We start from the raw sequence: 68,880 nt of genomic DNA on the forward strand, positions 1-68,880 counted from the left end.
TGTGGCAAGACGCTCCTCGGGGCGCGTCTTGCTTGGGCCTCTCTCCTGGAGGCGCTCAGTCAGACCGAGTGCTGACATGTGGCAAGACGCTCCTCGAGCCGCGTGTTGCTTGGGCTTCTCTCCTGGAGGCCCTCAGTCAGACCCCTTGTTGACATGTGGCAAGATGCTCCTCGGGGCGAGTCTTGCTTGGGCTTCTCTTATGGAGGCCCTCAGTCAGACCCAGTGTTGACATGTGTCAAGACGCTCCTCGGGGCGCGTCTTGCTTGGGCCTCTCTCCTGGAGGCGCTCAGTCAGACCCAGTGTTGACATGTGACAAGACGCTCCTCGGAGCGCGTCTTGCTTGGGCCTCTCTCCTGGAGGCGCTCAGTGAGACCCAGTGTTGACATGTGTCAAGACGCTCCTCGGGGCGCGTCTTGCTTGGGCCTCTCTCCTGGAGGCGCTCAGTCAGACCCAGTGTTGACATGTGACAAGACGCTCCTCGGAGCGCGTCTTGCTTGGGCCTCTCTCCTGGAGGCGCTTCGTCAGACACAGTGGTGACATGTGGCAAGACGCTCCTCGGGGCGCGTTTTGCTTGGGCCTCTCTCCTGGAGGCCCTCTGTCAGACCCAGTGTTGACATGTGGCAGGACGCTCCTCGGGGCGCGTCTTGGTTGGGCCTCTCTCCTGGAGGCCCTCAGTCAGACCCAGTGTTGACACGTTGCAAGACGATCCTCGGGGCGCGTCTTCCTTGGGCCTCTCTCCTGCAGGCTCTCAGTCAGACCGAGTGTTGACATGTGACAAGACGCTCCTCGGAGCGCGTCTTGCTTGGGCCTCTCTCCTGGAGGCGCTCAGTCAGACCCAGTGGTGACATGTGGCAAGACGCTCCTCGGGGCGCGTTTTGCTTGGGCCTCTCTCCTGGAGGCCCTCAATCAGACCCAGTGTTGACACGTTGCAAGACGATCCTCGGGGCGCGTCTTGCTTGGGCCTCTCTCCTGGAGGCGCTCAGTCAGACCCAGTGTTGACATGTGACAAGACGCTCCTCGGAGCGCGTCTTGCTTGGGCCTCTCTCCTGGAGGCGCTCAGTCAGACCCAGTGGTGACATGTGGCAAGACGCTCCTCGGGGCGCGTTTTGCTTGGGCCTCTCTCCTGGAGGCCCTCTGTCAGACCCAGTGTTGACATGTGGCATGACGCTCCTCGGGGCGCGTCTTGCTTGGGCCTCTCTCCTGGAGTCGCTCACTCAGACCCAGTGTTGACATGTGGCAAGACACTCCTCGGGACGCGTCTTGCTTGGGCCTCTCTCCCGGAGGCCCTCTGTCAGACCCAGTGTTGACATGTGTCAAGACGCTCCTCGGGGCGCATCTTGCTTTGGCCTCTCTCCTGGAGGCGCTCAGTCAGACCCAGTGTTGACATGTGGCAAGACGCTCCTCGGGGCGCGTCTTGCTTGGGCCTCTCTCCTGGAGGCGCTCAGTCAGACCCAGTGGTGACATGTGGCAAGACGCTCCTCGGGGCTCGTATTGCTTGGGCCTCTCTCCTGGAGGCCCTCTGTCAGACCCAGTGTTGACATGTAGCAAGACGCTCCTCGGGGCGCGTCTTGGTTGGGCCTCTCTCCTGGAGGCTCTCAATCAGACCCAGTGTTGACACTTTGCCAAACGCTCCTCGGGGCGCGTCTTCCTTGGGCCTCTCTCCTGGAGGCTCTCAGTCAGACCGAGTGCTGACATGTGGCAAGACGCTCCTCGGGGCACGTCTTGCTTGGGCTTTTCTCCTGGAGGCCCTCAGTAAGACCCATTGTTGACATGTGGCAAGACGCTCCTCGGGGCGCGTCTTGGTTGGGCCTCTCTCCCGGAGGCCCTCTGTCAGACCCAGTGTTGACATGTGTCAAGACGCTCCTCGGGGCGCGTCTTGCTTGGGCCTCTCTCCTGGAGGCGCTCAGTCAGACCCAGTGTTGACATGTGGCAAGACGCTCCTCGGGGCGCGTCTTGCTGGGGCTTCTCTCATGGAGGCGCTCAGTCAGACCCAGTGCTGACATGTGGCAAGACGCTCCTCGGGGCGCGTCTTGCTTGGGCCTCTCTCCTGGAGGCCCTCTGTCAGACCCAGTGTTGACATGTGGCAAGACGCTCCTCGGGGCGCGTCTTGCTTGGGCCTCTCTCCTGGAGGCGCTAAGTCAGACCCAGTGTTGACATGTGGCAAGACGCTCCTCGGGGCGCGTCTTGCTTGGGCCTCTCTCCTGGAGGCGCTCAGTCAGACCCAGTGGTGACATGTGGCAAAACGCTCCTCGGGGCTCGTATTGCTTGGGCCTCTCTCCTGGAGGCCCTCTGTCAGACCCAGTGTTGACATGTGGCAAGACGCTCCTCGGGGCGCGTCTTGGTTGGGCCTCTCTCCTGGAGGCTCTCAATCAGACCCAGTGTTGACACGTTGCAAGACGCTCCTCGGGGCGCGTCTTCCTTGGGCCTCTCTCCTGGAGGCTCTCAGTCAGACCGAGTGCTGACATGTGGCAAGATGCTCCTCGGGGCGCGTCTTGCTTGGGCTTCTCTCCTGGAGGCCCTCAGTCAGACCCATTGTTGACATGTGGCAATACACTCCTCGGGGCGCGTCTTGCTTGGGCCTCTCTCCCGGAGGCCCTCTGTCAGACCCAGTGTTGACATGTGGCAAGACGCTCCTCGGGGCGCGTCTTGCTGGGGCTTCTCTCATGGAGGCGCTCAGTCAGACCCAGTGTTGACATGTGGCAAGACGCTCCTCGGGGCGCGTCTTGCTTGGGCCTCTCTCCTGGAGGCGCTCAGTCAGACCCAGTGTTGACATGTGGCAAGACGCTCCTCGGGGCGCGTCTTGCTTGGGCCTCTCTCCTGCAGGCTCTCAGTCAGACCGAGTAGTGACATGTGGCATGACGCTCCTCGGGGCGCGTCTTGCTTGGGCCTCTCTCCTGGAGTCGCTCAGTCTGACCCAGTGGTGACATGTGGCAAGACACTCCTCGGGGGTCGTATTGCTTGGGCCTCTCCCCTGGAGGCCCTGTGTCAGACCCAGTGTTGACATGTGGCAAGACGCTCCTCGGGGCGCGTCTTGATTGGGCCTCTCTCCTGGAGGCTCTCAATCAGACCCAGTGTTGACACGTTGCAAGACGCTCCTCGGGGCGCGTCTTCCTTGGACCTCTCTCCTGGAGGCTCTCAGTCAGACCGAGTGCTGACATGTGGCAAGACGCTCCTCGGGGCGCGTCTTGCTTGGGCTTTTCTCCTGGAGGCCCTCAGTCAGACCCATTGTTGACATGTGGCAAGACGCTCCTCGGGGCGCGTCTTGGTTGGGCCTCTCTCCTGGAGGCCCTCAATCAGACCCAGTGTTGACACGTTGCAAGACGATCCTCGGGGCGCGTCTTCCTTGGGCCTCTCTCCTGCAGGCTCTCAGTCAGACCGAGTAGTGACATGTGGCATGACGCTCCTCGGGGCGCGTCTTGCTTGGGCCTCTCTCCTGGAGTCGCTCAGTCAGACCCAGTGGTGACATGTGGCAAGACACTCCTCGGGGCGCGTCTTGCTTGGGCCTCTCTCCCGGAGGCCCTCTGTCAGACCCAGTGTTGACATGTGTCAAGACGCTCCTCGGGGCGCGTCTTGCTTGGGCCTCTCTCCCGGAGGCGCTCAGTCAGACCCAGTGTTGACATGTGGCAAGACGCTCCTCGGGGCGCGTCTTGCTGGGGCTTCTCTCATGGAGGCGCTCAGTCAGACCCAGTGTTGATATGTGGCAAGACGCTCCTCGGGGCGCGTCTTGCTTGGGCCTCTCTCCTGGAGGCGCTCAGTCAGACCCAGTGTTGACATGTGGCAAGACGCTCCTCGGGGCGCGTCTTGCTTGGGCCTCTCTCCTGGAGGCGCTCAGTCAGACCCAGTGTTGACATGTGGCAAGACGCTCCTCGGGGCGCGTCTTGCTTGGGCCTCTCTCCTGGAGGCGCTCAGTCAGACCCAGTGGTGACATGTGGCAAGACGCTCCATGGGGCTCGTATTGCTTGGGCCTCTCTCCTGGAGTCGCTCAGTCAGACCCAGTGGTGACATGTGGCAAGACATTCCTCGGGGCGCTTCTTGCTTGGGCCTCTCTCCTGGAGGCCCTCTGTCAGACCCAGTGTTGACATGTGTCAAGACGCTCCTCGGGGCGCGTCTTGCTTGGGCCTCTCTCCTGGAGGCCCTCTGTCAGACCCAGTGTTGACATGTGGCAAGACGCTCCTCGGAGCGCGTCTTGGTTGGGCCTCTCTCCCGGAGGCCCTCAGTCAGACCCAGTGTTGACATGTGGCAAGACGCTCCTCGGGGCGCGTCTTGCTTTGGCCTCTCTCCCGGAGGCCCTCAGTCAGACCCAGTGTTGACATGTGGCAAGACGCTCCTCGGGCCGCGTCTTGCTTGGGCCTCTCTCCTGGAGGCGCTCAGTCAGACCCAGTGTTGACATGTGGCAAGACGCTCCTCGGGGCGCCTCTTGCTTGGGCCTCTCTCCTGGAGGCCCTCAGTCAGACCCAGTGTTGACATGTGGCAAGACACTCCTCGGGGCTCGTATTGCTTGGGCCTCTCTCCTGGAGGCCCTGTGTCAGACCCAGTGTTGACATGTGGCAAGACGCTCCTCGGGGCGCGTCTTGATTGGGCCTCTCTCCTGGAGGCTCTCAATCAGACCCAGTGTTGACACGTTGCAAGACGCTCCTCGGGGCGCGTCTTCCTTGGGCCTCTCTCCTGGAGGCTCTCAGTCAGACCGAGTGCTGACATGTGGCAAGACGCTCCTCCGGGCGCGTCTTGCTTGGGCTTTTCTCCTGGAGGCCCTCAGTCAGACCCATTGTTGACATGTGGCAAGACGCTCCTCGGGGCGCGTCTTGGTTGGGCCTCTCTCCTGGAGGCCCTCAATCAGACCCAGTGTTGACACGTTGCAAGACGATCCTCGGGGCGCGTCTTCCTTGGGCCTCTCTCCTGCAGGCTCTCAGTCAGACCGAGTAGTGACATGTGGCATGACGCTCCTCGGGGTGCGTCTTGCTTGGGCCTCTCTCCTGGAGTCGCTCAGTCAGACCCAGTGGTGACATGTGGCAAGACATTCCTCGGGGGGCGTCTTGCTTGGGCCTCTCTCCTGGAGGCCCTCTGTCAGACCCATTGTTGACATGTGTCAAGACGCTCCTCGGGGCACGTCTTGCTTGGGCCTCTCTCCTGGAGGCCCTCTGTCAGACCCAGTGTTGACATGTGGCAAGACGCTCCACGGGGCGCGTCTTGGTTGGGCCTCTCTCCCGGAAGCCCTCAGTCAGACCCAGTGTTGACATGTGGCAAGACGCTCCTCGGGGCGCGTCTTGCTTGGGCCTCTCTCCCGGAGGCCCTCAGTCAGACCCAGTGTTGACATGTGGCAAGACGCTCCTCGGGGCGCCTCTTCCTTGGGCCTCTCTCCTGGAGGCTCTCAGTCAGACCCAGTGTTGACATGTGGCAAGACGCTCCTCGGGGCGCGTCTTGCTTGGGCCTCTCTCCTGGAGGCGCTCAGTCAGACCCAGTGGTGACATGTGGCAAGACGCTCCTCCGGGCGCGTATTGCTTGGGCCTCTCTCCTGGAGGCCCTCTGTCAGACCCAGTGTTGACATGTGGCAAGACGCTCCTCGGGGCGCGTCTTGGTTGGGCCTCTCTCCTGGAGGCCCTCAATCATACCCAGTGTTGACACGTTGCAAGACGCTCATCGGGGTGCGTCTTGGTTGGGCCTCTCTCCTGGAGGCTCTCAATATGACCCAGTGTTGACACGTTGCAAGACGCTCCTCGGGGCGCGTCTTCCTTTGGCCTCTCTCCTGGAGGCTCTCAGTCAGACCGAGTGCTGACATGTGGCAAGATGCTCCTCGGGGCGCGTCTTGCTTTGGCTTCTCTCCTGGAGGCCCTCAGTCAGACCCATTGTTGACATGTGGCATTACGCTCCTCGGGGCGCGTCTTGCTTGGGCCTCTCTCCCGGAGGCCCTCTGTCAGACCCAGTGTTGATATGTGGCAAGACGCTCCTCGGGGCGCGTTTGCTGGGGCTTCTCTCATGGAGGCGCTCAGTCAGACCCAGTGTTGACATGTGGCAAGACGCTCCTCGGGGCGCGTCTTGCTTGGGCCTCTCTCCTGCAGGCTCTCAGTCAGACCCAGTAGTGACATGTGGCATGACGCTCCTCGGGGCGCGTCTTGCTTGGGCCTCTCTCCTGGAGTCGCTCAGTCTGACCCAGTGGTGACATGTGGCAAGACACTCCTCGGGGCTCGTATTGCTTGGGCCTCTCACCTGGAGGCCCTGTGTCAGACCCAGTGTTGACATGTGGCAAGACGCTCCTCGGGGCGCGTCTTGATTGGGCCTCTCTCCTGGAGGCTCTCAATCAGACCCAGTGTTGACACGTTGCAAGACGCTCCTCGGGGCGCGTCTTCCTTGGGCCTCTCTCCTGGAGGCTCTCAGTCAGACCGAGTGCTGACATGTGGCAAGACGCTCCTCGGGGCGCGTCTTGCTTGGGCTTTTCTCCTGGAGGCCCTCAGTCAGACCCATTGTTGACATGTGGCAAGACGCTCCTCGGGGCGCGTCTTGGTTGGGCCTCTCTCCTGGAGGCCCTCAATCAGACCCAGTGTTGACACGTTGCAAGACGATCCTCGGGGCGCGTCTTCCTTGGGCCTCTCTCCTGCAGGCTCTCAGTCAGACCGAGTAGTGACATGTGGCATGACGCTCCTCGGGGCGCGTCTTGCTTGGGCCTCTCTCCTGGAGTCGCTCAGTCAGAGCCAGTGGTGACATGTGGCAAGACACTCCTCGGGGCGCGTCTTGCTTGGGCCTCTCTCCCGGAGGCCCTCTGTCAGACCCAGTGTTGACATGTGTCAAGACGCTCCTCGGGGCGCGTCTTGCTTGGGCCTCTCTCCTGGAGGCGCTCAGTCAGACCCAGTGTTGACATGTGGCAAGACGCTCCTCGGGGCGCGTCTTGCTGGGGCTTCTCTCATGGAGGCGCTCAGTCAGACCCAGTGTTGACATGTGGCAAGACGCTCCTCGGGGCGCGTCTTGCTTGGGCCTCTCTCCTGGAGGCGCTCAGTCAGACACAGTGTTGACATGTGGCAAGACGCTCCTCGGGGCGCGTCTTGCTTGGGCCTCTCTCCTGGAGGCGCTCAGTCAGACCCAGTGTTGACATGTGGCAAGACGCTCCTCGGGGCGCGTCTTGCTTGGGCCTCTCTCCTGGAGGCGCTCAGTCAGACCCAGTGGTGACATGTGACAAGACGCTCCTCGGGGCTCGTATTGCTTGGGCCTCTCTCCTGGAGGCCCTCTGTCAGACCCAGTGTTGACATGTGGCAAGACGCTCCTCGGGGCGCGTCTTGGTTGGGCCTCTCTCCTGGAGGCTCTCAATCAGACCCAGTGTTGTCACGTTGCAAGACGCTCCTCGGGGCGGGTCTTCCTTGGGCCTCTCTCCTGGAGGCTCTCAGTCAGACCGAGTGCTGACATGTGGCAAGACGCTCCTCGGGGCGCGTCTTGCTTGGGCTTCTCTCCTGGAGGCCCTCAGTCAGACCCATTGTTGACATGTGGCAATACGCTCCTCGGGGCGCGTCTTGCTTGGGCCTCTCTCCCGTTGGCCCTCTGTCAGACCCAGTGTTGACATGTGGCAAGACGCTCCTCGGGGCGCGTCTTGCTGGGGCTTCTCTCATGGAGGCGCTCAGTCAGACCCAGTGTTGACATGTGGCAAGACTCTCCTCGGGGCGCGTCTTGCTTGGGCCTCTCTCCTGGAGGCGCTCAGTCAGACCCAGTGTTGACATGTGGCAAGACGCTCCTCGGGGCGCGTCTTGCTTGGGCCTCTCTCCTGCAGAATCTCAGTCAGACCGAGTAGTGACATGTGGCATGACGCTCCTCGGGGCGCGTCTTGCTTGGGCCTCTCTCCTGGAGTCGCTCAGTCAGACCCAGTGGTGACATGTGGCAAGACACTCCTCGGGGCGCGTCTTGCTTGGGCCTCTCTCCCGGAGGCCCTCTGTCAGACCCAGTGTTGACATGTGTCAAGACGCTCCTCGGGGCGCGTCTTGCTTGGGCCTCTCTCCTGGAGGCGCTCAGTCAGACCCAGTGTTGACATGTGGCAAGACGCTCCTCGGGGCGCGTCTTACTGGGGCTTCTCTCATGGAGGCGCTCAGTCAGACCCAGTGTTGACATGTGGCAAGACGCTCCTCGGGGCGCGTCTTGCTTGGGCCTCTCTCCTGGAGGCGCTCAGTCAGACCCAGTGTTGACATGTGGCAAGACGCTCCTCGGGGCGCGTCTTGCTTGGGCCTCTCTCCTGGAGGCGCTCAGTCAGACCCAGTGGTGACATGTGGCAAGACGCTCCACGGGGCTCGTATTGCTTGGGCCTCTCTCCTGGAGTCGCTCAGTCAGACCCAGTGGTGACATGTGGCAAGACATTCCTCGGGGCGCGTCTTGCTTGGGCCTCTCTCCTGGAGGCCCTCTGTCAGACCCAGTGTTGACATGTGTCAAGACGCTCCTCGGGGCGCGTCTTGCTTGGGCCTCTCTCCTGGAGGCCCTCTGTCAGACCCAGTGTTGACATGTGGCAAGACGCTCCTCGGGGCGCGTCTTGGTTGGGCCTCTCTCCCGGAGGCCCTCAGTCAGACCCAGTGTTGACATGTGGCAAGACGCTCCTCGGGGCGCGTCTTGCTTTGGCCTCACTCCCGGAGGCCCTCAGTCAGACCCAGTGTTGACATGTGGCAAGACGCTCCTCGGGGCGCGTCTTGCTTGGGCCTCTCTCCTGGAGGCGCTCAGTCAGACCCAGTGTTGACATGTGGCAAGACGCTCCTCGGGGCGCCTCTTGCTTGGGCCTCTCTCCTGGAGGCCCTCAGTCAGACCCAGTGTTGACATGTGGCAAGACACTCCTCGGGGCTCGTATTGCTTGGGCCTCTCTCCTGGAGGCCCTGTGTCAGACCCAGTGTTGACATGTGGCAAGACGCTCCTCGGGGCGCGTCTTGATTGGGCCTCTCTCCTGGAGGCTCTCAATCAGACCCAGTGTTGACACGTTGCAAGACGCTCCTCGGGGCGCGTCTTCCTTGAGCCTCTCTCCTGGAGGCTCTCAGTCAGACCGAGTGCTGACATGTGGCAAGACGCTCCTCCGGGCGCGTCTTGCTTGGGCTTTTCTCCTGGAGGCCCTCAGTCAGACCCATTGTTGACATGTGGCAAGACGCTCCTCGGGGCGCGTCTTGGTTGGGCCTCTCTCCTGGAGGCCCTCAATCAGACCCAGTGTTGACACGTTGCAAGACGATCCTCGGGGCGCGTCTTCCTCTGGCCTCTCTCCTGCAGGCTCTCAGTCAGACCGAGTAGTGACATGTGGCATGACGCTCCTCGGGGTGCGTCTTGCTTGGGCCTCTCTCCTGGAGTCGCTCAGTCAGACCCAGTGGTGACATGTGGCAAGACACTCCTCGGGGCGCGTCTTGCTTGGGCCTCTCTCCCGGAGGCCCTCTGTCAGACCCAGTGTTGACATGTGTCAAGACGCTCCTCGGGGCGCGTCTTGCTTGGGCCTCTCTCCTGGAGGCGCTCAGTCAGACCCAGTGTTGACATGTGGCAAGACGCTCCTCGGGGCGCGTCTTGCTGGGCCTTCTCTCATGGAGGCGCTCAGTCAGACCCAGTGTCGATATGTTGCAAGACGCTCCTCGGGGCGCGTCTTGCTTGGGCCTCTCTCCTGGAGGCGCTCAGTCAGACCCAGTGTTGACATGTGGCAAGACGCTCCTCGGGGCGCGTCTTGCTTGGGCCTCTCTCCTGGAGGCGCTCAGTCAGACCCAGTGTTGACATGTGGCAAGACGCTCCTCGGGGCGCGTCTTGCTTGGGCCTCTCTCCTGGAGGCGCTCAGTCAGACCCAGTGGTGACATGTGGCAAGACGCTCCACGGGGCTCGTATTGCTTGGGCCTCTCTCCTGGAGTCGCTCAGTCAGACCCAGTGGTGACATGTGGCAAGACATTCCTCGGGGCTCGTCTTGCTTGGGCCTCTCTCCTGGAGGCCCTCTGTCAGACCCATTGTTGACATGTGTCAAGACGCTCCTCGGGGCGCGTCTTGCTTGGGCCTCTCTCCTGGAGGCCCTCTGTCAGACCCAGTGTTGACATGTGGCAAGACGCTCCTCGGGGCGCGTCTTGGTTGGGCCTCTCTCCCAGAGGCCCTCAGTCAGACCCAGTGTTGACATGTGGGAAGTCGCTCCTCGGGGCGCGTCTTGCTTGGGCCTCTCTCCCGGAGGCCCTCAGTCAGACCCAGTGTTGACATGTGGCAAGACGCTCCTCGGGGCGCCTCTTGCTTGGGCCTCTCTCCTGGAGGCTCTCAGTCAGACCCAGTGTTGACATGTGGCAAGACGCTCCTCGGGGCGCGTCTTGCTTGGGCCTCTCTCCTGGAGGCGCTCAGTCAGACCCAGTGGTGACATGTGGCAAGACGCTCCTCGGGGCGCGTATTGCTTGGGCCTCTCTCCTGGAGACCCTCTGTCAGACCCAGTGTTGACATGTGGCAAGACGCTCCTCGGGGCACGTCTTGCTTGGGCCTCTCTCCTGGAGGCCCTCAATCATACCCAGTGTTGACACGTTGCAAGACGCTCATCGGGGCGCGTCTTGGTTGGGCCTCTCTCCTGGAGGCTCTCAATATGACCCAGTGTAGACACGTTGCAAGACGCTCCTCGGGGCGCGTCTTCCTTTGGCCTCTCTCCTGGAGGCTCTCAGTCAGACCGAGTGCTGACATGTGGCAAGATGCTCCTCGGGGCGCGTCTTGCTTTGGCTTCTCTCATGGAGGCCCTCAGTCAGACCCATTGTTGACATGTGGCATTACGCTCCTCGGGGCGCGTCTTGCTTTGCCTCTCTCCCGGAGGCCCTCTGTCAGACCCAGTGTTGACATGTGGCAAGACGCTCCTCGGGGCGCGTTTGCTGGGGCTTCTCTCATGGAGGCGCTCAGTCAGACCCAGTGTTGACATGTGGCAAGACGCTCCTCGGGGCGCGTCTTGCTTGGGCCTCTCTCCTGCAGGCTCTCAGTCAGACCCAGTAGTGACATGTGGCATGACGCTCCTCGGGGCGCGTCTTGCTTGGGCCTCTCTCCTGGAGTCGTTCAGTCTGACCCAGTGGTGACATGTGGCAAGACACTCCTCGGGGCTCGTATTGCTTGGGCCTCTCACCTGGAGGCCCTGTGTCAGACCCAGTGTTGACATGTGGCAAGACGCTCCTCGGGGCGCGTCTTGATTGGGCCTCTCTCCTGGAGGCTCTCAATCAGACCCAGTGTTGACACGTTGCAAGACGCTCCTCGGGGCGCGTCTTCCTTGGGCCTCTCTCCTGGAGGCTCTCAGTCAGACCGAGTGCTGACATGTGGCAAGACACTCCTCGGGGCGCGTCTTGCTTGGGCTTTTCTCCTGGAGGCCCTCAGTCAGACCCATTGTTGACATGTGGCAAGACGCTCCTCGGGGCGCGTCTTGGTTGGGCCTCTCTCCTGGAGGCCCTCAATCAGACCCAGTGTTGACACGTTGCAAGACGATCCTCGGGGCGCGTCTTCCTTGGGCCTCTCTCCTGCAGGCTCTCAGTCAGACCGAGTAGTGACATGTGGCATGACGCTCCTCGGGGCGCGTCTTGCTTGGGCCTCTCTCCTGGAGTCGCTCAGTCAGACCCAGTGTTGACATGTGTCAAGACGCTCCTCGGGGCGCGTCTTGCTTGGGCCTCTCTCCTGGAGGCGCTCAGTCAGACCCAGTGTTGACATGTGGCAAGACGCTCCTCGGGGCGCGTCTTGCTGGGGCTTCTCTCATGCAGGCGCTCAGTCAGACCCAGTGTTGACATGTGGCAAGACGCTCCTCGGGGCGCGTCTTGCTTGGGCCTCTCTCCTGGAGGCGCTCTGTCAGACACAGTGTTGACATGTGGCAAGACGCTCCTCGGGGCGCGTCTTGCTTGGGCCTCTCTCCTGGAGGCGCTCAGTCAGACCCAGTGTTGACATGTGGCAAGACGCTCCTCGGGGCGCGTCTTGCTTGGGCCTCTCTCCTGGAGGCGCTCAGTCAGACCCAGTGGTGACATGTGACAAGACGCTCCTCGGGGCTCGTATTGCTTGGGCCTCTCTCCTGGAGGCCCTCTGTCAGACCCAGTGTTGACATGTGGCAAGACGCTCCTCGGGGCGCGTCTTGGTTGGGCCTCTCTCCTGGAGGCTCTCAATCAGACCCAGTGTTGTCACGTTGCAAGACGCTCCTCGGGGCGCGTCTTCCTTGGGCCTCTCTCCTGGAGGCTCTCAGTCAGACCGAGTGCTGACATGTGGCAAGACGCTCCTCGGGGCGCGTCTTGCTTGGGCTTCTCTCCTGGAGGCCCTCAGTCAGACCCATTGTTGACATGTGGCAATACGCTCCTCGGGGCGAGTCTTGCTTGGGCCTCTCTCCCGTTGGCCCTCTGTCAGACCCAGTGTTGACATGTGGCAAGACGCTCCTCGGGGCGCGTCTTGCTGGGGCTTCTCTCATGGAGGCGCTCAGTCAGACCCAGTGTTGACATGTGGCAAGACTCTCCTCGGGGCGCGTCTTGCTTGGGCCTCTCTCCTGGAGGTGCTCAGTCAGACCCAGTGTTGACATGTGGCAAGACGCTCCTCGGGGCGCGTCTTGCTTGGGCCTCTCTCCTGCAGAATCTCAGTCAGACCGAGTAGTGACATGTGGCATGACGCTCCTCGGGGCGCGTCTTGCTTGGGCCTCTCTCCTGGAGTCGCTCAGTCAGACCCAGTGGTGACATGTGGCAAGACACTCCTCGGGGCGCGTTTTGCTTGGGCCTCTCTCCCGGAGGCCCTCTGTCAGACCCAGTGTTGACATGTGTCAAGACGTTCCTCGGGGCGCGTCTTGCTTGGGCCTCTCTCCTGGAGGCGCTCAGTCAGACCCAGTGTTTACATGTGGCAAGACGCTCCTCGGGGCGCGTCTTACTGGGGCTTCTCTCATGGAGGCGCTCAGTCAGACCCAGTGTTGACATGTGGCAAGACGCTCCTCGGGGCGCGTCTTGCTTGGGCCTCTCTCCTGGAGGCGCTCAGTCAGACCCAGTGTTGACATGTGGCAAGACGCTCCTCGGGGCGCGTCTTGCTTGGGCCTCTCTCCTGGAGGCACTCAGTCAGACCCAGTGTTGACATGTGGCAAGACGCTCCTCGGGGCGCGTCTTGCTTGGGCCTCTCTCCTGGAGGCGCTCAGTCAGACCCAGTGGTGACATGTGATAAGACGCTCCTCGGGGCTCGTATTGCTTGGGCCTCTCTCCTGGAGGCCCTCTGTCTGACCCAGTGTTGACATGTGGCAAGACGCTCCTCGGGGCGCGTCTTGGTTGGGCCTCTCTCCTGGAGGCTCTCAATCAGACCCAGTGTTGACACGTTGCAAGACGCTCCTCGGGGCGCGTCTTCCTTGGGCCTCTCTCCTGGAGGCTCTCAGTCAGACCGAGTGCTGACATGTGGCAAGACGCTCCTCGGGGCGCGTGTTGCTTGGGCTTCTCTCCTGGAGGCCCTCAGTCAGACCCATTGTTGACATGTGGCAATACGCTCCTCGGGGCGCGTCTTGCTTGGGCCTCTCTCCCGGAGGCCCTCTGTCAGACCCAGTGTTGACATGTGGCAAGACGCTCCTCGGGGCGCGTCTTGCTGGGGCTTCTCTCATGGAGGCGCTCAGTCAGACCCAGTGTTGACATGTGGCAAGACGCTCCTCGGGGCGCGTCTTGCTTGGGCCTCTCTCCTGGAGGCCCTCTGTCAGACCCAGTGTTGACATGTGGCAAGACGCTCCTCGGGGCGCGTCTTGGTTGGGCCTCTCTCCTGGAGGCCCTCAATCAGACCCAGTGTTGACACGTTACAAGACGCTCATCGGGGCGCGTCTTCCTTGGGCCTCTCTCCTGGAGGCCCTCAATCAGACCCAGAGTTGACACGTTGCAAGACGCTCCTCGGGGCGCGTCTTCCTTGGGCCTCTCTTCTGGAGGCTCTCAGTTAGACCGAGTAGTGACATGTGGCATGACGCTCCCCGGGGCGCGTCTTGCTTGGGCCTCTCTCCTGGAGTCGCTCAGTCAGACCCAGTGGTGACATGTGGCAAGACACTCCTCGGGGCGCGTCTTGCTTGGGCCTCTCTCCTGGAGGCGCTCAGTCAGACTCAGTGGTGACATGTGGCAAGACGCTCCTCGGGGCGCGTAATGCTTGGGCCTCTCTCCTGGAGTCGCTCAGTCAGACCCATTGTTGACATGTGGCAATACGCTCCTCGGGGCGCGTCTTGCTTGGGCCTCTCTCCCGTTGGCCCTCTGTCAGACCCAGTGTTGACATGTGGCAAGACGCTCCTCGGGGCGCGTCTTGCTGGGGCTTCTCTCATGGAGGCGCTCAGTCAGACCCAGTGTTGACATGTGGCAAGACTCTCCTCGGGGCGCGTCTTGCTTGGGCCTCTCTCCTGGAGGTGCTCAGTCAGACCCAGTGTTGACATGTGGCAAGACGCTCCTCGGGGCGCGTCTTGCTTGGGCCTCTCTCCTGGAGGCACTCAGTCAGACCCAGTGTTGACATGTGGCAAGACGCTCCTCGGGGCGCGTCTTGCTTGGGCCTCTCTCCTGGAGGCGCTCAGTCAGACCCAGTGGTGACATGTGATAAGACGCTCCTCGGGGCTCGTATTGCTTGGGCCTCTCTCCTGGAGGCCCTCTGTCTGACCCAGTGTTGACATGTGGCAAGACGCTCCTCGGGGCGCGTCTTGGTTGGGCCTCTCTCCTGGAGGCTCTCAATCAGACCCAGTGTTGACACGTTGCAAGACGCTCCTCGGGGCGCGTCTTCCTTGGGCCTCTCTCCTGGAGGCTCTCAGTCAGACCGAGTGCTGACATGTGGCAAGACGCTCCTCGGGGCGCGTGTTGCTTGGGCTTCTCTCCTGGAGGCCCTCAGTCAGACCCATTGTTGACATGTGGCAATACGCTCCTCGGGGCGCGTCTTGCTTGGGCCTCTCTCCCGGAGGCCCTCTGTCAGACCCAGTGTTGACATGTGGCAAGACGCTCCTCGGGGCGCGTCTTGCTGGGGCTTCTCTCATGGAGGCGCTCAGTCAGACCCAGTGTTGACATGTGGCAAGACGCTCCTCGGGGCGCGTCTTGCTTGGGCCTCTCTCCTGGAGGCCCTCTGTCAGACCCAGTGTTGACATGTGGCAAGACGCTCCTCGGGGCGCGTCTTGGTTGGGCCTCTCTCCTGGAGGCCCTCAATCAGACCCAGTGTTGACACGTTACAAGACGCTCATCGGGGCGCGTCTTCCTTGGGCCTCTCTCCTGGAGGCCCTCAATCAGACCCAGAGTTGACACGTTGCAAGACGCTCCTCGGGGCGCGTCTTCCTTGGGCCTCTCTTCTGGAGGCTCTCAGTTAGACCGAGTAGTGACATGTGGCATGACGCTCCCCGGGGCGCGTCTTGCTTGGGCCTCTCTCCTGGAGTCGCTCAGTCAGACCCAGTGGTGACATGTGGCAAGACACTCCTCGGGGCGCGTCTTGCTTGGGCCTCTCTCCTGGAGGCGCTCAGTCAGACTCAGTGGTGACATGTGGCAAGACGCTCCTCGGGGCGCGTAATGCTTGGGCCTCTCTCCTGGAGTCGCTCAGTCAGACCCATTGTTGACATGTGGCAATACGCTCCTCGGGGCGCGTCTTGCTTGGGCCTCTCTCCCGTTGGCCCTCTGTCAGACCCAGTGTTGACATGTGGCAAGACGCTCCTCGGGGCGCGTCTTGCTGGGGCTTCTCTCATGGAGGCGCTCAGTCAGACCCAGTGTTGACATGTGGCAAGACTCTCCTCGGGGCGCGTCTTGCTTGGGCCTCTCTCCTGGAGGTGCTCAGTCAGACCCAGTGTTGACATGTGGCAAGACGCTCCTCGGGGCGCGTCTTGCTTGGGCCTCTCTCCTGCAGAATCTCAGTCAGACCGAGTAGTGACATGTGGCATGACGCTCCTCGGGGCGCGTCTTGCTTGGGCCTCTCTCCTGGAGTTGCTCAGTCAGACCCAGTGGTGACATGTGGCAAGACACTCCTCGGGGCGCGTCTTGCTTGGGCCTCTCTCCCGGAGGCCCTCTGTCAGACCCAGTGTTGACATGTGTCAAGACGCTCCTCGGGGCGCGTCTTGCTTGGGCCTCTCTCCTGGAGGCGCTCAGTCAGACCCAGTGTTTACATGTGGCAAGACGCTCCTCGGGGCGCGTCTTACTGGGGCTTCTCTCATGGAGGCGCTCAGTCAGACCCAGTGTTGACATGTGGCAAGACGCTCCTCGGGGCGCGTCTTGCTTGGGCCTCTCTCCTGGAGGCGCTCAGTCAGACCCAGTGTTGACATGTGGCAAGACGCTCCTCGGGGCGCGTCTTGCTTGGGCCTCTCTCCTGGAGGCACTCAGTCAGACCCAGTGTTGACATGTGGCAAGACGCTCCTCGGGGCGCGTCTTGCTTGGGCCTCTCTCCTGGAGGCGCTCAGTCAGACCCAGTGGTGACATGTGATAAGACGCTCCTCGGGGCTCGTATTGCTTGGGCCTCTCTCCTGGAGGCCCTCTGTCTGACCCAGTGTTGACATGTGGCAAGACGCTCCTCGGGGCGCGTCTTGGTTGGGCCTCTCTCCTGGAGGCTCTCAATCAGACCCAGTGTTGACACGTTGCAAGACGCTCCTCGGGGCGCGTCTTCCTTGGGCCTCTCTCCTGGAGGCTCTCAGTCAGACCGAGTGCTGACATGTGGCAAGACGCTCCTCGGGGCGCGTGTTGCTTGGGCTTCTCTCCTGGAGGCCCTCAGTCAGACCCATTGTTGACATGTGGCAATACGCTCCTCGGGGCGCGTCTTGCTTGGGCCTCTCTCCCGGAGGCCCTCTGTCAGACCCAGTGTTGACATGTGGCAAGACGCTCCTCGGGGCGCGTCTTGCTGGGGCTTCTCTCATGGAGGCGCTCAGTCAGACCCAGTGTTGACATGTGGCAAGACGCTCCTCGGGGCGCGTCTTGCTTGGGCCTCTCTCCTGGAGGCCCTCTGTCGGACCCAGTGTTGACATGTGGCAAGACGCTCCTCGGGGCGCGTCTTGGTTGGGCCTCTCTCCTGGAGGCCCTCAATCAGACCCAGTGTTGACACGTTACAAGACGCTCATCGGGGCGCGTCTTCCTTGGGCCTCTCTCCTGGAGGCCCTCAATCAGACCCAGAGTTGACACGTTGCAAGACGCTCCTCGGGGCGCGTCTTCCTTGGGCCTCTCTCCTGGAGGCTCTCAGTTAGACCGAGTAGTGACATGTGGCATGACGCTCCCCGGGGCGCGTCTTGCTTGGGCCTCTCTCCTGGAGTCGCTCAGTCAGACCCAGTGGTGATATGTGGCAAGACACTCCTCGGGGCGCGTCTTGCTTGGGCCTCTCTCCTGGAGGCGCTCAGTCAGACTCAGTGGTGACATGTGGCAAGACACTCCTCGGGGCGCGTAATGCTTGGGCCTCTCTCCTGGAGTCGCTCAGTCAGACCCATTGTTGACATGTGGCAAGACGCTCCTCGGGGCGCGTCTTGCTTGGGCTTCTCTCATGGAGGCCCTCAGTCAGACCCAGTGTTGACATGTGGCAAGACGCTCCTCGGGGCGCGTCTTGCTTGGGCCTCTCTCCTGGAGGCGCTCAGTCAGACCCAGTGTTGACATGTGGCAAGACGCTCCTCGGGGCGCGTCTTGCTTGGGCCTCTCTCCTGGAGGCGCTCAGTCAGACCCAGTGTTGACATGTGGCAAGACGCTCCTCGGGGCGCGTCTTGCTTGGGCCTCTCTCCTGGAGGCGCTCAGTCAGACCCAGTGGTGACATGTGGCAAGACGCTCCTCGGGGCGCATATTGCTTGGGCCTCTCTCCTGGAGGCCCTCTGTCAGACCCAGTGTTGACATGTGGCAAGACGCTCCTCTGGGCGCGTCTTGGTTGGGCCTCTCTCCTGGAGGCCCTCAATCAGACCCAGTGTTGACACGTTGCAAGACGCTCATCGGGGCGCGTCTTCCTTGGGCCTCTCTCCTGGAGGCGCTCAGTCAGACCCAGTGCTGACATGTGGCAAGACACTCCTCGGGGCGCGTCTTGCTTGGGCCTCTCTCCCGGAGGCCCTCTGTCAGACCCAGTGTTAACATGTGTCAAGACGCTCCTCGGGGTGCGTCTTGCTTGGGCCTCTCTCCTGGAGGCGCTCAGTCAGACCGAGTGCTGACATGTGGCAAGATGCTCCTCGGGGCGCGTCTTGCTTGGGCTTCTCTCATGGAGGCCCTCAGTCAGACCCATTGTTGACATGTGGCAATACACTCCTCGGGGCGCGTCTTGCTTGGGCCTCTCTCCCGGAGGCCCTCTGTCAGACCCAGTGTTGACATGTGGCAAGACGCTCCTCGGGGCGCGTCTTGCTGGGGCCTCTCTCATGGAGGCGCTCAGTCAGACCCAGTGTTGACATGTGGCAAGACGCTCCTCGGGGCGCGTCTTGCTTGGGCCTCTCTCCTGCAGGCTCTCAGTCAGACCGAGTAGTGACATGTGGCATGACGCTCCTCGGGGCGCGTCTTGCTTGGGCCTCTCTCCTGGAGTTGCTCAGTCTGACCCAGTGGTGACATGTGGCAAGACACTCCTCGGGGCTCGTATTGCTTGGGCCTCTCTCCTGGAGGCCCTGTGTCAGACCCAGTGTTGACATGTGGCAAGACGCTCCTCGGGGCGCGTCTTGATTGGGCCTCTCTCCTGGAGGCTCTCAATCAGACCCAGTGTTGACACGTTGCAAGTTGCTCCTCGGGGCGCGTCTTGCTTGGGCCTCTCTCCCGGAGGCCCTCTGTCAGACCCAGTGTTGACATGTGTCAAGACGCTCCTCGGGGCGCGTCTTGCTTGGGCCTCTCTCCTGGAGGCGCTCAGTCAGACCCAGTGTTGACATGTGGCAAGATGCTCCTCGGGGCGCGTCTTGCTGGGGCTTCTCTCATGGAGGCGCTCAGTCAGACCCAGTGTTGACATGTGGCAAGACGATCCTCGGGGCGTGTCTTCCTTGGGCCTCTCTCCTGCAGGCTCTCAGTCAGACCGAGTAGTGACATGTGGCATGACGCTCCTCGGGGCGCGTCTTGCTTGGGCCTCTCTCCTGGAGTCGCTCAGTCAGACCCAGTGGTGACATGTGGCAAGACACTCCTCGGGGCGCGTCTTGCTTGGGCCTCTCTCCCGGAGGCCCTCTGTCAGACCCAGTGTTGACATGTGTCAAGACGCTCCTCGGGGCGCGTCTTGCTTGGGCCTCTCTCCTGGAGGCGCTCAGTCAGACCCAGTGTTGACATGTGGCAAGACGCTCCTCGGGGCGCGTCTTGCTTGGGCCTCTCTCCTGGAGGCGCTCAGTCAGACCCAGTGTTGACATGTGGCAAGACGCTCCTCGGGGCGCGTCTTGCTTGGGCCTCTCTCCTGGAGGCGCTCAGTCAGACCCAGTGGTGACATGTGGCAAGACGCTCCTCGGGGCTCCTATTGCTTGGGCCTCTCTCCTGGAGGCCCTCTGTCAGACCCAGTGTTGACATGTGGCAAGACGCTCCTCGGGGCGCGTCTTCCTTGGGCCTCTCTCCTGGAGGCTCTCAGTCAGACCGAGTGCTGACATGTGGCAAGACGCTCCTCGGGGCGCGTCTTGCTTGGGCTTCTCTCCTGGAGGCCCTCAGTCAGACCCATTGTTGACATGTGGCAATACGCTCCTCGGGGCGCGTCTTGCTTGGGCCTCTCTCCCGGAGGCCCTCTGTCAGACCCAGTGTTGACATGTGGCAAGACGCTCCTCGGGGCGCGTCTTGCTGGGGCTTCTCTCATGGAGGCGCTCAGTGAGACCCAGTGTTGACATGTGGCAAGACTCTCCTCGGGGCGCGTCTTGCTTGGGCCTCTCTCCTGGAGGCGCTCAGTCAGACCCAGTGTTGACATGTGGCAAGACGCTCCTCGGGGCGCGTCTTGCTTGGGCCTCTCTCCTGCAGAATCTCTGTCAGACCGAGTAGTGACATGTGGCATGACGCTCCTCGGGGCGCGTCTTGCTTGGGCCTCTCTCCTGGAGTCGCTCAGTCAGACCCAGTGGTGACATGTGGCAAGACACTCCTCGGGGCGCGTCTTGCTTGGGCCTCTCTCCCGGAGGCGCTCAGTCAGACCCAGTGTTGACATGTGGCAAGACTCTCCTCGGGGCGCGTCTTGCTTGGGCCTCTCTCCTGGAGGCGCTCAGTCAGACCCAGTGTTGACATGTGGCAAGACGCTCCTCGGGGCGCGTCTTGCTTGGGCCTCCCTCCTGCAGAATCTCAGTCAGACCGAGTAGTGACATGTGGCATGACGCTCCTCGGGGCGCGTCTTGCTTGGGCCTCTCTCCTTGAGTCGCTCAGTCAGACCCAGTGGTGACATGTGGCAAGACACTCCTCGGGGCGCGTCTTGCTTGGGCCTCTCTCCCGGAGGCCCTCTGTCAGACCCAGTGTTGACATGTGTCAAGACGCTCCTCGGGGCGCGTCTTGCTTGGGCATCTCTCCTGGAGGCGCTCAGTCAGACCCAGTGTTGACATGTGGCAAGACGCTCCTCGGGGCGCGTCTTACTGGGGCTTCTCTCATGGAGGCGCTCAGTCAGACCCAGTGTTGACATGTGGCAAGACGCTCCTCAGGGCGCGTCTTGCTGGGGCTTCTCTCATGGAGGCGCTCAGTCAGACCCAGTGTTGACATGTGGCAAGACGCTCCTCGGGGCGCGTCTTGCTTGGGCCTCTCTCCTGGAGGCGCTCAGTCAGACCCAGTGTTGACATGTGGCAAGACGCTCATCGGGGCGCGTCTTCCTTGGGCCTCTCTCCTGGAGGCCCTCAATCAGACCCAGAGTTGACACGTTGCAAGACGCTCCTCGGGGCGCGTCTTCCTTGGGCCTCTCTCCTGGAGGCTCTCAGTTAGACCGAGTAGTGACATGTGGCATGACGCTCCCCGGGGCGCGTCTTGCTTGGGCCTCTCTCCTGGAGTCGCTCAGTCAGACCCAGTGGTGACATGTGGCAAGACACTCCTCGGGGCGCGTCTTGCTTGGGTCTCTCTCCTGGAGGCGCTCAGTCAGACTCAGTGGTGACATGTGGCAAGACGCTCCTCGGGGCGCGTAATGCTTGGGCCTCTCTCCTGGAGTCGCTCAGTCAGACCCATTGTTGACATGTGGCAAGACGCTCCTCGGGGCACGTCTTGCTTGGGCTTCTCTCATGGAGGCCCTCAGTCAGACCCAGTGTTGACATGTGGCAAGACGCTCCTCGGGGCGCGACTTGCTTGGGCCTCTCTCCTGGAGGCGCTCAGTCAGACCCAGTGTTGACATGTGGCAAGACGCTCCTCGGGGCGCGTCTTGCTTGGGCCTCTCTCCTGGAGGCGCTCAGTCAGACCCAGTGTTGACATGTGGCAAGACGCTCCTCGGGGCGCGTCTTGCTTGGGCCTCTCTCCTGGAGGCGCTCAGTCAGACCCAGTGGTGACATGTGGCAAGACGCTCCTCGGGGCGCATATTGCTTGGGCCTCTCTCCTGGAGGCCCTCTGTCAGACCCAGTGTTGACATGTGGCAAGACGCTCCTCTGGGCGCGTCTTGGTTGGGCCTCTCTCCTGGAGGCCCTCAATCAGACCCAGTGTTGACACGTTGCAAGACGCTCATCGGGGCGCGTCTTCCTTGGGCCTCTCTCCTGGAGGCGCTCAGTCAGACCCAGTGCTGACATGTGGCAAGACACTCCTCGGGGTGCGTCTTGCTTGGGCCTCTCTCCTGGAGGCGCTCAGTCAGACCGAGTGCTGACATGTGGCAAGATGCTCCTCGGGGCGCGTCTTGCTTGGGCTTCTCTCATGGAGGCCCTCAGTCAGACCCATTGTTGACATGTGGCAACACGCTCCTCGGGGCGCGTCTTGCTTGGGCCTCTCTCCCGGAGGCCCTCTGTCAGACCCAGTGTTGACATGTGGCAAGAAACTCCTCGGGGCGCGTCTTGCTGGGGCTTCTCTCATGGAGGCGCTCAGTCAGACCCAGTGTTGACATGTGGCAAGACGCTCCTCGGGGCGCGTCTTGCTTGGGCCTCTCTCCTGCAGGCTCTCAGTCAGACCGAGTAGTGACATGTGGCATGACGCTCCTCGGGGCGCGTCTTGCTTGGGCCTCTCTCCTGGAGTTGCTCAGTCTGACCCAGTGGTGACATGTGGCAAGACACTCCTCGGGGCTCGTATTGCTTGGGCCTCTCTCCTGGAGGCCCTGTGTCAGACCCAGTGTTGACATGTGGCAAGACGCTCCTCGGGGCGCGTCTTGATTGGGCCTCTCTCCTGGAGGCTCTCAATCAGACCCAGTGTTGACACGTTGCAAGTTGCTCCTCGGGGCGCGTCTTCCTTGGGCCTCTCTCCTGGAGGCTCTCAGTCAGACCGAGTGCTGACATGTGGCAAGACGCTCCTCGGGGCGCGTCTTGCTTGGGCTTTTCTCCTGGAGGCCCTCAGTCAGACCCATTGTTGACATGTGGCAAGACGCTCCTCGGGGCGCGTCTTGGTTGGGCCTCTCTCCTGGAGGCCCTCAATCAGACCCAGTGTTGACACGTTGCAAGACGATCCTCGGGGCGTGTCTTCCTTGGGCCTCTCTCCTGCAGGCTCTCAGTCAGACCGAGTAGTGACATGTGGCATGACGCTCCTCGGGGCGCGTCTTGCTTGGGCCTCTCTCCTGGAGTCGCTCAGTCAGACCCAGTGGTGACATGTGGCAAGACACTCCTCGGGGCGCGTCTTGCTTGGGCCTCTCTCCCGGAGGCCCTCTGTCAGACCCAGTGTTGACATGTGTCAAGACGCTCCTCGGGGCGCGTCTTGCTTGGGCCTCTCTCCTGGAGGCGCTCAGTCAGACCCAGTGTTGACATGTGGCAAGACGCTCCTCGGGGCGCGTCTTGCTGGGGCTTCTCTCATGGAGGAGCTCAGTCAGACCCAGTGTTGACATGTGGCAAGACGCTCCTCGGGGCGCGTCTTGCTTGGGCCTCTCTCCTGGAGGCGCTCAGTCAGACCCAGTGTTGACATGTGGCAAGACGCTCCTCGGGGCGCGTCTTGCTTGGGCCTCTCTCCTGGAGGCGCTCAGTCAGACCCAGTGTTGACATGTGGCAAGACGCTCCTCGGGGCGCGTCTTGCTTGGGCCTCTCTCCTGGAGGCGCTCAGTCAGACCCAGTGGTGACATGTGGCAAGACGCTCCTCGGGGCTCGTATTGCTTGGGCCTCTCTCCTGGAGGCCCTCTGTCAGACCCAGTGTTGACATGTGGCAATACGCTCCTCGGGGCGCGTCTTGCTTGGGCCTCTCTCCCGGAGGCCCTCTGTCAGACCCAGTGTTGACATGTGGCAAGACGCTCCTCGGGGCGCGTCTTGCTGGGGCTTCTCTCATGGAGGCGCTCAGTCAGACCCAGTGTTGACATGTGGCAAGACTCTCCTCGGGGCGCGTCTTGCTTGGGCCTCTCTCCTGGAGGCGCTCAGTCAGACCCAGTGTTGACATGTGGCAAGACGCTCCTCGGGGCGCGTCTTGCTTGGGCCTCTCTCCTGCAGAATCTCTGTCAGACCGAGTAGTGACATGTGGCATGACGCTCCTCGGGGCGCGTCTTGCTTGGGCCTCTCTCCTGGAGTTGCTCAGTCAGACCCAGTGGTGACATGTGGCAAGACACTCCTCGGGGCGCGTCTTGCTTGGGCCTCTCTCCCGGAGGCGCTCAGTCAGACCCAGTGTTGACATGTGGCAAGACGCTCCTCGGGGCGCGTCTTGCTTGGGCCTCTCTCCTGCAGAATCTCAGTCAGACCGAGTAGTGACATGTGGCATGACGCTCCTCGGGGCGCGTCTTGCTTGGGCCTCTCTCCTGGAGTCGCTCAGTCAGACCCAGTGGTGACATGTGGCAAGACACTCCTCGGGGCGCGTCTTGCTTGGGCCTCTCTCCCGGAGGCCCTCTGTCAGACCCAGTGTTGACATGTGTCAAGACACTCCTCGGGGCGCGTCTTGCTTGGGCCTCTCTCCTGGAGGCGCTCAGTCAGACCCAGTGTTGACATGTGGCAAGACGCTCCTCGGGGCGCGTCTTACTGGGGCTTCTCTCATGGAGGCGCTCAGTCAGACCCAGTGTTGACATGTGGCAAGACGCTCCTCGGGGCGCGTCTTGCTTGGGCCTCTCTCCTGGAGGCGCTCAGTCAGACCCAGTGTTGACATGTGGCAAGACGCTCCTCGGGGCGCGTCTTGCTTGGGCCTCTCTCCTGCAGAATCTCTGTCAGACCGAGTAGTGACATGTGGCATGACGCTCCTCGGGGCGCGTCTTGCTTGGGCCTCTCTCCTGGAGTCGCTCAGTCAGACCCAGTGGTGACATGTGGCAAGACACTCCTCGGGGCGCGTCTTGCTTGGGCCTCTCTCCCGGAGGCGCTCAGTCAGACCCATTGTTGACATGTGGCAAGACTCTCCTCGGGGCGCGTCTTGCTTGGGCCTCTCTCCTGGAGGCGCTCAGTCAGACCCAGTGTTGACATGTGGCAAGACGCTCCTCGGGGCGCGTTTTGCTTGGGCCTCTCTCCTGCAGAATCTCAGTCAGACCGAGTAGTGACATGTGGCATGACGCTCCTCGGGGCGCGTCTTGCTTGGGCCTCTCTCCTGGAGTCGCTCAGTCAGACCCAGTGGTGACATGTGGCAAGACACTCCTCGGGGCGCGTCTTGCTTGGGCCTCTCTCCCGGAGGCCCTCTGTCAGACCCAGTGTTGACATGTGTCAAGACACTCCTCGGGGCGCGTCTTGCTTGGGCCTCTCTCCTGGAGGCGCTCAGTCAGACCCAGTGTTGACATGTGGCAAGACGCTCCTCGGGGCGCGTTTTACTGGGGCTTCTCTCATGGAGGCGCTCAGTAGGACCCAGTGTTGACATGTGGCAAGACGCTCCTCGGGGCGCGTCTTGCTTGGGCCTCTCTCCTGGAGGCGCTCAGTCAGACCCAGTGTTGACATGTGGCAAGACGCTCCTCGGGGCGCGTCTTGCTTGGGCCTCTCCCCTGGAGGCGCTCAGTCAGACCCAGTGGTGACATGTGGCAAGACGCTCCTCGGGGTGCGTATTGCTTGGGCCTCTCTCCTGGAGGCCCTCTGTCAGACCCAGTGTTGACATGTGGCAAGACGCTCCTCTGGGCGCGTCTTGGTTGGGCCTCTCTCCTGGAGGCCCTCAATCAGATCCAGTGTTGACACGTTGCAAGACGCTCATCGGGGCGCGTCTTCCTTGGGCCTCTCTCCTGGAGGCGCTCAGTCAGACCCAGTGCTGACATGTGGCAAGACACTCCTCGGGGCGCGTCTTGCTTGGGCCTCTCTCCCGGAGGCCCTCTGTCAGACCCAGTGTTAACATGTGTCAAGACGCTCCTCGGGGTGCGTCTTGCTTGGGCCTCTCTCCTGGAGGCGCTCAGTCAGACCGAGTGCTGACATGTGGCAAGATGCTCCTCGGGGCGCGTCTTGCTTGGGCTTCTCTCATGGAGGCCCTCAGTCAGACCCATTGTTGACATGTGGCAATACGCTCCTCGGGGCGCGTCTTGCTTGGGCCTCTCTCCCGGAGGCCCTCTGTCAGACCCAGTGTTGACATGTGGCAAGACGCTCCTCGGGGCGCGTCTTGCTGGGGCTTCTCTCATGGAGGCGCTCAGTGAGACCCAGTGTTGACATGTGGCAAGACGCTCCTCGGGGCGCGTCTTGCTTGGGCCTCTCTCCTGCAGGCTCTCAGTCAGACCGAGTAGTGACATGTGGCATGACGCTCCTCGGGGCGCGTCTTGCTTGGGCCTCTCTCCTGGAGTTGCTCAGTCTGACCCAGTGGTGACATGTGGCAAGACACTCCTCGGGGCTCGTATTGCTTGGGCCTCTCTCCTGGAGGCCCTGTGTCAGACCCAGTGTTGACATGTGGCAAGACGCTCCTCGGGGCGCGTCTTGATTGGGCCTCTCTCCTGGAGGCTCTCAATCAGACCCAGTGTTGACACGTTGCAAGTTGCTCCTCGGGGCGCGTCTTCCTTGGGCCTCTCTCCTGGAGGCTCTCAGTCAGACCGAGTGCTGACATGTGGCAAGACGCTCCTCGGGGCGCGTCTTGCTTGGGCTTTTCTCCTGGAGGCCCTCAGTCAGACCCATTGTTGAAATGTGGCAAGACGCTCCTCGGGGCGCGTCTTGGTTGGGCCTCTCTCCTGGAGGCCCTCAATCAGACCCAGTGTTGACACGTTGCAAGACGATCCTCGGGGCGTGTCGTCCTTGGGCCTCTCTCCTGCAGGCTCTCAGTCAGACCGAGTAGTGACATGTGGCATGACGCTCCTCGGGGCGCGTCTTGCTTGGGCCTCTCTCCTGGAGTCGCTCAGTCAGACCCAGTGGTGACATGTGGCAAGACACTCCTCGGGGCGCGTCTTGCTTGGGCCTCTCTCCCGGAGGCCCTCTGTCAGACCCAGTGTTGACATGTGTCAAGACGCTCCTCGGGGCGCGTCTTGCTTGGGCCTCTCTCCTGGAGGCGCTCAGTCAGACCCAGTGTTGACAAGTGGCAAGACGCTCCTCGGGGCGCGTCTTGCTGGGGCTTCTCTCATGGAGGAGCTCAGTCAGACCCAGTGTTGACATGTGGCAAGACGCTCCTCGGGGCGCGTCTTGCTTGGGCCTCTCTCCTGGAGGCGCTCAGTCAGACCCAGTGTTGACATGTGGCAAGACGCTCCTCGGGGCGCGTCTTGCTTGGGCCTCTCTCCTGGAGGCGCTCAGTCAGACCCAGTGTTGACATGTGGCAAGACGCTCCTCGGGGCGCGTCTTGCTTGGGCCTCTCTCCTGGAGGCGCTCGTCAGACCCAGTGTTGACATGTGGCAAGACGCTCCTCGGGGCGCGTCTTCCTTGGGCCTCTCTCCTGGAGGCTCTCAGTCAGACCGAGTGCTGACATGTGGCAAGACGCTCCTCGGGGCGCGTCTTGCTTGGGCTTCTCTCCTGGAGGCCCTCAGTCAGACCCATTGTTGACATGTGGCAATACGCTCCTCGGGGCGCGTCTTGCTTGGGCCTCTCTCCCGGAGGCCCTCTGTCAGACCCAGTGTTGACATGTGGCAAGACGCTCCTCGGGGCGCGTCTTGCTGGGGCTTCTCTCATGGAGGCGCTCAGTCAGACCCAGTGTTGACATGTGGCAAGACTCTCCTCGGGGCGCGTCTTGCTTGGGCCTCTCTCCTGGAGGCGCTCAGTCAGACCCAGTGTTGACATGTGGCAAGACGCTCCTCGGGGCGCGTCTTGCTTGGGCCTCTCTCCTGCAGAATCTCTGTCAGACCGAGTAGTGACATGTGGCATGACGCTCCTCGGGGCGCGTCTTGCTTGGGCCTCTCTCCTGGAGTCGCTCATTCAGACCCAGTGGTGACATGTGGCAAGACACTCCTCGGGGCGCGTCTTGCTTGGGCCTCTCTCCCGGAGGCGCTCAATCAGACCCAGTGTTGACATGTGGCAAGACTCTCCTCGGGGCGCGTCTTGCTTGGGCCTCTCTCCTGGAGGCGCTCAGTCAGACCCAGTGTTGACATTTGGCAAGACGCTCCTTGGGGCGCGTCTTGCTTGGGCTTCTCTCATTGAGGCCCTCAGTCAGACCCAGTGTTGACATGTGTCAAGACGCTCCTCGGGGCACGTCTTGCTTGGGCCTCTCTCCTGGAGGCGCTCAGTCAGACCCAGTGTTGACATGTGGCAAGACACTGCTCGGGGCACGTCTTGCTTGGGCCTCTCTCCTGGAGGCCCTCTGTCAGACCCATTGTTGACATGTGGCAAGACGCTCCTCGGGGCGCTTCTTGCTTGGGCCTCTCTCCTGGAGGCCCTCAGTCAGACCCAGTGATGACATGTGGCAAGACGCTCCTCGGGGCACGTCTTGCTTGGGCCTCTCTCCTGGAGGCGCTCAGTCAGACCCAGTGGTGAAATGTGGCTAGACGCTCCTCGGGGCACGTATTGCTTGGGCCTCTCTCCTGGAGGCCCTCTGTCAGACCCAGTGTTGACATGTGGCAAGACGCTCCTCGGGGCACGTATTGCTTGGGCCTCTCTCCTGGAGGCCCTCTGTCAGACCCAGTGTTGACATGTGTCAAGACGCTCCTCGGGGCACATATTGCTTGGGCCTCTCTCCTGGAGGCCCTCTGTCAGACAAAGTGTTGACATGTGGCAAGACGCTCCTCGGGGCGCGTCTTGCTTGGGCCTCTCTCCTGGAGGCGCTCAGTCAGACCCAGTGGTGACATGTGGCTAGACGCTCCTCGGGGCACGTATTGCTTGGGCCTCTCTCCTGGAGGCGCTCAGTCAGACCCAGTGTTGACATGTGGCAAGACGCTCCTCGGGGCACGTCTTGCTTGGGCCTCTCTCCTGGAGGCGCTCAGTCAGACCCAGTGGTGACATGTGGCTAGACGCTCCTCGGGGCACGTATTGCTTGGGCCTCTCTCCTGGAGGCCCTCTGTCAGACCCAGTGTTGACATGTGGCAAGACGCTCCTCGGGGCACGTATTGCTTGGGCCTCTCTCCTGGAGGCCCTCTGTCAGACCCAGTGTTGACATGTGTCAAGACGCTCCTCGGGGCACGTATTGCTTGGGCCTCTCTCCTGGAGGCGCTCAGTCAGACCCATTGTTGACATGTGACAAGACGCTCCTCGGGGCGCGTCTTGCTTGGGCTTCTCTCCTGGAGGCCCTCAGTCAGACCCATTGTTTGCATGTGGCAAGACGCTCCTCGGGGCGCTTCTTGCTTGGGCCTCTCTCCTGGAGGCGCTCAGTCAGACCCAGTGTTGACATTTGGCAAGACGCTCCTTGGGGCACGTCTTGCTTGGGCCTCTCTCCTGGAGGCGCTCAGTCAGACCCAGTGTTGACATGTGGCAAGACGCTCCTCGGGGCGCGTCTTACTTGGGCCTCTCTCCTGGAGGCGCTCAGCCAGACCCAGTGGTGAAATTTGGCAAGACACTCCTCGGGGCGCGTCTTGCTTGGGCTTCTCTCATTGAGGCCCTCAGTCAGACCCAGTGTTGACATGTGTCAAGACGCTCCTCGGGGCACGTCTTGCTTGGGCCTCTCTCCTGGAGGCGCTCAGTCAGACACAGTGTTGACATGTGGCAAGACACTGCTCGGGGCACGTCTTGCTTGGGCCTCTCTCCTGGAGGCCCTCTGTCAGACCCATTGTTGAAATGTGGCAAGACGCTCTGTTAGGTAATTTGATTTTATCCCATATTACCTTAAAGGACGACACACCCTTTGATAGAGAGAGAGAGTAAATTGATTATTTGTAATGTCCATGTGTGTAGCTCAACCAGGCCCCATTCTGCTTCAGCCTCAAAGCTTTATCCTCACCTGCTCTGTATACCTGCATTCTGCAATTATCTGGTAGATAATACTTAACCTCCATAACCCTGGAACCTGAAATAAACCCACATGACAACAAGGAAGACATTTTACCCTGAGTCTCCAAATGCATGGAGAGTTAACGCAGAGAAACCTCCTCCGAGGCTTCCCCCACGTCACTCCCCTGTGCTCCCAGTTCTTCAGGGGCTTTATTCACCAAATGGATGGGGGGAGAAGGCGGACCTTCTCAAGTTACAGAGTTCTCTCAATTAACATCTTTGCTCAACCTTTTTATGAACATACCAACACAGAGATTCATGATGTGTAATGGGCATCTTTTAGGTCTCAAAAAGGTACATTTATAAAAATACCCAACATTCCCTCCTGATGTGACTTTTTGAGCAATAAAAGATTAAACCAATAAAACAACATTAACATGAAATTAGGAAACACCTAACCTGGAATTTGAAATGACCAATTAATCAATCAGATTTTAGTTCAACATTAAACCAGACATCAAACCCAATTTTATCCTGTATTTCTAGCTTCATTAACTTATCCCCCCTGAATGCTACCTTTGAGCAATGATTATCCTGTCAACAAAACCCAGAGCAAGAGTTAAAACCTGGAATTAGGAATGAATAATCTAGACACCAAAACCTACATAATAATCTTGAATTCCTAGCTTTATTAAAGTAACCCATATCATTTGTCATCAAACACTTGTGGATCTTCTGCTCCACATCCGTCGTTACCTCCTGTGCTGCAATCGATCGCTTGTAGGACTGAACAGGTGTCACAGGTTTTGAGTTTTCTGTGGCTGGCTGACCTGCAGTTCTGGTTCCCTCCTGAAGTTGGTGTTTGACCTCTGCACCTCATCTCCAGTTCAGGTGTGATATCTCGGTCACACTGTGCTCTCAGCTTTGCGTCGTCCCGCTGACGTGTCGACGCAGGTCACTTCCTGAGAGAGCTGACTGGCCCACAGCGGGTTTTGTGGTTTTACATCAGCTTACAGGTTGGTACCGGTTTGGGCTAACTGATCCACTTGGTTTGTGGTTTAACATTAGCTCAGCCGGTGACGGTGGTTTGTATCACTTCCGTCTTGGACTGCAAGTCAGCAGTTAGCCACGTCTTTCGTGCTTCCTCCATCTTGGATTGTGGGCTCCACCTCCTTTTCAACACACCTACAAGTCACAAACGTTTCAAAGACCCACAGCAGGATGCCACAGGCACAGACCAATTTGCATTCTGTTAGACATGCGTTCAACTTCCACAGCTGCTTGCTCAAAGGAACTCAGATCCTCTGAAGTCTTTTCATCGACACTCTTCTCCTGAGTCTGAGCCATTCCTGCATTCGGAGAGTATCAGGACAGGACATAGCAAACCATCTTGTGTTGCAATCACAATACCTTCCTGGTTGTTGAGGGTCAATGGGGCACAAAGCGTCTTGTCCCTGATCTGTGTCCTCTGATGTTTTCTGCAGGAACCAATGCAGCCAGCCACTGATCTTTATCACCTGTTAATCGAGTTCCCATCATCACATCACAGCAGGACACAAATCAAGGAGTCTCCCAGCCTGTCTTGCCTAGGGAACAATTTGCATTTAGGAAAACAGTGTACCCAAAAGTTGTGCTGCCTAATTGTTTAAATTAATAAACATTGATGTCTGGTTTAGCATGAAAATAGTCAGATATGGTCTGTCCTAAATTTTCACAAAAAAAATAAAACACATCCAAATTCTTTAAAACTAGCTTGTCTCAAAAGGAGTTAATCAGAGATTCTATCACACTAAGGCGGAGTTTACACAATCACGTCACAGAGGCTTCAAAGAGGTTTTTCACAAAAGGACCCTAGAGTCTTCTAGTCTAGCCTTGATTTAGCTGCTTAGGCTCACACATTTGCATTCAGGCAAAAGGCATTCTAATTTAAATGAACCAGCCCATCTCCACCTTGTAAGGTAATCAAAACTTTATCAGTTACACCACCCCCTCCTGTGGAGGTAGGGTTCTCACACATTTACAGGATCTAAATTAATCAAAAGGAAGTCACTCAGATTTATTAAACCTTATAACCCAAACAGAAAATAAATGATGGTAATAGCTCAAATGTTGAAATAGTTACAAAACAGCCTTACTGTTGAGTAAAATAACATACTACGATCAGCATTATGGTCTGTAGGGGCTGAGTTGATGTTTACATTTCAAACAAGATTTGCATAGAAATAGCATACAGGAAAAATCTAGCACCGTGTTGATTCAATCATGTTATTAAATTAAATCTATCAATGGTCGATAAGACACATTTAACGGGAAGTTTTTACGGTTCATAAAAAATCTAAACACCCTCCTGTAAAGCCAGTCTTATGGCAGAAACACCAAGTTTAACATGATTTAGTCATATGATAAAATGCTGAGATAAAAAACTGTTACTGCATAGTTTAGAATTCTATTTACCTAAGATCATAACCCACTAAAGTAAAACTGAAAAGTTGTATTTTTAATCTTGGTTCATGAGCAAAAGGTATCGTCGGATCCAGAGTAGCTGCTGCACAGCTAATCTACCAGCGCTATAAGCAAAGAGTCTGTCATTTTAAAATGGCATAAGCTAGTTATAAGGTTATGTGCCTCTTAAAACACAAAATCATGAATTTTCCCTTCTAATTCTGTAATTTGGGGTCAAATTCCTCAATAAATGATTAGGGGAACTACTTAAGTCTAACTACATGATCTTTTAGAAAGAGTATTTATTTATTTTAATAAAATAATAAAAGGCCTGTAGACCAGAATATCTAATTTAACTTGAGGCAATCGCGTGAATCATCTCCATCTTATTTGGGCAACCATTCAGCCTGTGAAGCTGAAGGAGTTAGAGGATGGATGTCTTTATCCCTGCTTAACTGTATTTCCTTAACATTCTATCTATGTAAGTCATTTTGTTTACTAGTTCAGTACGAGTTATCATGCAGATAAAAGCAATGACTTTTTCAGATAGTATTTAGTTAATCATCACACCTCAAACATTTCTTTAAAACTTCCTTTTTGCCTTCTCTCTTTTCCTCAACCATTTCTTTAAACTGTCTATTTGCCTTCTCTCTTTTCCTCAACCATTTCTTTAATTCTGTCTTTTCTCCATCTGTCTGCTTTTTTCCTTAACCTTCTCTGCTAACCTCTCATTTCTTCCTAACCAAACCATCAAACAGTTAGTGGCCTGCAGCCTTATCAAAACCATCCCCCATAACACTTCGTTGTCTCTTCATACACCCCCTCAAACCTTCACCCCTCCTTTTCCTTTCTTGTATTTCTCCAGCTTCTCTTAGGAACCACATACACACACACACCTGAGCCTTCTGACCCACACTTACACATCACAGGATGTTAGTGTTATTCATACATGTACAGAATAAAGAACAAGACAACACAGAACAAAACAGAAACATAGAACATAGACCATCTAGAATCTGCAGGTTTCACACAGAACAAACTAGGCTCAAAGCCTCAGTCACACACATTGTCATGTAATGGGACCTTTCATTCATTCAGAGATCTTGGCCGAGATACACACATTCAGGCTTCAGAACTTCGGCCCAAAACTTCTCTCACACTCACACACACACAGAAACTGACCTGCAGGCTTTCACTCACACACATTCAGAACTTGGACACAACCCCCCCAGATCAGACCAGATCCGGTTAGGCCCAAAACCTTTACTCATACACAGATGGAGCAAAACTCTGTCAGAAATTAACATGCCAGTCCTCAGCGTCACCTTTCAACAATACACAACACGGAAACCGGCAAGTCCACCCACAAAAATGGAACGCAGCCCCATGGCACCAGAAAAATCACAACACAAATAACACAGACCGGGAATTTTAGACCGATTTAAGATCTTTTAAGCCAATCAAATTTTGTGTACCTTGTTGCACCATAAAATATTTAAACAATTCCCTGCGGCAGTGTGATTTCAGCATCAAACCACTCCAATCGACACCAGCACTTACATGCTGCGTGTATTAACCATCCGCGGCTGCTTTAATGCAGCGCTGGTTTAGCAACAGTTTTAGGTGCACCTGAACATTCACCTGTAATTACTACCCACAGCTCTGCGGGACGCCCTGTGCACGCAGACACAAGACTTATTAAAACCTCCTCTTCAAGGCAGGAATACAGCCCGGTTCACGTTTCAATGCAACCCCACGGTTTACATGTGCAACCCCTAGCTGGACACAAAAACGTCTTTTTGTGCGTGAATGTCAGTCACCACCATCAATCTTAAATCACACTGCCAACGGTTAAAAACAAAAAGTGCAATTAATTTTTACTCACCCAGTGTGCTATTCAGCTGCCAGACTGCGAAGCGAACTCCCACCGGAACTCTGCTCTCCAGAGCTCACCAGAGCTGATCCACAGTCTCCCCTTACCAGAAACAGACTCAAACCAATTTTAGCCAAAACAATCTCACACGTCTTTTTCCGGTCATCAACTTTCTCATACACTCAAGAGGTTCACACACACACACGGCCGCAACTGGCCCTCCTCAATCAACTCAAACCACACTGCCAGTGGTTAAAGAAACAGACACAAATTACTGAATTAGCTTAATGAATTAATGAATTAACCTACTCTCCGTGGTAATTTCGTCCTGAGTTCGGGAAGGCGAGAGCTTGAATGGGAATCTGCCTGCAAGGCTAAAAAGCCGGCCGGTGAAACAATTTTAGTTCCCCGGGCTTTGATGAGGTAAGTGGCGCCTGTACGGCTCCCCGAAGCCAGCTTCCCATCGACGGCTCTGCCTTGCCCGCATCCTCCACCACTTGTTAGGTAATTTGATTTTATCCCATATTACCTTAAAGGACGACACACCCTTTGATAGAGAGAGAGAGTAAATTGATTATTTGTAATGTCCATGTGTGTAGCTCAACCAGGCCCCATTCTGCTTCAGCCTCAAAGCTTTATCCTCACCTGCTCTGTATACCTGCATTCTGCAATTATCTGGTAGATAATACTTAACCTCCATAACCCTGGAACCTGAAATAAACCCACATGACAACAAGGAAGACATTTTACCCTGAGTCTCCAAATGCATGGAGAGTTAACGCAGAGAAACCTCCTCCGAGGCTTCCCCCACGTCACTCCCCTGTGCTCCCAGTTCTTCAGGGGCTTTATTCACCAAATGGATGGGGGGAGAAGGCGGACCTTCTCAAGTTACAGAGTTCTCTCAATTAACATCTTTGCTCAACCTTTTTATGAACATACCAACACAGAGATTCATGATGTGTAATGGGCATCTTTTAGGTCTCAAAAAGGTACATTTATAAAAATACCCAACACGCTCCTCGGGGCGCTTCTTGCTTGGGCCTCTCTCCTGGATGCGCTCAGTCAGACCCAGTGATGACATGTGGCAAGACGCTCCTCGGGGCACGTCTTGCTTGGGCCTCTCTCCTGGAGGCGCTCAGTCAGAGCCAGTGGTGACATGTGGCTAGACGCTCCTCGGGGCACGTATTGCTTGGGCCTCTCTCCTGGAGGCCCTCTGTCAGACCCAGTGTTGACATGTGGCAAGACGCTCCTCGGGGCACGTATTGCTTGGGCCTCTCTCCTGGAGGCCCTCTGTCAGACCCAGTGTTGACATGTGTCAAGACGCTCCTCGGGGCACGTATTGCTTGGGCCTCTCTCCTGGAGGCCCTCTGTCAGACCAAGTGTTGACATGTGGCAAGACGCTCCTCGGGGCGCGTCTTGCTTGGGCCTCTCTCCTGGAGGCGCTCAGTCAGACCCAGTGGTGACATGTGGCAAGACGCTCCTCGGGGCACGTATTGCTTGGGCCTCTCTCCTGGAGGCGCTCAGTCAGACCCAGTGTTGACATGTGGCAAGACGCTCCTCGGGGCACGTCTTGCTTGGGCCTCTCTCCTGGAGGCGCTCAGTCAGACCCAGTGGTGACATGTGGCTAGACGCTCCTCGGGGCACGTATTGCTTGTACCTCTCTCCTGGAGGCCCTCTGTCAGACCCAGTGTTGACATGTGGCAAGACGCTCCTCGGGGCACGTATTGCTTGGGCCTCTCTCCGGAAGGCCCTCTGTCAGACCCATTGTTTGCATGTGGCAAGACGCTCCTCGGGGCGCTTCTTGCTTGGGCCTCTCTCCTGGAGGCGCTTAGTCAGACCAAGTGTTGACATTTGGCAAGACGCTCCTTGGGGCACGTCTTCCTTGGGCCTCTCTCCTGGAGGCGCTCAGTCAGACCCAGTGTTGACATGTGGCAAGACGCTCCTCGGGGCGCGTCTTACTTGGGCCTCTCTCCTGGAGGCGCTCAGCCAGACCCAGTGGTGAAATTTGGCAAGACACTCCTCGGGGCGCGTCTTGCTTGGGCTTCTCTCATTGAGGCCCTCAGTCAGACCCAGTGTTGACATGTGTCAAGACGCTCCTCGGGGCACGTCTTGCTTGGGCCTCTCTCCTGGAGGGGCTCAGTCAGACCCAGTGTTGACATGTGGCAAGACACTGCTCGGGGCACGTCTTGCTTGGGCCTCTCTCCTGGAGGCCCTCTGTCAGACCCATTGTTGACATGTGGCAAGACGCTCCTCGGGGCGCTTCTTGCTTGGGCCTCTCTCCTGGAGGCGCTCAGTCAGACCCAGTGATGACATGTGGCAAGACGCTCCTCGGGGCACGTCTTGCTTGGGCCTCTCTCCTGGAGGCGCTCAGTCAGACCCAGTGGTGACATGTGGCTAGACGCTCCTCGGGGCACGTATTGCTTGGGCCTCTCTCCTGGAGGCCCTCTGTCAGACCCAGTGTTGACATGTGGCAAGACGCTCCTCGGGGCACGTATTGCTTGGGCCTCTCTCCTGGAGGCCCTCTGTCAGACCCAGTGTTGACATGTGTCAAGACGCTCCTCGGGGCACGTATTGCTTGGGCCTCTCTCCTGGAGGCCCTCTGTCAGACCAAGTGTTGACATGTGGAAAGACGCTCCTCGGGGCGCGTCTTGCTTGGCCCTCTCTCCTGGAGGCGCTCAGTCAGACCCAGTGGTGACATGTGGCCAGACACTCCTCGGGGCACGTATTGCTTGGGCCTCTCTCCTGGAGGCGCTCAGTCAGACCCAGTGTTGACATGTGGCAAGGCGCTCCTCGGGGCACGTCTTGCTTGGGCCTCTCTCCTGGAGGAGCTCAGTCAGACCCAGTGGTGACATGTGGCTAGACGCTCCTCGGGGCACGTATTGCTTGGGCCTCTCTCCTGGAGGCCCTCTGTCAGACCCAGTGTTGACATGTGGCAAGACGCTCCTCGGGGCACGTATTGCTTGGGCCTCTCTCCTGGAGGCCCTCTGTCAGACCCAGTGTTGACATGTGTCAAGACGCTCCTCGGGGCACGTATTGCTTGGGCCTCTCTCCTGGAGGCCCTCTGTCAGACCAAGTGTTGACATGTGGCAAGACGCTCCTCGGGGCGCGTCTTGCTTGGGCCTCTCTCCTGGAGGCGCTCAGTCAGACCCAGTGGTGACATGTGGCTAGACGCTCCTCGGGGCACGTATTGCTTGGGCCTCTCTCCTGGAGGCCCTCTGTCAGACCCAGTGTTGACATGTGGCAAGACGCTCCTCGGGGCGCGTCTTGCTTGGGCCTCTCTCCTGGAGGCCCTCAATCAGACCCAGTGTTGACACGTGGCAAGACGCTCCTCGGGGCGCCTCTTGCTTGGGCCTCTCTCCTGGAGGCGCTCAGTCAGATCGAGTAGTGACATGTGGCATGACGCTCCTCGGGGTGCGTCTTGCTTGGGCCTCTCTCCTGGAGGCGCTCAGTCAGACCCAGTGGTGACATGTGGCAAGACACTCCTCGGGGCGCGTCTTGCTTGGGCCTCTCTCCTGGAGGCCCGCTGTCAGACCCAGTGTTGACATGTGGCAAGACTCTCCTAGGGGCGCGTCTTGCTTGGGCCTCTCTCCTGGAGGCGCTCAGTCAGACCGAGTGCTGACATGTGGCAAGACGCTCCTCGGGGCGCATCTTTCTTGGGCCTCTCTCCTGGAGGCGCTCAGTCAGACCCAGTGGTGACATATGGCAAGACGCTCCTCGGGGCGCGTGTTACTTGGGCCTCTCTCCTGGAGGCCCTCTGTCAGACCCAGTGTTGACATGTGGCAAGACACTCCTCGGGGCGCGTCTTGCTTGGGCCTCTCTCCTGGAGGCGCTCAGTCAGACCCAGTGTTGACATGTGGCAAGACGCTCCTCGGGGCGCGTCTTGCTTGGGCCTCTCTCCTGGAGGCGCTCAGTCAGACCCAGTGTTGACATGTGGCAAGACGCTCCTCGGGGCGCGTCTTGCTTGGGCCTCTCTCCTGGATGCGCTCAGTCAGACCCAGTGGTGACATGTGGCAAGACGCTCCTCGGGGCACGTATTGCTTGGGCCTCTCTCCTGGAGGCCCTCTGTCAGACCCAGTGTTGACATGTGGCAAGACGCTCCTCGGGGCGCGTCTTGCTTGGGCTTCTCTCATTGAGGCCCTCAGTCAGACCCAGTGGTGACATGTGTCAAGACGCTCCTCGGGGCGCGTCTTGCTTGGGCCTCTCTCCTGGAGGCGCTCAGTCAGACCCAGTGTTGACATGTGGCAATACGCTCCCCGGGGCGCGTCTTGCTGGGGCCTCTCTCCTGGAGGCGCTCAGTCAGACCCAGTGTTGACATGTGACAATATGCTCCTCGGGGCGCGTCTTGCTTGGGCCTCTCTCCTGGAGGCGCTCAGTCAGACCCAGTGTTGACATGTGGCAAGACGCTCCTCGGGGCGCGTCTTGCTTGGGCCTCTCTCCTGGAGGCGCTCAGTCAGACCCAGTGGTGACATGTGGCAAGACACTCCTCGGGGCGAGTATTGCTTGGGCCTCTCTCCCGGAGGCCCTCTGTCAGACCCAGTGTTGACATGTGTCAAGATGCTCCTCAGGGCGCGTCTTGCTTGGGCCTCTCTCCTGGACGCGCTCAGTCAGACCGAGTGCTGACATGTGGCAAGACGCTCCTCGGGGCGCGTCTTGCTTGGGCTTCTCTCCTGGAGGCCCTCAGTCAGACCCATTGTTGACATGTGGCAAGACGCTCCTCGGGGCGCGTCTTGCTTGGGCCTCTCTCCTAGAGGCGCTCAGTCAGACCGAGTGCTGACAGGTGGCAAGACGCTCCTCGGGCCGCGTGTTGCTTGGGCTTCTCTCCTGGAGGCCCTCAGTCAGACCCATTGTTGACATGTGGCAAGACGCTCCTCGGGGCGCGTCTTGCTTGGGCCTCTCTCCTGGAGGCGCTCAGTCAGACCGAGTGCTGACATATGGCAAGACGCTCCTCGGGGCGCGTCTTGCTTGGGCCTCTCTCCTGGAGGCACTCGGTCAGAACCAGAGGTGACATGTGGCAAGACGCTCCTCGGGGTGCGTCTTGCTTGGGCCTCTCTCCTGGAGGCCGTCTGTCAGACCCAGTGTTGACATGTGGCAAGACGCTCCTCGGGGCGCGTCTTGCTTGGGCCTCTCTCCTGGAGGCCCTCAATCAGACCCAGTGTTGACATGTGGCAAGACGCTCCTCGGGGCGCATCATGCTTGGGCCTCTCTCCTGGAGGCGCTCAGTCAGACCCAGTGGTGACATGTGGCAAGACGCTCCTCGGGGCGCGTATTGCTTGGGCCTCTCTCCTGGAGGCGCTCAGTCAGACCCAGTGGTGACATGTGGCAAGACGCTCCTCGGGGCACGTCTTGCTAGGGTCTCTCTCCCGGAGGCGCTCAGTCAGACCCAGTGTTGACATGTGGCAAGACGCTCCTCGGGGCGCGTCTTGATTGGGCCTCTTTCCTGGAGGCGCTCAGTCAGACCCAGTGTTGAAATGTGGCAAGACGCTCCTCGGGGCGCGTCTTGCTTGGGCCTCTCTCCTGGAGGAGCTCAGTCAGACCCAGTGTTGACATGTGGCAAGACGCTCCTCGGGGCGCGTCTTGCTTGGGCCTCTCTCCTGGAGTCGCTCAGTCAAACCCAGTGGTGACATGTGGCAAGACGCTCCTCGGGGCGCGTCTTGCTTGGGCCTCTCTCCTGGATGCGCTCAGTCAGACCGAGTGCTGACATGTGGCAAGACGCTCCTCGGGGCGCTTCTTGCTTGGGCCTCTCTCCTGGAGGCGCTCAGTCAGACCCAGTGGTGACATGTGGCAAGAGGCTCCTCGGGGCACGTATTGCTTGGGCCTCTCTCCTGGAGGCCCTCTGTCAGACCCAGTGTTGACATGTGGCAAGACGCTCCTCGGGGTGCGTCTTGCTTGGGCTTCTCTCATTGAGGCCCTCAGTCAGACCCAGTGTTGACATGTGTCAAGACGCTCCTCGGGGCGCGTCTTGCTTGGGCCTCTCTCCTGGAGGCCCTCAGTCAGACCCATTGTTGACATGTGGCAAGACGCTCCTCGGGGCGCGTCTTGCTTGGGCTTCTCTCCTGGAGGCCCTCAGTCAGACCCATTGTTGACATGTGGCAAGACGCTCCTCGGGGCGCTTCTTGCTTGGGCCTCTGTCCTGGAGGCGCTCAGTCAGACCCAGTGTTGACATGTGGCAAGACGCTCCTCGGGGCACGTCTTGCTTGGGCCTCTCTCCTGGAGGCGCTCAGTCAGACCCAGTGTTGACATGTGGCAAGACGCTCCTCGGGGCACGTCTTGCTTGGGCCTCTCTCCTGGAGGCACTCAGTCAGACCCAGTGTTGACATGTGGCAAGACGCTCCTCGGGGCGCTTCTTGCTTGGGCCTCTCTCCTGGAGGCGCTCAGTCAGACCCAGTGTTGACATGTGGCAAGACGCTCCTCGGGGTGCGTCTTGCTTGGGCCTCTCTCCTGGAGGCGCTCAGTCAGACCCATTGTTGACATGTGGCAAGACGCTCCTCGGGGCGCGTCTTGCTTGGGCCTCTCTCCTGTGGGCGCTCAGTCAGACCCAGTGGTGACATGTGGCAAGACGCTCCTCGGGGCACGTATTGCTTGGGCCTCTCTCCTGGAGGCCCTCTGTCAGACCCAGTGTTGACATGTGGCAAGACGCTCCTCGGGGCGTGTCTTGGTTGGGCCTCTCTCCTGGAGGCCCTCAATCAGACCCAGTGTTGACACGTTGCAAGACGCTCCTCGGGGCGCGTCTTCCTTGGGCCTCTCTCCTGGAGGCTCTCAGTCAGACCGAGTAGTGACATGTGGCATGACGCTCCTCGGGGCGCGTCTTGCTTGGGCCTCTCTCCTGGAGTCGCTCAGTAAGACCCAGTGTTGACATGTGGCAAGACGCTCCTCGGGGCGCGTCTTGCTTGGGCCTCTCTCCTGGAGGCGCTCAGTCAGACCCAGTGTTGACATGTGGCAAGACGCTCCTCGGGGCGCGTTCTGCTTGGGCCTCTCTCCTGGAGGCTCTCAGTCAGACCCAGTGTTGACATGTGGCAAGACGCTCCTCGGGGCACGTCTTGCTTGGGCCTCTATCCTGGAGGCGCTCAGTCAGACCCAGTGTTGACATGTGGCAAGACGCTCCTCGGGGCGCGTCTTGCTTGGGCCTCTCTCCTGGAGGCGCTCAGTCAGACCCAGTGTTGACATGTGGCAAGACGCTCCTCGGGGCGCGTTCTGCTTGGGCCTCTCTCCTGGAGGCTCTCAGTCAGACCCAGTGTTGACATGTGGCAAGACGCTCCTCGGGGCGCTTCTTGCTTGGGCCTCTCTCCTGGAGGCGCTCAGTCAGACCCAGTGTTGACATGTGGCAAGACGCTCCTCGGGGCGCGTCTTGCTTGGGCCTCTCTCCTGGAGGCGCTCAGTCAGACCCATTGTTGACATGTGGCAAGACGCTCCTCGGGGCGCGTCTTGCTTGGGCCTCTCTCCTGGGGGCGCTCAGTCAGACCCAGTGGTGACATGTGGCAAGACGCTCCTCGGGGCACGTATTGCTTGGGCCTCTCTCCTGGAGGCCCTCTGTCAGACCCAGTGTTGACATGTGGCAAGACGCTCCTCGGGGCGTGTCTTGGTTGGGCCTCTCTCCTGGAGGCCCTCAATCAGACCCAGTGTTGACACGTTGCAAGACGCTCCTCGGGGCGCGTCTTCCTTGGGCCTCTCTCCTGGAGGCTCTCAGTCAGACCGAGTAGTGACATGTGGCATGACGCTCCTCGGGGCGCGTCTTGCTTGGGCCTCTCTCCTGGAGTCGCTCAGTAAGACCCAGTGTTGACATGTGGCAAGACGCTCCTCGGGGCGCGTCTTGCTTGGGCCTCTCTCCTGGAGGCGCTCAGTCAGACCCAGTGTTGACATGTGGCAAGACGCTCCTCGGGGCGCGTTCTGCTTGGGCCTCTCTCCTGGAGGCTCTCAGTCAGACCCAGTGTTGACATGTGGCAAGACGCTCCTCGGGGCGCGTCTTGCTTGGGCCTCTCTCCTGGAGGCTCTCAGTCAGACCCAGTGGTTACATGTGGCAAGACGCTCCTCGGGGCGCGTCTTGCTTGGGCCTCTCTCCTGCAGGCGCTCAGTCAGACCGAGTCCTGACATGTGGCTGACGCTCCTCGGGGCACGTATTGCTTGGGCCTCTCTCCTGGAGGCGCTCAGTCAGACCCAGTGGTGACATGTGGCTAGACGCTCCTGGGGGCACGTATTGCTTGGGCCTCTCTCCTGGAGGCCCTCAATCAGACCCAGTGTTGACACGTGGCAAGACGCTCCTCGGGGCACGTCTTGCTTGGGCCTCTCTCCTGGAGGCGCTCAGTCAGACCCAGTGGTGACATGTGGCAAGACACTCCTCGGGGCGCGTCTTGCTTGGGCCTCTCTCCTGGAGGCCCGCTGTCAGACCCAGTGTTGACATGTGGCAATACGCTCCTAGGGGCGCCTCTTGCTTGGGCCTCTCTCCTGGAGGCGCTCAGTCAGACCGAGTGCTGACATGTGGCAAGACGCTCCTCGGGGCACGTCTTGCTTGGGCCTCTCTCCTGGAGGCTCTCAGTCAGACCCAGTGTTGACATATGGCAAGACGCTCCTCGGGTGCGCGTGTTGCTTGGGCCTCTCTCCTGGAGGCCCTCTGTCAGACCCAGTGTTGACATGTGGCAAGACACTCCTCGGGGCGCGTGTTGCTTGGGCCTCTCTCCTGGAGGCGCTCAGTCAGACCCAGTGTTTAAATGTGGCAAGACGCTCCTAGGGGCACGTCTTGCTTGGGTCTCTCTCCCGGAGGCGCTCAGTCAGACCCAGTGTTGACATGTGGCAAGACGCTCCTCGGGGCACGTCTTGCTTGGGCCTCTCTCCCGGAGGCGCTCAGTCAGACCCAGTGTTGACATGTGGCAAGACGCTCCTCTGGGCGCGTCTTGCTTGGGCCTCTCTCCTGGAGGCTCTCAGTCAGACCCAGTGTTGACATATGGCAAGACGCTCCTCGGGTGCGCGTGTTGCTTGGGCCTCTCTCCTGGAGGCCCTCTGTCAGACCCAGTGTTGACATGTGGCAAGACACTCCTCGGGGCGCGTGTTGCTTGGGCCTCTCTCCTGGAGGCGCTCAGTCAGACCCAGTGTTTAAATGTGGCAAGACGCTCCTAGGGGCACGTCTTGCTTGGGTCTCTCTCCCGGAGGCGCTCAGTCAGACCCAGTGTTGACATGTGGCAAGACGCTCCTCGGGGCACGTCTTGCTTGGGCCTCTCTCCTGGAGGCGCTCAGTCAGACCCAGTGTTGACATGTGGCAAGACGCTCCTCGGGGCGCGTCTTGCTTGGGCCTCTCTCCTGGAGGCTCTCAGTCAGACCCAGTGGTGACATGTGGCAAGACTCTCCTCGGGAGGCGTCTTGCTTGGGCCTCTCTCCTGGAGGCCCTCAATCAGACCCAGAGTTGACATGTGGCAAGACGCTCCTTGGGGCGCGTCTTGCTTGGGCCTCTCTCCTGGAGGCGCTCAGTCAGACCCAGTGGTGACATGTGGCAAGACGCTCATCGGGGCACGTATTGCTTGGGACTCTCTCCTGGAGGCCCTCTGTCAGACCCAGTGTTGACATGTGGCAAGACGCTCCTCGGGGCACGTCTTGCTTGGGTCTCTCTCCCAGAGGCGCTCAGTGAGACCCAGTTTTGACATGTGTCAAGACGCTCCTCGGGGCGCGTCTTGCTTGGGCCTCTCTCCTGGAGGCGCTCAGTCAGACCCAGTGTTGACATGTGGCAAGACGCTCCTCGGGGCGCGTCTTGTTTGGGCTTCTCTCCTGGAGGCCCTCAGTCAGACCCATTGTTGACATGTGGCAAGACGCTCCTCGGGGCGCGTCTTGCTTGGGCCTCTCTCCTGGGGGCGCTCAGTCAGACCCAGTGGTGACATGTGGCAAGACGCTCCTCGGGGCACGTATTGCTTGGGCCTCTCTCCTGGAGGCCCTCTGTCAGACCCAGTGTTGACATGTGGCAAGACGCTCCTCGGGGCGCGTCTTGGTTGGGCCTCTCTCCTGGAGGCCCTCAATCAGACCCAGTGTTGACACGTTGCAAGACGCTCCTCGGGGCGCGTCTTCCTTGGGCCTCTCTCCTGGAGGCTCTCAGTCAGACCGAGTAGTGACATGTGGCATGACGCTCCTCGGGGCGCGTCTTGCTTGGGCCTCTCTCCTGGAGTCGCTCAGTAAGACCCAGTGGTGACATGTGGCAAGACGCTCCTTGGGGCGCGTCTTGCTTGGGCTTCTCTCCTGGAGGCCCTCAGTCAGACCCATTGTTGACATGTGGCAAGACGCTCCTCGGGGCGCGTCTTGCTTGGGCCTCTCTCCTGGAGGCGCTCAGTCAGACCGAGTGCTGACAGGTGGCAAGACGCTCCTCGGGCCGCGTGTTGCTTGGGCTTCTCTCCTGGAGGCCCTCAGTCAGACCCATTGTTGACATGTGGCAAGACGCTCCTCGGGGTGCGTCTTGCTTGGGCCTCTCTCCTGGAGGCACTCAGTCAGAACCAGAGGTGACATGTGGCAAGACGCTCCTCGGGGCGCGTCTTGCTTGGGCCTCTCTCCTGGATGCGCTCAGTCAGACCGAGTGCTGACATGTGGCAAGACGCTCCTCGGGGCGCTTCTTGCTTGGGCCTCTCTCCTGGAGGCGCTCAGTCAGACCCAGTGGTGACATGTGGCAAGAGGCTCCTCGGGGCACGTATTGCTTGGGCCTCTCTCCTGGAGGCCCTCTGTCAGACCCAGTGTTGACATGTGGCAAGACGCTCCTCGGGGTGCGTCTTGCTTGGGCTTCTCTCATTGAGGCCCTCAGTCAGACCCAGTGTTGACATGTGTCAAGACGCTCCTCGGGGCGCGTCTTGCTTGGGCCTCTCTCCTGGAGGCCCTCAGTCAGACCCATTGTTGACATGTGGCAAGACGCTCCTCGGGGCGCGTCTTGCTTGGGCTTCTCTCCTGGAGGCCCTCAGTCAGACCCATTGTTGACATGTGGCAAGACGCTAATCGGGGCGCTTCTTGCTTGGGCCTCTGTCCTGGAGGCGCTCAGTCAGACCCAGTGTTGACATGTGGCAAGACGCTCCTCGGGGCACGTCTTGCTTGGGCCTCTCTCCTGGAGGCGCTCAGTCAGACCCAGTGTTGACATGTGGCAAGACGCTCCTCGGGGCACGTCTTGCTTGGGCCTCTCTCCTGGAGGCACTCAGTCAGACCCAGTGTTGACATGTGGCAAGACGCTCCTCGGGGCGCTTCTTGCTTGGGCCTCTCTCCTGGAGGCGCTCAGTCAGACCCAGTGTTGACATGTGGCAAGACGCTCCTCGGGGCGCGTCTTGCTTGGGCCTCTCTCCTGGAGGCGCTCAGTCAGACCCAGTGTTGACATGTGGCAAGACGCTCCTCGGGGCGCGTTCTGCTTGGGCCTCTCTCCTGGAGGCTCTCAGTCAGACCCAGTGTTGACATGTGGCAAGACGCTCCTCGGGGCGCGTCTTGCTTGGGCCTCTCTCCTGGATGCTCTCAGTCAGACCCAGTGGTTACATGTGGCAAGACGCTCCTCGGGGCGCGTCTTGCTTGGGCCTCTCTCCTGCAGGCGCTCAGTCAGACCGAGTCCTGACATGTGGCTAGACGCTCCTCGGGGCACGTATTGCTTGGGCCTCTCTCCTGGAGGCGCTCAGTCAGACCCAGTGGTGACATGTGGCTAGACGCTCCTCGGGGCACGTATTGCTTGGGCCTCTCTCCTGGAGGCCCTCAATCAGACCCAGTGTTGACACGTGGCAAGACGCTCCTCGGGGCGCGTCTTGCTTGGGCCTCTCTCCTGGAGGCGCTCAGTCAGACCCAGTGGTGACATGTGGCAAGACACTCCTCGGGGCGCGTCTTGCTTGGGCCTCTATCCTGGAGGCCCGCTGTCAGACCCAGTGTTGACATGTGGCAATACGCTCCTAGGGGCGCCTCTTGCTTGGGCCTCTCTCCTGGAGGCGCTCAGTCAGACCGAGTGCTGACATGTGGCAAGACGCTCCTCGGGGCACGTCTTGCTTGGGCCTCTCTCCTGGAGGCGCTCAGTCAGACCCAGTGTTGACATATGGCAAGACGCTCCTCGGGGCGTGTGTTGCTTGGGCCTCTCTCCTGGAGGCCCTCTGTCAGACCCAGTGTTGACATGTGGCAAGACACTCCTCGGGGCGCGTGTTGCTTGGGCCTCTCTCCTGGAGGCGCTCAGTCAAACCCAGTGTTTAAATGTGGCAAGACGCTCCTCGGGGCACGTCTTGCTTGGGTCTCTCTCCCGGAGGCGCTCAGTCAGACCCAGTGTTGACATGTGGCAAGACGCTCCTCGGGGCACGTCTTGCTTGGGCCTCTCTCCTGGAGGCGCTCAGTCAGACCCAGTGTTGACATGTGGCAAGACGCTCCTCTGGGCGCGTCTTGCTTGGGCCTCTCTCCTGGAGGCGCTCAGTCAGACCCAGTGTTGACATGTGGCAAGACGCTCCTCGGGGCGCGTCTTGCTTGGGCCTCTCTCCTGGAGGGTCTCAGTCAGACCCAGTGGTGACATGTGGCAAGACGCTCCTCGGGAGGCGTCTTGCTTGGGCCTCTCTCCTGGAGGCCCTCAATCAGACCCAGTGTTGACATGTGGCAAGACGCTCCTTGGGGCGCGTCTTGCTTGGGCCTCTCTCCTGGAGGCGCTCAGTCAGACCCAGTGGTGACATGTGGCAAGACGCTCCTCGGGGCACGTATTGCTTGGGACTCTCTCCTGGAGGCCCTCTGTCAGACCCAGTGTTGACATGTGGCAAGACGCTCCTCGGGGCACGTCTTGCTTGGGTCTCTCTCCCGGAGGCGCTCAGTGAGACCCAGTGTTGACATGTGTCAAGACGCTCCTCGGGGCGCGTCTTGCTTGGGCCTCTCTCCTGGAGGCGCTCAGTCAGACCCAGTGTTGACATGTGGCAAGACGCTCCTCGGGGCGCGTCTTGTTTGGGCTTCTCTCCTGGAGGCCCTCAGTCAGACCCATTGTTGACATGTGGCAAGACGCTCCTCGGGGCGCGTCTTGCTTGGGCCTCTCTCCTGGGGGCGCTCAGTCAGACCCAGTGGTGACATGTGGCAAGACGCTCCTCGGGGCACGTATTGCTTGGGCCTCTCTCCTGGAGGCCCTCTGTCAGACCCAGTGTTGACATGTGGCAAGACGCTCCTCGGGGCGTGTCTTGGTTGGGCCTCTCTCCTGGAGGCCCTCAATCAGACCCAGTGTTGACACGTTGCAAGACGCTCCTCGGGGCGCGTCTTCCTTGGGCCTCTCTCCTGGAGGCTCTCAGTCAGACCGAGTAGTGACATGTGGCATGACGCTCCTCGGGGCGCGTCTTGCTTGGGCCTCTCTCCTGGAGTCGCTCAGTAAGACCCAGTGTTGACATGTGGCAAGACGCTCCTCGGGGCGCGTCTTGCTTGGGCCTCTCTCCTGGAGGCGCTCAGTCAGACCCAGTGTTGACATGTGGCAAGACGCTCCTCGGGGCGCGTTCTGCTTGGGCCTCTCTCCTGGAGGCTCTCAGTCAGACCCAGTGTTGACATGTGGCAAGACGCTCCTCGGGGCGCGTCTTGCTTGGGCCTCTCTCCTGGAGGCTCTCAGTCAGACCCAGTGGTTACATGTGGCAAGACGCTCCTCAGGGCGCGTCTTGCTTGGGCCTCTCTCCTGCAGGCGCTCAGTCAGACCGAGTCCTGACATGTGGCTAGACGCTCCTCGGGGCACGTATTGCTTGGGCCTCTCTCCTGGAGGCGCTCAGTCAGACCCAGTGGTGACATGTGGCTAGACGCTCCTGGGGGCACGTATTGCTTGGGCCTCTCTCCTGGAGGCCCTCAATCAGACCCAGTGTTGACATGTGGCAAGACGCTCCTCGGGGCACGTCTTGCTTGGGCCTCTCTCCTGGAGGCGCTCAGTCAGACCCAGCGGTGACATGTGGCAAGACACTCCTCGGGGCGCGTCTTGCTTGGGCCTCTCTCCTGGAGGCCCGCTGTCAGACCCAGTGTTGACATGTGGCAATACGCTCCTAGGGGCGCCTCTTGCTTGGGCCTCTCTCCTGGAGGCGCTCAGTCAGACCGAGTGCTGACATGTGGCAAGACGCTCCTCGGGGCACGTCTTGCTTGGGCCTCTCTCCTGGAGGCTCTCAGTCAGACCCAGTGTTGACATATGGCAAGACGCTCCTCGGGTGCGCATGTTGCTTGGGCCTCTCTCCTGGAGGCCCTCTGTCAGACCCAGTGTTGACATGTGGCAAGACACTCCTCGGGGCGCGTGTTGCTTGGGCCTCTCTCCTGGAGGCGCTCAGTCAGACCCAGTGTTTAAATGTGGCAAGACGCTCCTCGGGGCACGTCTTGCTTGGGCCTCTCTCCTGGAGGGTCTCAGTCAGACCCAGTGGTGACATGTGGCAAGACGCTCCTCGGGAGGCGTCTTGCTTGGGCCTCTCTCCTGGAGGCCCTCAATCAGACCCAGTGTTGACATGTGGCAAGACGCTCCTTGGGGCGCGTCTTGCTTGGGCCTCTCTCCTGGAGGCGCTCAGTCAGACCCAGTGGTGACATGTGGCAAGACGCTCCTCGGGGCACGTATTGCTTGGGACTCTCTCCTGGAGGCCCTCTGTCAGACCCAGTGTTGACATGTGGCAAGACGCTCCTCGGGGCACGTCTTGCTTGGGTCTCTCTCCCGGAGGCGCTCAGTGAGACCCAGTGTTGACATGTGTCAAGACGCTCCTCGGGGCGCGTCTTGCTTGGGCCTCTCTCCTGGAGGCGCTCAGTCAGACCCAGTGTTGACATGTGGCAAGACGCTCCTCGGGGCGCGTCTTGTTTGGGCTTCTCTCCTGGAGGCCCTCAGTCAGACCCATTGTTGACATGTGGCAAGACGCTCCTCGGGGCGCGTCTTGCTTGGGCCTCTCTCCTGGGGGCGCTCAGTCAGACCCAGTGGTGACATGTGGCAAGACGCTCCTCGGGGCACGTATTGCTTGGGCCTCTCTCCTGGAGGCCCTCTGTCAGACCCAGTGTTGACATGTGGCAAGACGCTCCTCGGGGCGTGTCTTGGTTGGGCCTCTCTCCTGGAGGCCCTCAATCAGACCCAGTGTTGACACGTTGCAAGACGCTCCTCGGGGCGCGTCTTCCTTGGGCCTCTCTTCTGGAGGCTCTCAGTCAGACCGAGTAGTGACATGTGGCATGACGCTCCTCGGGGCGCGTCTTGCTTGGGCCTCTCTCCTGGAGTCGCTCAGTAAGACCCAGTGTTGACATGTGGCAAGACGCTCCTCGGGGCGCGTCTTGCTTGGGCCTCTCTCCTGGAGGCGCTCAGTCAGACCCAGTGTTGACATGTGGCAAGACGCTCCTCGGGGCGCGTTCTGCTTGGGCCTCTCTCCTGGAGGCTCTCAGTCAGACCCAGTGTTGACATGTGGCAAGACGCTCCTCGGGGCGCGTCTTGCTTGGGCCTCTCTCCTGGAGGCTCTCAGTCAGACCCAGTGGTTACATGTGGCAAGACGCTCCTCGGGGCGCGTCTTGCTTGGGCCTCTCTCCTGCAGGCGCTCAGTCAGACCGAGTCCTGACATGTGGCTAGACGCTCCTCGGGGCACGTATTGCTTGGGCCTCTCTCCTGGAGGCGCTCAGTCAGACCCAGTGGTGACATGTGGCTAGACGCTCCTGGGGGCACGTATTGCTTGGGCCTCTCTCCTGGAGGCCCTCAATCAGACCCAGTGTTGACATGTGGCAAGACGCTCCTCGGGGCACGTCTTGCTTGGGCCTCTCTCCTGGAGGCGCTCAGTCAGACCCAGCGGTGACATGTGGCAAGACACTCCTCGGGGCGCGTCTTGCTTGGGCCTCTCTCCTGGAGGCCCGCTGTCAGACCCAGTGTTGACATGTGGCAATACGCTCCTAGGGGCGCCTCTTGCTTGGGCCTCTCTCCTGGAGGCGCTCAGTCAGACCGAGTGCTGACATGTGGCAAGACGCTCCTCGGGGCACGTCTTGCTTGGGCCTCTCTCCTGGAGGCTCTCAGTCAGACCCAGTGTTGACATATGGCAAGACGCTCCTCGGGTGCGCATGTTGCTTGGGCCTCTCTCCTGGAGGCCCTCTGTCAGACCCAGTGTTGACATGTGGCAAGACACTCCTCGGGGCGCGTGTTGCTTGGGCCTCTCTCCTGGAGGCGCTCAGTCAGACCCAGTGTTTAAATGTGGCAAGACGCTCCTCGGGGCACGTCTTGCTTGGGTCTCTCTCCCGGAGGCGCTCAGTCAGACCCAGTGTTGACATGTGGCAAGACGCTCCTCGGGGCACGTCTTGCTTGGGCCTCTCTCCCGGAGGCGCTCAGTCAGACCCAGTGTTGACATGTGGCAAGACGCTCCTCTGGGCGCGTCTTGCTTGGGCCTCTCTCCTGGAGGCGCTCAGTCAGACCCAGTGTTGACATGTGGCAAGACGCTCCTCGGGGCGCGTCTTGCTTGGGCCTCTCTCCTGGAGGCTCTCAGTCAGACCCAGTGGTGACATGTGGCAAGACGCTCCTCGGGAGGCGTCTTGCTTGGGCCTCTCTCCTGGAGGCCCTCAATCAGACCCAGAGTTGACATGTGGCAAGACGCTCCTTGGGGCGCGTCTTGCTTGGGCCTCTCTCCTGGAGGCGCTCAGTCAGACCCAGTGGTGACATGTGGCAAGACGCTCATCGGGGCACGTATTGCTTTGGACTCTCTCCTGGAGGCCCTCTGTCAGACCCAGTGTTGACATGTGGCAAGACGCTCCTCGGGGCACGTCTTGCTTGGGTCTCTCTCCCAGAGGCGCTCAGTGAGACCCAGTTTTGACATGTGTCAAGACGCTCTTCGGGGCGCGTCTTGCTTGGGCCTCTCTCCTGGAGCCGCTCAGTCAGACCCAGTGTTGACATGTGGCAAGACGCTCCTCGGGGCGCGTCTTGTTTGGGCTTCTCTCCTGGAGGCCCTCAGTCAGACCCATTGTTGACATGTGGCAAGACGCTCCTCGGGGCGCGTCTTGCTTGGGCCTCTCTCCTGGGGGCGCTCAGTCAGACCCAGTGGTGACATGTGGCAAGACGCTCCTCGGGGCACGTATTGCTTGGGCCTCTCTCCTGGAGGCCCTCTGTCAGACCCAGTGTTGACATGTGGCAAGACGCTCCTCGGGGCGCGTCTTGGTTGGGCCTCTCTCCTGGAGGCCCTCAATCAGACCCAGTGTTGACACGTTGCAAGACGCTCCTCGGGGCGCGTCTTCCTTGGGCCTCTCTCCTGGAGGCTCTCAGTCAGACCGAGTAGTGACATGTGGCATGACGCTCCTCGGGGCGCGTCTTGCTTGGGCCTCTCTCCTGGAGTCGCTCAGTAAGACCCAGTGGTGACATGTGGCAAGACGCTCCTTGGGGCTCGTCTTGCTTGGGCTTCTCTCCTGGAGGCCCTCAGTCAGACCTATTGTTGACATGTGGCAAGACGCTCCTCGGGGCGCGTCTTGCTTGGGCCTCTCTCCTGGAGGCGCTCAGTCAGACCGAGTGCTGACAGGTGGCAAGACGCTCCTCGGGCCGCGTGTTGCTTGGGCTTCTCTCCTGGAGGCCCTCAGTCAGACCCATTGTTGACATGTGGCAAGACGCTCCTCGGGGTGCGTCTTGCTTGGGCCTCTCTCCTGGATGCGCTCAGTCAGACCGAGTGTTGACATATGGCAAGACGCTCCTCGGGGCGCGTGTTGCTTGGGCCTCTCTTCTGGAGGCCCTCTGTCAGACCCAGTGTTGACATGTGGCAAGACACTCCTCGGGGCGCGTGTTGCTTGGGCCTCTCTCCTGGAGGCGCTCAGTCAAACCCAGTGTTTAAATGTGGCAAGACGCTCCTCGGGGCACGTCTTGCTTGGGTCTCTCTCATGGAGGCGCTCAGTCAGACCCAGTGTTGCCATGTGGCAAGACGCTCCTCGGGGCACGTCTTGCTTGGGCCTCTCTCCTGGAGGCGCTCAGTCAGACCCAGTGTTGACATGTGGCAAGACGCTCCTCTGGGCACGTCTTGCTTGGGCCTCTCTCCTGGAGGCGCTCAGTCAGACCCAGTGTTGACATGTGGCAAGACGCTCCTCGGGGCGCGTCTTGCTTGGGCCTCTCTCCTGGAGGGTCTCAGTCAGACCCAGTGGTGACATGTGGCAAGACGCTCCTCGGGAGGCGTCTTGCTTGGGCCTCTCTCCTGGAGGCCCTCAATCAGACCCAGTGTTGACATGTGGCAAGACGCTCCTTGGGGCGCGTCTTGCTTGGGCCTCTCTCCTGGAGGCGCTCAGTCAGACCCAGTGGTGACATGTGGCAAGACGCTCCTCGGGGCACGTATTGCTTGGGACTCTCTCCTGGAGGCCCTCTGTCAGACCCAGTGTTGACATGTGGCAAGACGCTCCTCGGGGCACGTCTTGCTTGGGTCTCTCTCCCGGAGGCGCTCAGTGAGACCCAGTGTTGACATGTGTGAAGACGCTCCTCGGGGCGCGTCTTGCTTGGGCCTCTCTCCTGGAGGCGCTCAGTCTGACCCAGTGTTGACATGTGGCAAGACGCTCCTCGGGGCGCGTCTTGTTTGGGCTTCTCTCCTGGAGGCCCTCAGTCAGACCCATTGTTGACATGTGGCAAGACGCTCCTCGGGGCGCGTCTTGCTTGGGCCTCTCTCCTGGGGGCGCTCAGTCAGACCCAGTGGTGAAATCTGGCAAGACGCTCCTCGGGGCACGTATTGCTTGGGCCTCTCTCCTGGAGGCCCTCTGTCAGACCCAGTGTTGACATGTGGCAAGACGCTCCTCGGGGCGTGTCTTGGTTGGGCCTCTCTCCTGGAGGCCCTCAATCAGACCCAGTGTTGACACGTTGCAAGACGCTCCTCGGGGCGCGTCTTCCTTGGGCCTCTCTCCTGGAGGCTCTCAGTCAGACCGAGTAGTGACATGTGGCATGACGCTCCTCGGGGCGCGTCTTGCTTGGGCCTCTCTCCTGGAGTCGCTCAGTAAGACCCAGTGTTGACATGTGGCAAGACGCTCCTCGGGGCGCGTCTTGCTTGGGCCTCTCTCCTGGAGGCGCTCAGTCAGACCCAGTGTTGACATGTGGCAAGACGCTCCTCGGGGCGCGTTCTGCTTGGGCCTCTCTCCTGGAGGCTCTCAGTCAGACCCAGTGTTGACATGTGGCAAGACGCTCCTCGGGGCGCGTCTTGCTTGGGCCTCTCTCCTGGAGGCTCTCAGTCAGACCCAGTGGTTACATGTGGCAAGACGCTCCTCGGGGCGCGTCTTGCTTGGGCCTCTCTCCTGCAGGCGCTCAGTCAGACCGAGTCCTGACATGTGGCTAGACGCTCCTCGGGGCACGTATTGCTTGGGCCTCTCTCCTGGAGGCGCTCAGTCAGACCCAGTGGTGACATGTGGCTAGACGCTCCTGGGGGCACGTATTGCTTGGGCCTCTCTCCTGGAGGCCCTCAATCAGACCCAGTGTTGACACGTGGCAAGACGCTCCTCGGGGCACGTCTTGCTTGGGCCTCTCTCCTGGAGGCGCTCAGTCAGACCCAGTGGTGACATGTGGCAAGACACTCCTCGGGGCGCGTCTTGCTTGGGCCTCTCTCCTGGAGGCCCGCTGTCAGACCCAGTGTTGACATGTGGCAATACGCTCCTAGGGGCGCCTCTTGCTTGGGCCTCTCTCCTGGAGGCGCTCAGTCAGACCGAGTGCTGACATGTGGCAAGACGCTCCTCGGGGCACGTCTTGCTTGGGCCTCTCTCCTGGAGGCTCTCAGTCAGACCCAGTGTTGACATATGGCAAGACGCTCCTCGGGTGCGCGTGTTGCTTGGGCCTCTCTCCTGGAGGCCCTCTGTCAGACCCAGTGTTGACATGTGGCAAGACACTCCTCGGGGCGCGTGTTGCTTGGGCCTCTCTCCTGGAGGCGCTCAGTCAGACCCAGTGTTTAAATGTGGCAAGACGCTCCTCGGGGCACGTCTTGCTTGGGTCTCTCTCCCGGAGGCGCTCAGTCAGACCCAGTGTTGACATGTGGCAAGACGCTCCTCGGGGCACGTCTTGCTTGGGCCTCTCTCCCGGAGGCGCTCAGTCAGACCCAGTGTTGACATGTGGCAAGACGCTCCTCTGGGCGCGTCTTGCTTGGGCCTCTCTCCTGGAGGCGCTCAGTCAGACCCAGTGTTGACATGTGGCAAGACGCTCCTCGGGGCGCGTCTTGCTTGGGCCTCTCTCCTGGAGGCTCTCAGTCAGACCCAGTGGTGACATGTGGCAAGACGCTCCTCGGGAGGCGTCTTGCTTGGGCCTCTCTCCTGGAGGCCCTCAATCAGACCCAGAGTTGACATGTGGCAAGACGCTCCTTGGGGCGCGTCTTGCTTGGGCCTCTCTCCTGGAGGCGCTCAGTCAGACCCAGTGGTGACATGTGGCAAGACACTCATCGGGGCACGTATTGCTTGGGACTCTCTCCTGGAGGCCCTCTGTCAGACCCAGTGTTGACATGTGGCAAGACGCTCCTCGGGGCACGTCTTGCTTGGGTCTCTCTCCCAGAGGCGCTCAGTGAGACCCAGTTTTGACATGTGTCAAGACGCTCCTCGGGGCGCGTCTTTCTTGGGCCTCTCTCCTGGAGCCGCTCAGTCAGACCCAGTGTTGACATGTGGCAAGACGCTCCTCGGGGCGCGTCTTGTTTGGGCTTCTCTCCTGGAGGCCCTCAGTCAGACCCATTGTTGACATGTGGCAAGACGCTCCTCGGGGCGCGTCTTGCTTGGGCCTCTCTCCTGGGGGCGCTCAGTCAGACCCAGTGGTGACATGTGGCAAGACGCTCCTCGGGGCACGTATTGCTTGGGCCTCTCTCCTGGAGGCCCTCTGTCAGACCCAGTGTTGACATGTGGCAAGACGCTCCTCGGGGCGCGTCTTGGTTGGGCCTCTCTCCTGGAGGCCCTCAATCAGACCCAGTGTTGACACGTTGCAAGACGCTCCTCGGGGCGCGTCTTCCTTGGGCCTCTCTCCTGGAGGCTCTCAGTCAGACCGAGTAGTGACATGTGGCATGACGCTCCTCGGGGCGCGTCTTGCTTGGGCCTCTCTCCTGGAGTCGCTCAGTAAGACCCAGTGGTGACATGTGGCAAGACGCTCCTTGGGGCTCGTCTTGCTTGGGCTTCTCTCCTGGAGGCCCTCAGTCAGACCCATTGTTGACATGTGGCAAGACGCTCCTCGGGGCGCGTCTTGCTTGGGCCTCTCTCCTGGAGGCGCTCAGTCAGACCGAGTGCTGACAGGTGGCAAGACGCTCCTCGGGCCGCGTGTTGCTTGGGCTTCTCTCCTGGAGGCCCTCAGTCAGACCCATTGTTGACATGTGGCAAGACGCTCCTCGGGGTGCGTCTTGCTTGGGCCTCTCTCCTGGAGGCACTCAGTCAGAACCAGAGGTGACATGTGGCAAGACGCTCCTCGGGGCGCGTCTTGCTTGGGCCTCTCTCCTGGAGGCGTTCAGTCAGACCCAGTGGTGACATGTGGCAAGACGCTCCTCGGGGCGCGTATTGCTTGGGCCTCTCTCCTGGAGGCGCTCAGTCAGACCCAGCATTGACATGTGGCAAGACGCTCCTCGGGGCACTTCTTGCTTGGGTCTCTCTCCCGGAGGCGCTCAGTCAGACCCAGTGTTGACATGTGGCAAGACGCTCCTCGGGGCGCGTCTTGATTGGGCCTCTTTGCTGGAGGCGCTCAGTCAGACACCGTGTTGACATGTGGCAAGACGCTCCTCTGGGCACGTCTTGCTTGGGCCTCTCTCCTGGAGGCGCTCAGTCAGACCCAGTGTTGACATGTGGCAAGACGCTCCTCGGGGCGCGTCTTGCTTGGGCCTCTCTCCTGGAGGGTCTCAGTCAGACCCAGTGGTGACATGTGGCAAGACGCTCCTCGGGAGGCGTCTTGCTTGGGCCTCTCTCCTGGAGGCCCTCAATCAGACCCAGTGTTGACATGTGGCAAGACGCTCCTTGGGGCGCGTCTTGCTTGGGCCTCTCTCCTGGAGGCGCTCAGTCAGACCCAGTGGTGACATGTGGCAAGACGCTCCTCGGGGCACGTATTGCTTGGGACTCTCTCCTGGAGGCCCTCTGTCAGACCCAGTGTTGACATGTGGCAAGACGCTCCTCGGGGCACGTCTTGCTTGGGTCTCTCTCCCGGAGGCGCTCAGTGAGACCCAGTGTTGACATGTGTGAAGACGCTCCTCGGGGCGCGTCTTGCTTGGGCCTCTCTCCTGGAGGCGCTCAGTCTGACCCAGTGTTGACATGTGGCAAGACGCTCCTCGGGGCGCGTCTTGTTTGGGCTTCTCTCCTGGAGGCCCTCAGTCAGACCCATTGTTGACATGTGGCAAGACGCTCCTCGGGGCGCGTCTTGCTTGGGCCTCTCTCCTGGGGGCGCTCAGTCAGACCCAGTGGTGAAATCTGGCAAGACGCTCCTCGGGGCACGTATTGCTTGGGCCTCTCTCCTGGAGGCCCTCTGTCAGACCCAGTGTTGACATGTGGCAAGACGCTCCTCGGGGCGTGTCTTGGTTGGGCCTCTCTCCTGGAGGCCCTCAATCAGACCCAGTGTTGACACGTTGCAAGACGCTCCTCGGGGCGCGTCTTCCTTGGGCCTCTCTCCTGGAGGCTCTCAGTCAGACCGAGTAGTGACATGTGGCATGACGCTCCTCGGGGCGCGTCTTGCTTGGGCCTCTCTCCTGGAGTCGCTCAGTAAGACCCAGTGTTGACATGTGGCAAGACGCTCCTCGGGGCGCGTCTTGCTTGGGCCTCTCTCCTGGAGGCGCTCAGTCAGACCCAGTGTTGACATGTGGCAAGACGCTCCTCGGGGCGCGTTCTGCTTGGGCCTCTCTCCTGGAGGCTCTCAGTCAGACCCAGTGTTGACATGTGGCAAGACGCTCCTCGGGGCGCGTCTTGCTTGGGCCTCTCTCCTGGAGGCTCTCAGTCAGACCCAGTGGTTACATGTGGCAAGACGCTCCTCGGGGCGCGTCTTGCTTGGGCCTCTCTCCTGCAGGCGCTCAGTCAGACCGAGTCCTGACATGTGGCTAGACGCTCCTCGGGGCACGTATTGCTTGGGCCTCTCTCCTGGAGGCGCTCAGTCAGACCCAGTGGTGACATGTGGCTAGACGCTCCTGGGGGCACGTATTGCTTGGGCCTCTCTCCTGGAGGCCCTCAATCAGACCCAGTGTTGACACGTGGCAAGACGCTCCTCGGGGCACGTCTTGCTTGGGCCTCTCTCCTGGAGGCGCTCAGTCAGACCCAGTGGTGACATGTGGCAAGACACTCCTCGGGGCGCGTCTTGCTTGGGCCTCTCTCCTGGAGGCCCGCTGTCAGACCCAGTGTTGACATGTGGCAATACGCTCCTAGGGGCGCCTCTTGCTTGGGCCTCTCTCCTGGAGGCGCTCAGTCAGACCGAGTGCTGACATGTGGCAAGACGCTCCTCGGGGCACGTCTTGCTTGGGCCTCTCTCCTGGAGGCTCTCAGTCAGACCCAGTGTTGACATATGGCAAGACGCTCCTCGGGTGCGCGTGTTGCTTGGGCCTCTCTCCTGGAGGCCCTCTGTCAGACCCAGTGTTGACATGTGGCAAGACACTCCTCGGGGCGCGTGTTGCTTGGGCCTCTCTCCTGGAGGCGCTCAGTCAGACCCAGTGTTTAAATGTGGCAAGACGCTCCTCGGGGCACGTCTTGCTTGGGTCTCTCTCCCGGAGGCGCTCAGTCAGACCCAGTGTTGACATGTGGCAAGACGCTCCTCGGGGCACGTCTTGCTTGGGCCTCTCTCCCGGAGGCGCTCAGTCAGACCCAGTGTTGACATGTGGCAAGACGCTCCTCTGGGCGCGTCTTGCTTGGGCCTCTCTCCTGGAGGCGCTCAGTCAGACCCAGTGTTGACATGTGGCAAGACGCTCCTCGGGGCGCGTCTTGCTTGGGCCTCTCTCCTGGAGGCTCTCAGTCAGACCCAGTGGTGACATGTGGCAAGACGCTCCTCGGGAGGCGTCTTGCTTGGGCCTCTCTCCTGGAGGCCCTCAATCAGACCCAGAGTTGACATGTGGCAAGACGCTCCTTGGGGCGCGTCTTGCTTGGGCCTCTCTCCTGGAGGCGCTCAGTCAGACCCAGTGGTGACATGTGGCAAGACACTCATCGGGGCACGTATTGCTTGGGACTCTCTCCTGGAGGCCCTCTGTCAGACCCAGTGTTGACATGTGGCAAGACGCTCCTCGGGGCACGTCTTGCTTGGGTCTCTCTCCCAGAGGCGCTCAGTGAGACCCAGTTTTGACATGTGTCAAGACGCTCCTCGGGGCGCGTCTTTCTTGGGCCTCTCTCCTGGAGCCGCTCAGTCAGACCCAGTGTTGACATGTGGCAAGACGCTCCTCGGGGCGCGTCTTGTTTGGGCTTCTCTCCTGGAGGCCCTCAGTCAGACCCATTGTTGACATGTGGCAAGACGCTCCTCGGGGCGCGTCTTGCTTGGGCCTCTCTCCTGGGGGCGCTCAGTCAGACCCAGTGGTGACATGTGGCAAGACGCTCCTCGGGGCACGTATTGCTTGGGCCTCTCTCCTGGAGGCCCTCTGTCAGACCCAGTGTTGACATGTGGCAAGACGCTCCTCGGGGCGCGTCTTGGTTGGGCCTCTCTCCTGGAGGCCCTCAATCAGACCCAGTGTTGACACGTTGCAAGACGCTCCTCGGGGCGCGTCTTCCTTGGGCCTCTCTCCTGGAGGCTCTCAGTCAGACCGAGTAGTGACATGTGGCATGACGCTCCTCGGGGCGCGTCTTGCTTGGGCCTCTCTCCTGGAGTCGCTCAGTAAGACCCAGTGGTGACATGTGGCAAGACGCTCCTTGGGGCTCGTCTTGCTTGGGCTTCTCTCCTGGAGGCCCTCAGTCAGACCCATTGTTGACATGTGGCAAGACGCTCCTCGGGGCGCGTCTTGCTTGGGCCTCTCTCCTGGAGGCGCTCAGTCAGACCGAGTGCTGACAGGTGGCAAGACGCTCCTCGGGCCGCGTGTTGCTTGGGCTTCTCTCCTGGAGGCCCTCAGTCAGACCCATTGTTGACATGTGGCAAGACGCTCCTCGGGGTGCGTCTTGCTTGGGCCTCTCTCCTGGAGGCACTCAGTCAGAACCAGAGGTGACATGTGGCAAGACGCTCCTCGGGGCGCGTCTTGCTTGGGCCTCTCTCCTGGAGGCGTTCAGTCAGACCCAGTGGTGACATGTGGCAAGACGCTCCTCGGGGCGCGTATTGCTTGGGCCTCTCTCCTGGAGGCGCTCAGTCAGACCCAGCATTGACATGTGGCAAGACGCTCCTCGGGGCACTTCTTGCTTGGGTCTCTCTCCCGGAGGCGCTCAGTCAGACCCAGTGTTGACATGTGGCAAGACGCTCCTCGGGGCGCGTCTTGATTGGGCCTCTTTGCTGGAGGCGCTCAGTCAGACACCGTGTTGACATGTGGCAAGACGCTCCTCGGGGCGCGTCTTGCTTGGGCCTCTCTCCTGGAGGCTCTCAGTCAGACCCAGTGGTGACATGTGGCAAGACGCTCCTCGGGGCGCGTCTTGCTTGGGCCTCTCTCCTGGAGGCGCTCAGTCAGACCGAGTGCTGACATGTGGCAAGAGGCTCCTCGGGGCACGTATTGCTTGGGCCTCTCTCCTGGAGGCGCTCAGTCAGACCCAGTGGTGACATGTGGCAAGACGCTCCTCGGGGCGCGTATTGCTTGGGCCTCTCTCCTGGAGGCGCTCAGTCAGAACCAGCGTTGACATGTGGCAAGACGCTCCTCGGGGCACGTCTTGCTTGGGCCTCTCTCCTGGAGGCGCTCAGTCAGACCCAGTGGTGACATGTGGCAAGAGGCTCCTCGGGGCACGTATTGCAGGGGCCTCTCTCCTGGAGGCGCTCAGTCAGACCCAGTGGTGACATGTGGCAAGACGCTCCTCGGGGAGCGTATTGCTTGGGCCTCTCTCCTGGAGGCGCTCAGTCAGACCCAGCGTTGACATGTGGCAAGACGCTCCTCGGGGCACGTCTTGCTTGGGTCTCTCTCCCGGAGGCGCTCAGTCAGACCCAGTGTTGACATGTGGCAAGACGCTCCTCGGGGCGCGTCTTGATTGGGCCTCTTTCCTGGAGGCGCTCAGTCAGACCCAGTGTTGACATGTGGCAAGACGCTCCTCTGGGCGCGTCTTGCTTGGGCCTCTCTCCTGGAGGCTCTCAGTCAGACCCAGTGGTGACATGTGGCAAGACGCTCCTCGGGGCGCGTCTTGCTTGGGCCTCTCTCCTGGAGGCGCTCAGTCAGACCGAGTGCTGACATGTGGCAAGACGCTCCTCGGGGCGCTTCTTGCTTGGGCCTCTCTCCTGGAGGCGCTCAGTCAGACCCAGTGGTGACATGTGGCAAGAGGCTCCTCGGGGCACGTATTGCTTGGGCCTCTCTCCTGGAGGCCCTCTGTCAGACCCAGTGTTGAAATGTGGCAAGACGCTCCTCGGGGCACGTCTTGCTTGGGCTTCTCTCATTGAGGCCCTCAGTCAGACCCATTGTTGACATGTGGCAAGACGCTCCTCGGGGCGCGTCTTGCTTGGGCTTCTCTCCTGGAGGCCCTCAGTCAGACCCATTGTTGACATGTGGCAAGACGCTCCTCGGGGCGCTTCTTGCTTGGGCCTCTCTCCTGGAGGCGCTCAGTCAGACCCAGTGTTGACATGTGGCAAGACGCTCCTCGGGGCACGTCTTGCTTGGGCCTCTCTCCTGGAGGCGCTCAGTCAGACCCAGTGTTGACATGTGGCAAGACGCTCCTCGGGGCGCGTCTGGCTTGGGCCTCTCTCCTGGAGGCGCTCAGTCAGACCCAGTGTTGACATGTGGCAAGACGCTCCTCGGGGTGCGTCTTGCTTGGGCCTCTCTCCTGGAGGCGCTCAGTCAGACCCAGTGGTGACATGTGGCAAGACGCTCCTCGGGGCACGTATTGCTTGGGCCTCTCTCCTGGAGGCCCTCTGTCAGACCCAGTGTTGACATGTTGCAAGACGCTCCTCGGGGCGCGTCTTGCTTGGGCTTCTCTCACGGAGGCCCTCAGTCAGACCCAGTGTTGACATGTGACAAGTAGCTCCTCGGGGCGTGTCTTGCTTGGGCCTCTCTCCTGGAGGCACTCAGTCAGACCCAGTGTTGACATGTGGCAAGACGCTCCTCGGGGTGCGTCTTGCTGGGGCTTCTCTCATGGAGGCACTCAGTCAGACCCAGTGTTGACATGTGGCAAGACGCTCCTCGGGGCGCGTCTTGCTTGGGCCTCTCTCCTGGAGGCGCTCAGTCAGACCCAGTGGTGACATGTGGCAAGACGCTCCTCGGGGCGCGTCTTGATTGGGCCTCTTTCCTGGAGGCGCTCAGTCAGACCCAGTGTTGACATGTGGCAAGACGCTCCTCTGGGCGCGTCTTGCTTGGGCCTCTCTCCTGGAGGCTCTCAGTCAGACCCAGTGGTGACATGTGGCAAGACGCTCCTCGGGGCGCGTCTTGCTTGGGCCTCTCTCCTGGAGGCGCTCAGTCAGACCGAGTGCTGACATGTGGCAAGACGCTCCTCGGGGCGCTTCTTGCTTGGGCCTCTCTCCTGGAGGCGCTCAGTCAGACCCAGTGGTGACATGTGGCAAGAGGCTCCTCGGGGCACGTATTGCTTGGGCCTCTCTCCTGGAGGCCCTCTGTCAGACCCAGTGTTGAAATGTGGCAAGACGCTCCTCGGGGCACGTCTTGCTTGGGCTTCTCTCATTGAGGCCCTCAGTCAGACCCATTGTTGACATGTGGCAAGACGCTCCTCGGGGCGCGTCTTGCTTGGGCTTCTCTCCTGGAGGCCCTCAGTCAGACCCATTGTTGACATGTGGCAAGACGCTCCTCGGGGCGCTTCTTGCTTGGGCCTCTCTCCTGGAGGCGCTCAGTCAGACCCAGTGTTGACATGTGGCAAGACGCTCCTCGGGGCACGTCTTGCTTGGGCCTCTCTCCTGGAGGCGCTCAGTCAGACCCAGTGTTGACATGTGGCAAGACGCTCCTCGGGGCGCGTCTGGCTTGGGCCTCTCTCCTGGAGGCGCTCAGTCAGACCCAGTGTTGACATGTGGCAAGACGCTCCTCGGGGTGCGTCTTGCTTGGGCCTCTCTCCTGGAGGCGCTCAGTCAGACCCAGTGGTGACATGTGGCAAGACGCTCCTCGGGGCACGTATTGCTTGGGCCTCTCTCCTGGAGGCCCTCTGTCAGACCCAGTGTTGACATGTTGCAAGACGCTCCTCGGGGCGCGTCTTGCTTGGGCTTCTCTCACGGAGGCCCTCAGTCAGACCCAGTGTTGACATGTGACAAGTAGCTCCTCGGGGCGTGTCTTGCTTGGGCCTCTCTCCTGGAGGCACTCAGTCAGACCCAGTGTTGACATGTGGCAAGACGCTCCTCGGGGTGCGTCTTGCTGGGGCTTCTCTCATGGAGGCACTCAGTCAGACCCAGTGTTGACATGTGGCAAGACGCTCCTCGGGGCGCGTCTTGCTTGGGCCTCTCTCCTGGAGGCGCTCAGTCAGACCCAGTGGTGACATGTGGCAAGACGCTCCACGGGGCGCGTAGTGCTTGGGCCTCTCTCCTGGAGACCCTCTGTCAGACCCAGTGTTGACATGTGGCAAGACGCTCCTCGGGGCGTGTCTTGGTTGGGCCTCTCTCCTGGAGGCCCTCAATCAGACCCAGTGTTGACACGTTGCAAGACGCTCCTCGGGGCGCGTCTTCCTTGGGCCACTCTCCTGGAGGCTCTCAGTCAGACCGAGTAGTGACATGTGGCATGACGCTCCTCGGGGCGCGTCTTGCTTGGGCCTCTCTCCTGGAGTCGCTCAGTCAGACCCAGTGGTGACATGTGGCAAGACACTCCTCGGGGCGCGTCTTGCTGGGGCCTCTCTCCCGGAGGCCCTCTGTCAGACCCAGTGTTGACATGTGTCAAGACGCTCCTCGGGGCGCGTCTTTCTTGGGCCTCTCTCCTGGAGGCGCTCAGTCAGACCGAGTGCTGACATGTGGCAAGACGCTCCTCGGGGCGCGTCTTGCTTGGGCTTCTCTCCTGGAGGCACTCAGTCAGACCCATTGTTGACATGTGTCAAGACGCTCCTCGGGGCGCGTCTTGCTTGGGCCTCTCTCCTGGAGGCGCTCAGTCAGAGCGAGTGCTGACATGTTGCAAGACGCTCCTCGAGCCGCGTTGTTGCTTGGGCTTCTCTCCTGGAGGCCCTCAGTCAGACCCATTGTTGACATGTGGCAAGACGCTCCTCGGGGCGAGTCTTGCTTGGGCTTCTCTTATGGAGGCCCTGAGTCAGACCCAGTGTTGACATGTGTCAAGACGCTCCTCGGGGCGCGTCTTGCTTGGGCCTCTCTCCTGGAGGCGCTCAGTCAGACCCAGTGTTGACATGTGGCAAGACGCTCCTCGGAGCTCGTCTTGCTTGGGCCTCTCTCCTGGAGGCCCTCTGTCAGACCCAGTGTTGACATGTGGCAAGACGCTCCTCGGGGCGCGTCTTGCTGGGGCTTCTCTCATGGAGGCACTCAGTCAGACCCAGTGTTGACATGTGGCAAGACGCTCCTCGGGGCACGTCTTGCTTGGGCCTCTCTCCTGGAGGCGCTCAGTCAGACCCAGTGTTGACATGTGGCAAGACGCTCCTCGGGGCGCGTCTTGCTTGGGCCACTCTCCTGGAGGCGCTCAGTCAGACCCAGTGTTGACAGGTGGCAAGACGCTCCTCGTGTCGCGTCTTGGTTGGGCCTCTCTCCTGGAGGCCCTCAATCAGACCCAGTGTTGACACGTTGCAAGACGCTCCTCGGGGCGCGTCTTCCTTGGGCCTCTCTCCTGGGGGCTCTCAGTCAGACCGAGTAGTGACATGTGGCATGACGCTCCTCGGGGCTCGTCTTGCTTGGGCCTCTCTCCTGGAGTCGCTCAGTCAGACCCAGTGGTGACATGTGGCAAGACACTCCTCGGGGCGCGTCTTGCTTCGGCCTCTCTCCCGGAGGCCCTCTGTCAGACCCAGTGATGACATGTGTCAAGACGCTCCTCGGGGCGCGTCTTGCTTGGGCCTCTCTCCTGGAGGCGCTCAGTCAGACTGAGTGCTGACATGTGGCAAGACGCTCATCGAGCCGCGTGTTAGTTGGGCTTCTCTCCTGGAGGCCCTCAGTCAGACCCATTGTTGACATGTGGCAAGACGCTCCTCGGGGCGAGTCTTGCTTGGGCTTCTCTCATGGAGGCCCTCAGTCAGACCCAGTGTTGACACGTTGCAAGACGCTCCTCGAGGCGCGTCTTCCTCTGGCCTCTCTCCTGGAGGCTCTCAGTCAGACCGAGTAGTGACATGTGGCATGACGCCCCTCGGGGCGCGTCTTGCTTGGGCCTCTCTCCTGGAGTCGCTCAGTCAGACCCAGTGGTGACATGTGGCAAGACACTCCTCGGGGCGCGTCTTGCTTGGGCCTCTCTCCCGGAGGCCCTCTGTCAGACCCAGTGTTGACATGTGTCAAGACGCTCCTCGGGGCGCGTCTTGCTTGGGCCTCTCTCCTGGAGGCGCTCAGTCAGACCGAGTGCTGACATGTGGCAAGACGCTCCTCGGGGCGCGTCTTGCTTGGGCTTCTCTCCTGGAGGCCCTCAGTCAGACCCATTGTTGACATGTGGCAAGACGCTCCTCGGGGCGCGTCTTGCTTGGGCCTCTCTCCTGGAGGCGCTCAGTCAGACCGAGTGCTGACATGCGGCAAGACGCTCCTCGAGCCGCGTGTTGCTTGGGCTTCTCTCCTGGAGGCCCTCAGTCAGACCCCTTGTTGACATGTGGCAAGACGCTCCTCGGGGCGAGTCTTGCTTGGGCTTCTCTTATGGAGGCCCTCAGTCAGACCGAGTAGTGACATGTGGCATGACGCTCCTCGGGGCGCGTCTTGCTTGGGCCTCTCTCCTGGAGTCGCTCAGTCAGACCCAGTGGTGACATGTGGCAAGACACTCCTCGGGGCGCGTCTTGCTGGGGCCTCTCTCCCGGAGGCCCTCTGTCAGACCCAGTGTTGACATGTGTCAAGACGCTCCTCGGGGCGCGTCTTTCTTGGGCCTCTCTCCTGGAGGCGCTCAGTCAGACCGAGTGCTGACATGTGGCAAGACGCTCCTCGGGGCGCGTCTTGCTTGGGCTTCTCTCCTGGAGGCACTCAGTCAGACCCATTGTTGACATGTGTCAAGACGCTCCTCGGGGCGCGTCTTGCTTGGGCCTCTCTCCTGGAGGCGCTCAGTCAGAGCGAGTGCTGACATGTTGCAAGACGCTCCTCGAGCCGCGTTGTTGCTTGGGCTTCTCTCCTGGAGGCCCTCAGTCAGACCCATTGTTGACATGTGGCAAGACGCTCCTCGGGGCGAGTCTTGCTTGGGCTTCTCTTATGGAGGCCCTGAGTCAGACCCAGTGTTGACATGTGTCAAGACGCTCCTCGGGGCGCGTCTTGCTTGGGCCTCTCTCCTGGAGGCGCTCAGTCAGACCCAGTGTTGACATGTGGCAAGACGCTCCTCGGAGCTCGTCTTGCTTGGGCCTCTCTCCTGGAGGCCCTCTGTCAGACCCAGTGTTGACATGTGGCAAGACGCTCCTCGGGGCGCGTCTTGCTGGGGCTTCTCTCATGGAGGCACTCAGTCAGACCCAGTGTTGACATGTGGCAAGACGCTCCTCGGGGCACGTCTTGCTTGGGCCTCTCTCCTGGAGGCGCTCAGTCAGACCCAGTGTTGACATGTGGCAAGACGCTCCTCGGGGCGCGTCTTGCTTGGGCCACTCTCCTGGAGGCGCTCAGTCAGACCCAGTGTTGACAGGTGGCAAGACGCTCCTCGTGTCGCGTCTTGGTTGGGCCTCTCTCCTGGAGGCCCTCAATCAGACCCAGTGTTGACACGTTGCAAGACGCTCCTCGGGGCGCGTCTTCCTTGGGCCTCTCTCCTGGGGGCTCTCAGTCAGACCGAGTAGTGACATGTGGCATGACGCTCCTCGGGGCTCGTCTTGCTTGGGCCTCTCTCCTGGAGTCGCTCAGTCAGACCCAGTGGTGACATGTGGCAAGACACTCCTCGGGGCGCGTCTTGCTTCGGCCTCTCTCCCGGAGGCCCTCTGTCAGACCCAGTGATGACATGTGTCAAGACGCTCCTCGGGGCGCGTCTTGCTTGGGCCTCTCTCCTGGAGGCGCTCAGTCAGACTGAGTGCTGACATGTGGCAAGACGCTCATCGAGCCGCGTGTTAGTTGGGCTTCTCTCCTGGAGGCCCTCAGTCAGACCCATTGTTGACATGTGGCAAGACGCTCCTCGGGGCGAGTCTTGCTTGGGCTTCTCTCATGGAGGCCCTCAGTCAGACCCAGTGTTGACACGTTGCAAGACGCTCCTCGAGGCGCGTCTTCCTCTGGCCTCTCTCCTGGAGGCTCTCAGTCAGACCGAGTAGTGACATGTGGCATGACGCCCCTCGGGGCGCGTCTTGCTTGGGCCTCTCTCCTGGAGTCGCTCAGTCAGACCCAGTGGTGACATGTGGCAAGACACTCCTCGGGGCGCGTCTTGCTTGGGCCTCTCTCCCGGAGGCCCTCTGTCAGACCCAGTGTTGACATGTGTCAAGACGCTCCTCGGGGCGCGTCTTGCTTGGGCCTCTCTCCTGGAGGCGCTCAGTCAGACCGAGTGCTGACATGTGGCAAGACGCTCCTCGGGGCGCGTCTTGCTTGGGCTTCTCTCCTGGAGGCCCTCAGTCAGACCCATTGTTGACATGTGGCAAGACGCTCCTCGGGGCGCGTCTTGCTTGGGCCTCTCTCCTGGAGGCGCTCAGTCAGACCGAGTGCTGACATGCGGCAAGACGCTCCTCGAGCCGCGTGTTGCTTGGGCTTCTCTCCTGGAGGCCCTCAGTCAGACCCCTTGTTGACATGTGGCAAGACGCTCCTCGGGGCGAGTCTTGCTTGGGCTTCTCTTATGGAGGCCCTCAGTCAGACCCAGTGTTGACATGTGTCAAGACGCTCCTCGGGGCGCGTCTTGCTTGGACCTCTCTCCTGGAGGCGCTCAGTCAGACCCAGTGTTGACATGTGGCAAGACGCTCCTCTGAGCGCGTCTTGCTTGGGCCTCTCTCCTGGAGTCGCTCAGTCAGACCCAGTGGTGACATGTGGCAAGACACTCCTCGGAGCGCGTCTGGCTTGGGCCTCTCTCCCGGAGGCCCTCTGTCAGACCCAGTGTTGACATGTGGCAAGACGCTCCTCGGGCCGCGTTTTGCTTGGGCCTCTCTCCTGGAGGCCCTCTGTCAGACCCAGTGTTGACATGTGGCAAGACGCTCCTCGGGGCACGTCTTGGTTGGGCCTCTCTCCTGGAGGCCCTCAATCAGACCCAGTGTTGACACGTTGCAAGACGATCCTCGAGGCGCGTCTTCCTTGGGCCTCTCTCCTGCAGGCTCTCAGTCAGACCGAGTAGTGACATGTGGCATGACGCTCCTCGGGGCGCGTCTTGCTTGTGCCTCTCTCCTGGAGTCGCTCAGTCAGACCCAGTGGTGACATGTGGCAAGACACTCCTCGGGGCGCGTCTTGCTTGGGCCTCTCTCCCGGAGGCCCTCTGTCAGACCCAGTGTTGACATGTGTCAAGACGCTCCTCGGGGCGCGTCTTGCTTGGGCCTCTCTCCTGGAGGCGCTCAGTCAGACCCAGTGTTGACATCTGGCAAGACGCTCCTCGGGGCGCGTCTTAATGGGGCTTCTTTCATGGAGGCGCTCAGTCAGACCCAATGTTGACATGTGGCAAGACGCTCCTCGGGGCGCGTCTTGCTTGGGCCTCTCTCCTGGAGGCGCTCAGTCAGACACAGTGTTGACATGTGGCAAGACGCTCCTCGGGGCGCGTCTTGCTTGGGCCTCTCTCCTGGAGGCGCTCAGTCAGACCCAGTGGTGACATGTGGCAAGACGCTCCTCGGGGCTCGTATTGCTTGGGCATCTCTCCTGGAGGCCCTCTGTCAGACCCAGTGTTGACATGTGGCAAGACGCTCCTCGGGGCGCGTCTTGGTTGGGCCTCTCTCCTGGAGGCTCTCAATCAGACCCAGTGTTGACACGTTGCAAGACGCTCCTCGGGGCGCGTCTTCCTTGGGCCTCTCTCCTGGAGGCTCTCAGTCAGACCGAGTGCTGACATGTGGCAAGACGCTCCTCGGGGCGCGTCTTGCTTGGGCTTTTCTCCTGGAGGCCCTCAGTCAGACCCAGTGGTGACATGTGGCAAGACACTCCTCGGGGCGCGTCTTGCTTGGGCCTCTCGCCCGGAGGCCCTCTGTCAGACCCAGTGTTGACATGTGTCAAGACGCTCCTCGGGGCGCGTCTTGCTTGGGCCTCTCTCCTGGAGGCGCTCAGTCAGACCGAGTGCTGACATGAGGCAAGACGCTCCTCGAGCCGCGTGTTGCTTGGGCTTCTCTCCTGGAGGCCCTCAGTCAGACCCCTTGTTGACATGTGGCAAGACGCTCCTCGGGGCGAGTCTTGCTTGGGCTTCTCTTATGGAGGCCCTCAGTCAGACCCAGTGTTGACATGTGTCAAGACGCTCCTCGGGGCGCGTCTTGCTTGGGCCTCTCTCCTGGAGGCGCTCAGTCAGACCCAGTGTTGACATGTGGCAAGACGCTCCTCTGAGCGCGTCTTGCTTGGGCCTCTCTCCTGGAGTCGCTCAGTCAGACCCAGTGGTGACATGTGGCAAGACACTCCTCGGAGCGCGTCTGGCTTGGGCCTCTCTCCCGGAGGCCCTCTGTCAGACCCAGTGTTGACATGTGGCAAGACGCTCCTCGGGCCGCGTTTTGCTTGGGCCTCTCTCCTGGAGGCCCTCTGTCAGACCCAGTGTTGACATGTGGCAAGACGCTCCTCGGGGCACGTCTTGGTTGGGCCTCTCTCCTGGAGGCCCTCAATCAGACCGAGTGTTGACACGTTGCAAGACGCTCCTCGGGGCGCGTCTTGCTTGTGCCTCTCTCCTGGAGTCGCTCAGTCAGACCCAGTGGTGACATGTGGCAAGACACTCCTCGGGGCGCGTCTTGCTTGGGCCTCTCTCCCGGAGGCCCTCTGTCAGACCCAGTGTTGACATGTGTCAAGACGCTCCTCGGGGCGCGTCTTGCTTGGGCCTCTCTCCTGGAGGCGCTCAGTCAGACCCAGTGTTGACATCTGGCAAGACGCTCCTCGGGGCGCGTCTTAATGGGGCTTCTTTCATGGAGGCGCTCAGTCAGACCCAATGTTGACATGTGGCAAGACGCTCCTCGGGGCGCGTCTTGCTTGGGCCTCTCTCCTGGAGGCGCTCAGTCAGACACAGTGTTGACATGTGGCAAGACGCTCCTCGGGGCGCGTCTTGCTTGGGCCTCTCTCCTGGAGGCGCTCAGTCAGACCCAGTGGTGACATGTGGCAAGACGCTCCTCGGGGCTCGTATTGCTTGGGCATCTCTCCTGGAGGCCCTCTGTCAGACCCAGTGTTGACATGTGGCAAGACGCTCCTCGGGGCGCGTCTTGGTTGGGCCTCTCTCCTGGAGGCTCTCAATCAGACCCAGTGTTGACACGTTGCAAGACGCTCCTCGGGGCGCGTCTTCCTTGGGCCTCTCTCCTGGAGGCTCTCAGTCAGACCGAGTGCTTACATGTGGCAAGACGCTCCTCGGGGCGCGTCTTGCTTGGGCTTTTCTCCTGGAGGCCCTCAGTCAGACCCAGTGTTGACATGTGACAAGTAGCTCCTCGGGGCGTGTCTTGCTTGGGCCTCTCTCCTGGAGGCACTCAGTCAGACCCAGTGTTGACATGTGGCAAGACGCTCCTCGGGGTGCGTCTTGCTGGG

At 60.3% G+C, this 68,880-nt stretch overlaps 1 long non-coding RNA gene across 1 annotated transcript; it reads right to left on the bottom strand.

Moving 5' to 3' along the window:
- Positions 1 to 29,128: 29,128 nt before the first annotated feature.
- Positions 29,129 to 34,614, bottom strand: LOC139072071 (uncharacterized). The gene is made up of 2 exons (XR_011521680.1): positions 33,351 to 34,614; positions 29,129 to 30,609 (listed from the first exon to the last, which is right to left on the bottom strand). It is a non-coding gene; the product is annotated as an uncharacterized lncRNA (long non-coding RNA).
- Between the last annotated feature and the right edge of the window lie 34,266 nt (positions 34,615 to 68,880).

This window comes from Nothobranchius furzeri, chromosome 10 (assembly GCF_043380555.1).
Source record: "Nothobranchius furzeri strain GRZ-AD chromosome 10, NfurGRZ-RIMD1, whole genome shotgun sequence".
NCBI lineage: Eukaryota > Metazoa > Chordata > Actinopteri > Cyprinodontiformes > Nothobranchiidae > Nothobranchius > Nothobranchius furzeri.